The sequence below is a fragment of the Buteo buteo genome, chromosome Z (genome assembly GCF_964188355.1).
Source record: "Buteo buteo chromosome Z, bButBut1.hap1.1, whole genome shotgun sequence".
In the NCBI taxonomy this organism is placed as follows: domain Eukaryota; kingdom Metazoa; phylum Chordata; class Aves; order Accipitriformes; family Accipitridae; genus Buteo; species Buteo buteo.
In genome coordinates this window covers 19,740,507-19,811,532 of record NC_134204.1, presented here as the reverse complement: position 1 = coordinate 19,811,532, position 71,026 = coordinate 19,740,507, and the positions used below count along the sequence as shown (strand labels likewise).

The 71,026-nt window shown below is 41.2% G+C and overlaps 3 protein-coding genes and 1 pseudogene across 4 annotated transcripts; 2 read left to right on the top strand and 2 right to left on the bottom strand.

Moving 5' to 3' along the window:
* Positions 1-15,775: 15,775 nt before the first annotated feature.
* Positions 15,776-50,811, top strand: CDC20B (cell division cycle 20B). The gene is made up of 12 exons (XM_075019981.1): positions 15,776-15,838; positions 16,078-16,140; positions 28,499-28,715; positions 30,313-30,434; positions 34,530-34,629; positions 37,328-37,438; positions 39,074-39,270; positions 40,083-40,177; positions 43,391-43,619; positions 44,718-44,843; positions 45,569-45,686; positions 49,275-50,811. The coding sequence occupies exons 1-12, from the start codon at positions 15,776-15,778 to the stop codon at positions 49,433-49,435; spliced, it is 1,602 nt and encodes a 533-aa protein (XP_074876082.1). The 3' UTR covers positions 49,436-50,811.
* On the bottom strand, positions 22,068-26,059 carry GPX8 (glutathione peroxidase 8 (putative)). 2 transcript variants are annotated; one of them, XM_075021857.1, is made up of 3 exons: positions 25,618-25,987; positions 24,744-25,005; positions 22,068-22,811 (listed from the first exon to the last, which is right to left on the bottom strand). In XM_075021857.1, the coding sequence occupies exons 1-3, from the start codon at positions 25,822-25,824 to the stop codon at positions 22,648-22,650; spliced, it is 633 nt and encodes a 210-aa protein (XP_074877958.1). In that variant the 5' UTR covers positions 25,825-25,987; the 3' UTR covers positions 22,068-22,647. The 2 variants fall into 2 exon arrangements, with proteins under 2 accessions (XP_074877958.1, XP_074877959.1); XM_075021858.1 differs by lacking the exon at positions 24,744-25,005 and having other exon boundaries at positions 25,618-26,059.
* Positions 50,812-54,949: 4,138 nt separating the features above from the next.
* Positions 54,950-59,604, bottom strand: LOC142026944 (granzyme A-like). The gene is made up of 5 exons (XM_075020450.1): positions 59,531-59,604; positions 58,653-58,800; positions 56,833-56,971; positions 55,871-56,143; positions 54,950-55,108 (listed from the first exon to the last, which is right to left on the bottom strand). Exons 1-5 carry the CDS (start codon positions 59,589-59,591, stop codon positions 54,950-54,952), a joined length of 780 nt encoding a protein of 259 aa, XP_074876551.1. The 5' UTR covers positions 59,592-59,604.
* Positions 59,605-62,912: 3,308 nt separating this feature from the next.
* Positions 62,913-69,024, top strand: LOC142026708 (granzyme A-like; annotated as a pseudogene).
* The last annotated feature ends 2,002 nt before the right edge of the window (positions 69,025-71,026 follow it).

The following is a 71,026-nucleotide window of genomic DNA, read 5'->3' as shown; positions in this document are numbered from 1 at the left end:
AAGTGTCTTCAAGGTTATTCACACATTGTGATGACTTTTGGTAAAGTCTCTGGATTTCTTGTGTGGGTCATGCAGTTACAATTAGAACTCACTTGTTAAAAGAGGGTAGCTGGAAATTTTGAGGCTTATTCTCTTTTTCACCCAGTAAATTGTTGTTGCAATGGCCTGTGAGGGTATGTCCCAGACATTCTCCATGTAAGTGTCTCTGCCACAAGCTGACAGACACCAAGCATGCAGAAGATGGTTACGTTTTGTGCTCTGATCTCTTCTCTGGCACAGGTCTCAGGATTTCAGGCAGTCACTCCTGTAGTGAATCTCATACATCTATTTGCAGAAAACTCACCTCAGCTGATGCTTTACAGTTTCAAACAGCTTTAGCCTATCTATGTACCGGGCATCTCCGTGAATCCCTCTGGGTGGACTGCTCTGGCTTTCAGAAGGGGACACCGGTGGCACATCAACTCAGCAGAGAGCCTCCACACCCTAGAGGAATTGCTGGGAATCTCAGTTCTGGTTGACCAAATTTGCAGGCTTCTAATGCAAATAAATACCAACAATTCTAACACTCTCTTCTATATCCTTGAACAGTAGAAATGTCCTCTCTTTTAAGCCTTTCTGTGGTGATGTGTGGTTCAGCTGTTTCGGCACCTTAAAATACAGCACTTTGCAATATGAATGATCAAGTTACTGCTTGGGGATTTGTGGTGACAGCCGACTTGCCCCAGACATCGTATGAACTCCCGTTTATGATACTGCTGAGGCAGTATAGCCAGAGACCTGCTAGAGACACTTTTCTCCTCTGACTTAATGGGATTGCCATTCTTTTAAGCTGGGCTGCAATAGCACACAGAGGCCTCAGTGCCCTGCATGTGCACATGGTAAAAGATAGCATGGAGACTCCTTGATTCCAAAAAGATAGGTGTCATACAAAAGGGAGCATCTTATATCCTGGTTACAGTCAGGAAGCTGAGGCACAGAGGTGTAACGTGATTTGGTGTAGGCCACTGCACGTGTCTGTGACAAAATAAGAGACAAGATGCTGATCTGTGTGACCTGCTCGGGTTGTTCTTCATAACCATGTATTGCCTCCTCTCTGTGCCCTGAAATCCTGCCTGTTGGAGGACTGTAACTAGCTGGTACTGGAGCTAGGCGTAAGAAGAGGGACGTGTGGAAGAGAAGTAGGAAAGGAAACGTGTTGCAGGCCAAACTGTAGGTTTTGTAGCAAATGTCTTTTTGTTGAAAAGGCTTTAGAAGTTGGTCAGGATCTGCACGTTAAAAATGTAATTCAAATCAATGAACTCTTCCAGAAAAAGGCATTTACATTCATCATTATGTTTAGCTATCTAGTCAAAAATAAAGGTATTTATAAGGAACTCCTTGCAGGTTTGGTTTGTGGTTTTTTTTTGGTTTTTTTTTGTTTTTTTTTTAATTTCTGTTGTGTTATACTCCATATTGGTTAGCAGTCACCTTTGGGTTCCTAGCATTGTGAATAATAAACCCCATTTTTAAAAGAATAATTTTCTGAATGAAAGATATCAGACAGGTGACTTTACACTGTCACTAAAAAAATTCATAACATATTTTGTTTGCCAATCATCATGGAAATTTTGTAAGAAAGATTTTCCCTTTATTTCTAGGGAATAGAATAGCACAGTCCCTTTGTGCTAGTGGTTAGTCTCAGCCTACTCTGCCTGCTTCCTGGTCATCTCGTCATGTTCTGTTCTTACACCAGAACAGACCCAGAACACATGAGTCAGACACTGGAACCCCATATTCAGCTCCTGCCCCCTCCCTCCAAATCTTACAAACCCAGCGTGGTGGTAGAGTCAACTGTTGTGAAAAACAAACAAACAAACAAACAAACAAACAAAAACCAACAAAGGAGGGAAATTTAAAAACAGGTGAAATATCTGCAGACTGCAAAGCTTTCTAGTGTTTTCAGTATGGATTATATGGTGTTAAAACTGAGGCAGTGTACAATTATAATATTAGTTTTCACCCCTGAAGTTCAGTGCTGCCTTTTGAAATGATTAAAGAAAACAGTATGTCCAATTCTTCATACAATGCAGAAAAATCCCTTCTAAATTTGAATAAAACTCAAGAGAAGGTGGAATCAAGATCTGTAGCTAAGTATTTGTTTTACACTAAATATTTGCCATAAGTAGAATTCCCTGTCAGCAATGGATTCAATGTCTTCAAAATTAAATCTTTTTACTTCTCGTTTTGGGGTTTTGGGTTAAGACCAAAATCAACACCTACAACTATGAACTATGAACCTGCAGAAAGTATTTATAAATACTATGCTGTTACTTTTGTATTTAGGAAGAAAAAATCTGAGCATATGAATAAGTCATCAGAAAAAAAGCTGGCTGAAAACATTTGTTTATTTTTGTAAATGCCCAGAACTAGAAGGATTATCATAATTTATATTTACTTGTTTAGCAGGTGCTCTGACATACCGTAGCCTCTCTTTGTCTGATTACTTTCCACTGGATGTTATCCAAACAATTCTACTTTGAATCATAGCTCCTTTGGGATTTTTTTTTTTTTTCCTTTGCAGATGCTCAGTTGTCTTATTATTCTGGCAACAAATACAACATGAATTAGTGAATTTGCTCCCTGGGATTCACCTTCTTTTAGCTTAGGTGGAGCGGACATGGGAAACTGAAGTCAGTTTCCACTACTGTCATGATACTTTGAGTGGTTGCAGTAGACAACTGAGCTGTACTTTCTTGTGGTCAAAGATCTGTTATGGTATATAAATAGTCATTAAGGTCATGTAAGATGATTTTTTTTACTGTAAGAAAATATATTTAACATGTTAATACTAAACCTCAGTACAAAAGCATTCTTCACAATTTATTGAACAGTTTACAGCTGTTTAAATAAAGCGATAAAAAATTATGTTATAGCCCTAAACTCTTTCCATGTTAATGAAAGATTTAGCCAGATTAACCTGTTTATTGTACCAAAGACACACCTCAGTATATTGTTACTCTATTTTCAGTCAACAGTTACAACACAGACCCTGAGAGCTTATGAATGCATTTGAACAAGTGTGCGATCAAAGTTAGGAAGTTTAAATTGCAGCTTCTGATATGTGTAGTCATCTAGTAGGTAAAGTTCATCTCACTTGTGTGTGGTTTTCTTCCTGGATGAAATATAATCACTTCAAAAATGCAAACAGGCTGGACTCAAATGTAGAATCACTCTGTCCCATTTTGATTTGTACCACCAAAATTTTGTAAAATTAAAAACATGAAAACCTCAAAAGCAAGGACTTTGTCACTGACAGGGAACAAAAATGTTAGAAAAATCGTTGAACCACAGCCTCATCCATGTACAGGTGCTCCCTTCTGTACCTTAGACTGGGCTGCAGCCCTGGGATCAGCTGGATTACAAGCTGCCCTTGAAGGTCCATGTGCATGCTGGCAAAAACTTGAAACAACCACCCCTCACCATACATCTGGTGTCTGGCCCTATATTTGTAACTTTAGTCTCATTTACTGCAATTTTGAAAATTATTCAGCTTGACCAGAAAACAACTGCCAAATCTCCCAGAACAGTATCTCTCTCTGCACGGGACTTCCACTGAACAGGCACCTCACTTACTGTCTTTTTCCTCATTTAGAAAGCCTGATTAGAAATAATCTTAACTACCCAATATATTGTTTCTTTGTCTGCAATTGTAGTTTCCCATAAGAAGTGGCTTTCCAGAGGAAGAAGGAAATTGTCAACTTGCTGAAGGAGGATCTGTGAGGACAAAACCATTAATGGAGGCAAATTGGGTCGTAGATTTAGGCAGTGAAAGAAAAAGCACAAGTATTGCCCGAGTGACTTTCCGACCAAAGTGAGGAACCCATCTCTTTATTTGGACTTGCTCCTAGCTGTACTCTGACAAGGATAATGGCCATCAACTTGTTTCTTTTCAACAAGAAGGGAAGGGATAGGAAGGTAAATGTCATTTTCAAAAAATGCTTGGTTACATATTTATGCTCCCCCTTCTTCCTCCCTTCTTAAAGTCTGCTTCTTTAGCTGCCTTGTACTATGTTGGTAATTCAAAAGTAATGAAAGCAAAGTCCTGTTGTGTTGCATGCTCTTTAAACCCAGAGTCTCTGCCCAAAGACACTTTTTGAAAGTGTGCATCCTTTTGGCTTATCTTGTATGGCTCTTTTGGTGGCAGAAAACTCACATAATTTCACAGTGAAATATTTAAAGAAGGAAAAGAAGTGAAGCTAACTATCAAATATGATTTTTCTTCTTAGTGCACTCTTTCTCTTAGTAGCAGTTTCAAAGCATTTTTCTCATTTTTTTCTAGCACTTGGTGAACCCCTGTGAACAAGTTTAGAACCTCTAACACAGCTAAGACATTCAGCGCAAGGAGCACTGATTCCAACCAACCTCTCACAGAAGAGTTAAACAACTGGGGCAGAAGAAGTGGAGATGTGAATATTTGGAAAGGCTTTCCCCATTATTGTGCAAACAAGCAAGTTCTGACCTCCTGCACAAATTCTTTAACACACTTTAGCACACATTCAGCATCTGAGGTTAAGCTTGAAGATTATGAAATAATTAATGTCTCGATTGTTTTTTTCCTCATTAGTTAGTAAGATATTATGTTGAAAATCCCCATGGTCCAGTTGAATCTCTTTGGAAGTTCTCTAGTATTCTTCCTAGATTGTTCACATTTGCCCAGGCACTTCAAAACAATAAATGAGTCTGTCACCCCCTTCTGTGGGCTTTGAATCAGGCTACACAGGACAGGAAGACATGAACTTCTCAAGTACACCAGGCTATTTTCCTTGCTTACATTGATGAAACAACTTTCCATGAGTTGTTGGAGATAACTGCAGTGGGCATTTGATTCTTGTCATTTTTATCTTATTTTTTCTGTTTGTTTGTTTGTTTCCTGGGAGTGACTGTATCAAAATCACTTAGGGGAATAAAATGAAACTTGATGGGAAAGATTCTCTGTTGACTTTGGCTCCAGTCTATTGAAGCATACAGAGGAAGTAGTGGGTCCTTGTTCACTCATACTCAGTACCTTATCTTCATGAAGGTCTAATTTACACCAGTAGAAAATCAGGAATAGCCAAAGCTGGACTCTGCTTTGCCTCCTCTGCTGTCTCCTCTGTTTCACTCTGCTGGATACCTATCGGGGGAAGACAGGCAGCTGTGCAGGAGATGGCATCGCAAAACCTCTTCACTGACAGTATTCAGCTGTAGAAGGGCTACAGCAACATTGTCACTTTAGTCTAGATGAAGAATGTGTGTCTGAAGCAAGTCTCGTGCTTGATCCCATATTCCCCACCTTGGTTTCCTATTGCACAGCAGTCTTGGAGGTTGTCAGCTGGATTCCTTTCAGATGAAATGAAACAAAAGATGCCCTCCAGGAGCTCATTTAATTTACCTCAACTGCTAATGGGCTTTTAGTCCAGACACCTCCCCTCAAGCATATACAGAGTGGACCCTGGATCTTGGCATCAGCTGTTTCACTTCCTAGGTCCACTCATGCCACTCCTCACTCCTCACTACTGCAGACATAGGTAAGGCCCCTCTATGCAACCTGAAGCATGTCTTGTAGAAGACAGGGGAATCTTGTATATTGTGTATAACGTCTACTGGTCACAGTAGTACAGTTGTAGCAGCAAACCAAGATCATAGCTATTGCACTGGTGACATAACTCCCAGGAAAGTGTCAAACAATATCAGAACAGCCAACACGATGTTTTTAGGAATGAAAGTAACCAAATACATGAGTGACAGAACTCACTGTAGTGCCTGAAGCTGCAAGGAACTGGAAAACGGAGATGCATCTCAGCCAGTTTGAACATTTGCGTAGATTTTCCTTCTCTTCTGCATACTCCCCCTGCCCTCCAAGCAAGCAAACACATTGGTCTGAATTTAGTAAAATAAAGAAAGGCCAGCAAACAGGTATCAGACCTGAATTTTTGCTGCAAACTAGGGGATCCATCTAGAGAGGAACTGGAAATTGGGTTGTCGTCGTTTTAGCCCAGCCGGTAACAAAGAACCACGCAGCCACTCGCTCACTCCTCCCGCCCCCCTCCGGTGGGATGGGGAGGAGACGGAGGAGAGAAAAGAAAAAAAAAACCTGGAACCTCGAGGGTTGAGATAAAGGCAGTTTACTGGGACAACACACACACACAAAATGTTACAACAACAACAACAACGGTACTAATGAAAGAGTATACAAAAAAAGTGATGCACAGTGCAACTGCTCACCACCCGCAAGCCGACGCTCCAGCCACTTCCCCCACCGAAAGCCAAGCGCACCCCGCAGCCTGCTCCCCAGTTATATATGGAGCATGATGGCACATGGTATGGAATAGCTCCTGGGCTAGTTCAGGTCAGCTGCCCCGGCTATGCCCGCCCCCCCCCTCCAGGTTCCTGTAAAAAATTAACTCTATCCCAGCTGAACCCAGGACAGTGGTTTAGTCCTGAATTTTGTCTGCTTGTTGGCCTAAGTCCTCACCTATCTGCTATTACAGAAGGAGCCTTAGTTGTTGTCCTGGTTTCAGCTGGGATAGAGTTAATTTTCTTTCTGGTAGCTGCTACTGTGCTATGTTTTGGATTCCATATGAGAAGAATGTTGATAACACATTGATGTTTTCAGTTGCTAAGTAGTGTTTATACTAAGTTAAGGAGGCTGGAGGGGCATAAGAAGTTGGAAGGGGGGACACAGCCAGGACAGCTAACCCAAACTGGCCAAAGGAATATTCCACACCATGTGATGTCATGCCTAGTGTATAAACTGGAGGGAGTTGGCCATGGAAGGATCACTGCTTGGGAACTAACTGGGCATCAGTTGGTGAGGGGTGAGCAATTGCGTTGTGCATCACTTGTTTTGTACATCCCAATCCTTTTATTGTTATTATTGTAATTTTATTCTCATTATTAGGTTCTTCATTTCTGTTCTATGAAACTGTTCTTATCTCAACACACAGGTTTTACTTTTTTCCCCACTTCTCCCTCTCATCCCACGGGGAGGGGTGGGGGGAGTGAGTGAGCAGCTGCATGGTGCTTAATTGCTGGCTGGGGTTAAACTGCGACAGTCATAAACATGTGAAACTCTATCGGCATCTGTGGAATTGCCTGTATTTTCCTTTTGCAGATCAACAAGTAAGGTTTTTTGTTTCACAGGATGCTTCTTTTTCCAAGCCTTAAGCAATGTATGGAAGGGGTTAGTGAATCAAATGAATGTTAGGGGTGTCAGATGCTTTTGGAAGTTGCCCCATAATCTAATAAAATAATTTTGTTTAAACAAAACACTTCTAAGTATGCTTTATCACAAAGCAAATATACCTGTGTAACCAAGGGAGCATTTTACTAGCATTCAGTACACTGCAAATTAGTAAGTAGGTCATAATTTCAAGATAATGAATGTTTGTCAATTATGTTTACATTTCAGTAGATACACAAAGGCTAGATTTAGAAGTGATTTTGATAGCAATTTCTTCAGTGAGAATCAAGAGTGAAACAAACTAGGATGTGGAGGAAAGTACTGAGGGATTTGCACTGGCTTTTAATGCCCATATTCAAGATTTTTCAATAAGAAAATATTAAAATTGTGGAACAAAAAAAAAGTAACAAAGAGAGATGACAAACAAGCAAGAAATATAGCAGTAGCATTTACGGTCAAGGTAAAAACAGTGAAGGCGTAAGTTAGAGGCAAATGAGAAGGCAATCAGTAGCACTCAAGGTTGTACTTCCATTATAATAGAGGCAGTAAATGCTCACAACCGCTTTCACAAATCCACTGGGAAAGAGATCTGGTCACAGCAATCCACGCTGCAAAACACAACCACACACCTGAGAGCCAGTGTCTGAGTGTCAGCGTTAGAGTGGGAGGTAACAACCTAGCAGAGGCTGAGGCATTGCAATGCCTCAGTTTGGAGTGCAGGACTGCTGGACCTACCCACCACTTTGTGGGGAAGTGTTTTGACCAGGAGGCCCCTCTATAAAGGGTACAGCACCAACTTTAGCTTTGCTAAAACAGGACATAGGAAATCTTTCTCAGCTTTTGCAAGAAAGAGCTGTAAGAGACTGCGGGGAAGGGTCTTGATTCTTCATTCTGTGTATTTAGAGGCAGCTGTTTCAAGGTGGGTGCTGTGGTGCTGGGACAGCCCCCCTGTGCTCCATGCACCCTTCAGGCAGCTTAGCGTGCAGATTTTCTGGGCTTTGCACCTACTCTGAGACGCCCTTCTTCCTCCCTGCTGCGGCTCTGTGTAGGCAATCTAAACGTGTAATGGTGTGTGTACTCAGCGAGGGGCAGAAAGTCAAGCGCTGACTCCCCCTCTGCTCCTGGGCAGGGTGGTCTGTAGCTGCTCAGACCTGTTGGTGTACGGCTCTTCAGTACCGGCAGGTCCTCTCAGGTGGTGAATGGGTGCTGCTCCAGCTGTGGGTAGAACCGCAGGTGACTGCCAGTGTACGGAGGCACCCCTTCTCTTCAGGCTTTAGATTCTTTTCTCGGAGTTGAAGGGCATTACCAGAACACTGCATTTCACTCAAACAGTTGTCTCTATTAATGTTTTTTTTGCCATAGGCATGTATCCAGATCTGGCATCCAGTGCCAATGTGTTTGCTTGCATCCCCCTCTGAGTTTTAGGTGTCTAAACCTTTTACCGAAGCCTGTCCCAGCTCTCATGGACAATAGCTGAGCTGCTGTTGGGGCACGCATGGGAGGACTATGTGACCTGAGGTCTATAAACACTAACCTTAAGTATGCACATTGGCCTAGTGATTTAGCAGGACCGCTTTACTTAGGCATAATCACGCAATATGTGTAATGGCTCTGCCTGTGTGGTTTGTGTGGTACGGTGTGGATCTCATAGGATTTGAGGATATGTTAGCTTTTAAAATATTTGAATAGGCAGGTTTAAGAGAAAGGAGGTGGTTTTTTTTGTTTTTTGGTTTTTTTTTTTTTTTTTAAAGTGACATTTCTAGAGTTCATGATTCTACTGTTTTGCACTTCAGTACTTCATTGCTATATGAAATAGCAATCATGAGGAATGCAATAGAAGGAATTATACCACTTACAGAAAAATGCCCCCCTTGCTCAAAATCAGCAGATCAGTTCTCTGCTTCAAGTGCTGGAGTGTCTAACTTTAAATGGATCGTGAGAATAGTTCATAGGACTATTTATTCATATAGATTGATGCTGAATGCCTGAAAAGTTTACATGACTGCAAAGAGTTTTCTCTTGAAGGCAGTCTATATTATGCTCTAATGGGCCTTCATTTTCCATCGACAAAGAAGTAGCTTTGTAATTCCCTAACGCAGGTGGATCTCAGGTGGAAATAAACAGATGAACGAGGTTTCCTAACACATTTCAATTTGACTTCTTACAGTTGTTTGCATCTTTGGGACATTTTGCAGCATTTTTTTGTGGTGAGAGGTAAAGAGTGCTACAAAGTCACTGTTTGACCTGTGATGGACCACTGCTCAGCTTTCTAAAAGCCCTGATTAAGTTCTTTCTTCTCTTAGGAAACTCCTACCTGTTACTTCCTTTGCAGTTGGTTGGTTTTCTGAGGATGACTGCATAGGTGATAAAAGGTATGTACCCAGCAGGTCCATAGAGTATTCTTCAAAAATCTCATTAGAGCTATCAAATATCCATTCCCATTATCACAGTAAAGGGCATCACATAATCCAGGATGTTCTGGGGTGTGCAATGCAGAGAAAGTGCATTTCAACAAAATGAAGAGGAAAGGAAGAGGTGAGGCTAGAAATAACAGGTGAATCTCTTACACTGGGTTCTTTGTGTGGAAGGTGTTACTAATAAAACAGCAACAGATATATTTATGGATAAATGTTTTCTACCATTTTATTCTTGTTTGGTCTGATAGTCCCCAGCATAGCTCCATTTGTATGTATGTTCATACTGTGCTCCTCTCTTTTCTTTTGTTACCAAGTTTGTATCTCCTGGTGAAATTCAGAGTCCCCTTTGCCTCAGTGGCCTTTGAGTCAGTTCAGGAGTCTCGCAGTTCCAAGGTCTTTGCAGGACTGGAGAGTCACATGGCCTCTGAAAGGAGCTGTAATGGACTTGTATCTGCTGTGAGGGGAGAGAAATTTGCATATTGTGTGTGGACAGAGATGATTTGACCTACACCTATACCCTGGATATCACGAAAGGGTTTTAGAAGCTTAAAAAGGTGGAAGAGTTGAAATACATGGACATCTACTACGGAATTAGGTACAAACTACCTATCTTCAACACATTAAGTTTTCAAAGTGCTTAACTGTAAGAACACTATCTTAGGATATGAATTAACCTATGTCATCTAGAAACTGTATAACTAAACCACTGGTTTGCTGAAGTCCGTATCTTAATAATGAGTGATATTATCTGACTGTAAACACTGACCTGTTTTCAAAGAGTGTAGTACCCAACAGAAAAATAACACCCCAAAATACATTTTATTTGAAAACCTAGGTTATAGGTTCAACTATATTGAAAATATGGTCTGACCCAGTTCCCTGAAAGTAAGGGGTTTTTTAAGTGAAACCAGAGACTTGTTTCCATGGGAGATGTTATGGAGATGCAACAGTATTTCAGGAACTCACAGCTGATGGAGCTGAACCTGTAGGCAATTACTTGATTGAAACAAGTTTGCAAAGAGAGATGACAGTTGCTTTTTAAGGTGTATATTTAATTGCCCTTATCCAGGAAAGGATGTTAAAAACCTTGCCCTGTCTCCAAGACCACCTGAGAGGAATCATCTGCAACAGGTGCCTGAAGCCTTGGATATAGTTACAATTCATAATTATTCAAAGCCATAATTACTTTTTGAATAACTTAATTTTACAATAACTTACAGCAGTTTGGTACTGGTAATGTAGTAATAAGTGCAGTGCTAACAATAGAAGTTGCTAGGGAAGCTTTGGAAAGAACCACACCCGAGTGGCATTTTGGCAGTTTGTTAATCCAGACTCTCAAGATTCCAGGATGAAATATTATTTAGGCACACAGTTAGCAGCTGGCAATGAATCCATGGTTTGCCCTGTACCACTGTAAGAACTGTTCCTCTAACCCACCCAGAACCATCTGATTACTGATACGACTGAGCAGGCAACAATACTGGGGTCTTTCTGAGATACTGGCTGAAAAGCTAGAGGGAACAGTGAAGAAATACAGAAAGAAAAATTAAGGTATTTCCACACCTCAAGACCTCTGCTCTGTGAGCATCTAACAAAGCTGGGACATCACTTTCTCTCTGGCAGGAAGTTAGAGGCCTCGGTTCCCAGAAATCTCTCATCACTTTGCAACTGCAAAATGGAAACACATTTGCACCAAAATGTGTTCAACAAATTTTCCCCACCTATTTTGAACAGCAACTCAAAACTGTAGTAAATCTTATTCAGATCCCTCACACTTCCAAAAGGGCACTATTTTTCTTAATATAATTTGTACGCTCTTTTCAGTTTATCCAACTGGTTGTCACAGACAGTCACTACATCCTCTCTGGAAAAGTATCCAGTCCAGTATGTCCTTGATGTCCAAGCCCTTGTGCTCCTTAGCTAAGAAGGTTTCTCTAAATAGGCCTTTGGTTTGAGCAAAAGTTTCCTAGAAACTTATCTCAAGAGCAGTTTTGTTTACTCTCTCTTTCACTGATGTGGAAACCACCTGTGATCTATTGCTTTTAAGACAATTTTCTGTGATCAGCTCCTGTGATCCTTCTACTTGCCAGAACTTGGTGTAAGCTAGCATCACCTCTTGCCAGCAACCACTTGACAAGCAGCACCCTCATTATCGTGTTCTGAGACACCTGGGCCCTACAAGTATTAGTGGTCCTTGTTCAGCAGTCTGGATGTGATGAATCCAACTTTTCCTGAAATGTGTTATTTCAGTCAGTGCTTAATTCTCTGATAAAGTTGTAAGGCTTGCTGTTGATGTCCAAACCTCACCTTCAGACTATAAACTCGTATTTTATCTCGATAAATTCTGAAGTCTGATGATGACGACAAATTAGTGTCAAAAGAGCTTAAGGATAATGGATGACAAAAAAGTAAGTTACCATGGAATAGCGAAACCTGCATACCAGCGTTCAAGGACCTACCAAACAACAAGGTATCAGCACCATCTGCTGCTAGCGGGGACAAACTACATGGTTTCTACATAGTTGTTAGGGAATATTTTTAGTGAGCTACAAAAATTCACCCACGTTTCTAGTACATGAGTGAAATAATTGAGCAATTGACTGCATAGGTTCCGTAATGAGGAGACTAAAATAAGTCCACAGTGAGAAAGAAATGAAGACACCTAACCAAGATGACCTTTTAATTTAACTTTGAAGACATGATAGTGAGATGCTGGAAGCATTTCAGAAGCGATACACTTAGCTGCGGACAGCTTTTCTAAAACAAACCTCCTTTGTTTAAAATTCAGTTACAATTTCTAAGTGACAACAGAGCTTTTACCTACCACATCATTTCCAAGTACCAGGTGCTTCAAGTGAAGAAGAGAGTTTTAAGGATATCCTTGATATTGTAATACCTGCCTAACAATCCAACGCACCCTTCTTAATAAACACAAAGCAATTCAGTCTTCCCAGAGGCACTTCTGCTTATTTCTGGGTTTTATTTACCACTGACTTCATTTAGGGATCTACTTGTTTTAAGGCTACTAGCAAACACATAGTATCTTGGCATGTTTTCCACTTGCTAATCAGTGTACGAAAGGAGTTTTACAGAAAAACCACCAGATCTTTTCTTGTAACTTGTTTGTGGTACATGCATGCATGAGTTGAAGGTCCCTGGGCAGGAATCACTGTTTGTAACACCAATTGCAATGGGTCACATTATTTACTCTTTAATGCCTTGCTCTGCATTAATTAATCCTAATTCTAATTCACTCAAACAAAACCTTGTTGACTTTGAAAGACTTTTGACTTTTATTCACCTTGAGCACTGTGTTCAGTTTGAGGCCCCTCACTACGGGAAAGACACTGAGGTGCTGGAGCATGTCCAGAGAAGGGCAACCAAGTTGATGAGGGGCCTGGAGCACAAGTCTTGTGAGGAGCGGCTGAGGGAACTGGGGTTGTTTAGTCTGGAGAGAAGGAGGCTGAAGGGAGGCCTTATCACTCCCTACAGTTCCCCGAAAGGACGTTGTAGTGACGTGGGTACTGGTCTCTTCTATCAAGTAACTAGTGATAGGGTGAGAGGAAATGGCCTCAAGTTGCGGCAGGGGAGGTTTAGATTGGATATTAGGAAAAATTTCTTCACTGGAAGAGTTGTCAGGCATTGGAACAGGCTGCCCAGGGAAGTGGTGGTGTCACCATCCCTGGAGGTGTTCAAAAACCACGTAGATGTGGCACTTCAGGACCTGGTTTAGTGGGCATGGTGGTGTTGGGTTGACGGTTGGACTCAATAATCTTAAAGGTCTTTTCCAACCTAAACGATTCTATGATTCTATTCCACTTTACAACCACATAGCTCTCAGACTGTCACCTCTTTCCTCCCACTATCAAACAAACTGCATGGTTACAGGTTTGTTCTTCTGAAAGAAACTTTTCAGTGCAAGCAAAAGCTTCGTTAAGAGGCCCAAACACTGGTCTGATAGGTAACAGTTCAATACACTTCATATGAGTGTTGCTGATTCATTGAGTATTAAAATAAGCTGGCTTTGCAGTGCATGCCAGCATCTGCTGTTAGGCAGGGTAACACTAGCTGGCCATGCTTGCTGAACGTTAGTCTTGTAGGAAGAGCTTATGTTCAGTTAAACGAACAACTGAAGCATTGCAAATAATCCTTTGTTAGGGTATTCTAGCAATGCCTTGTGTGTTGTTTGTTTTACAGAAAACATTAAATTGATGTTGGGTGACTCAGCCACTTCGTATCCTGGGTGTGATTAGCTGTGCCCTTACCATTACAAAGTGAGATAATAAAAAGACACTTTTGAAATAGTTTTGATTTGGGAAAACAGCTCTATCATCTGGTATTGAAGTATTGCCTATAACTCAGGCATCAATAAAAATATTCTCCTCCATTGTCATGCTTACATGATGTCCTTTTGCAGATGTGACTTGTGCAGCTACAGAAACAGAATTGAGTGGGAAATGGGAGTTTACATGAGAAGATTTTTGCAGGAGGATTTTTTTTTTTGGTTCAAATAATACTTTTCCAACAGAAAATTTAGAAAAATCTCTCCTGTATTCCTAGGGAAAAAAAGTGAAACTGTAAGAAAGTAAAGAAAACTTTGAGGACATTTTAAAATGTGGCACTCTGTTTCTTACCCTTAGAAAATAACACTTTCAATGTTGATTCTCTGATCCAAATGCTAGAAAGACGAAAACCGGGCTCTTTCACATGCTGTGTGTCTCTCAGCTTCTGTCACTTGAAAACCCAAGCGGCATCATACCAAATTTTGAAACTGTAACAAGAGCTGAAAAAGGATGGTTCTGAACTTCTTTTGAAAACAACACGGAAGGTCTATGTAGCAGTAACTCTTCTTTTCCCTTCCTATCTCTTTGGGTTCAACTAAACCCTATCTTCCAACAAAAATGTTTGACTTTTTTCCTACCAAATCTGCGCTCAAGTTTTCTCAGGTGAAGTGAGTACCTAAGGGCATGCGCCATCCCCCTGCCATCTGCCCTCCGTCAGACACGTGCGTAAGCAACTCATCTGCTGGGGTGAAACGGTTCTTCACGCTTTCCCCCCACAGCCCCTGCCTTCGCCTGTCATGTTAAAGCAGACGATTGCCGGTTATTCCTGCGAGTCCTGGTTTACGGTGGCAATCCGGTTTCGCTCACTTGTGGTTTTGGGGACCTTAGCCGGAGGACAGGCGCCCACAGGCTGCGGTGGGTGCCGCAGCCGCGTTAGGTCTCTGCTCCAGCTCTCCGCTTCGGACAGCCAGGCCCGACGCCTCAGCGCGGTGGCGTTGCTCCCCCAGACCTTGGCCGCTGCCGCGCGGTTGTGCCCGGCTCCTCACAGCGGCAACGAACCCACGCGAGGGATTTTGCGAGCGGAGAGTGCCGAACTTGCCCCCGCCCCGCTCCCTAGGCAGGGGCCGAGGCGGCGGCGCCCCGAGACCCCTTCCTCCACCCTAAATTCGCTTGCTGCTTGCAAGGCTTAGCTGGGAGCCACGGACACCCCTCCCTGTGCCCCCCCTCACGGGGGCAGCCCCACGGGACAGGGCCCGGCGGAGGTGACCCGCCGGCCCCGGCGGGGGCAAGAGAGCGGCCGCCCGGGGTGACGGCCTCGCGGCCTGCCCGTCCCCGGGGGCGAGCCAGGGCCGTTTGGCACCGGCCGCTGCCGCTCCCCGCTCCCCCCCCCGCCGGGGCTGCGGGACCCGCCGCGCCGCGCTCCTTTGCCGCCGCCGCCGCCGCTCCTTGGCGCCGCCGCGCAGCCCGGGCGCGCTGCGTCCCGCCGGCGGGCCGGGCCGGGCCGGGCCGGGCCAGGGCCGAGCCTCGTCGCCCCCCGCGGACTCCCGCCTCGCCGGCCGCGCCTGCGGGCTGCTTAAAAGGCGCCGGCGGCCGCCGGGGAGCGGTGCGGGGTGTGCGGCGGCGGCGGGCGGGGGGGGGGGGGGGTGTGTGTGCTGGCACCGCCTCCCGGGCAGCGGGAACCGGCGTCCCGAGGGCTGGCTGGGCTATAAGTTGCCTTCCCCGTAGGCTGCCGTGCGGTGCAGGCTGCCTTCCACGCACCTGCCCGGCCCGTCCGTTTGCTCCCGTGTGGGCCGCCTCGCCCGCAGGGACCCGCCTCGAGATCGGGCCACCTCGCCTCGAGGCGGCGGCGGCGGGTTCGGTCAGCCCCGGCGGAGATGGAGTGGGAAGCAGAAGAACCCACCCGGAGGACGGGCAGGAGGGCGGAGGATTCGCTCCGGGTAACGGTGCCCTGCGGGGATGGATGTGGGGGCTGTCGGTGCTTTGGGCAGGGTCGGGGCCGAGGAGCCGGCCTGGCAGCCGCCTTCCCCGCCCGGCCGGCCGGCCGGCGGCTCTGCCTTGTCCCGGGGGCCGTGGGTCCCAGCGAAGCCTTGCGAGCAGCAGGCGAATCCGGGTGAGGGAACTGCGAGCCGCGGGTTTGTTAAGTGAGTAAGTGTTGTGCCTCTGTGTTTCTTTCAAGGAGAAAGTGTCGAGAGGAGACCTGAAGTGGAGCAGAGAGCAAAGCCTACAGACAGCGGCTAAGGTAAGGGCCGGCACAGACATTCACGCTCCTCTGCGTGCACTGCACGGAAGAGTTCCCCTCTTTACAGTTCTGGGGGAGGGAGAGGAGGAAACTGTCGAAAATAAGTGATTTTGAAAAAAACCAACATTTTTTTCCCCTCTTTCCCATTAATCTTTATCACACTTTCTTAACTGTAGCATCTGAAATGTCAGAAAAACACAAGTTACGGTAAAGTGGCATCTCTGGGCTTCTCTCCTTTGGCACTAGAGGGACTGCTTGCTATTTAAAAGCAAAATCTACTTGACCTGACGGAAGGGGTTGTATGGATTTACAGAGCTGTGTTTTTGTTGGTACTGCAAGTTGACTTGTCCACATTTAGAAGGTGGTAGAGATAAAAGGGACAACAAAGAACTTGCATATACAATAGCAACATAGGCGGAAAACCTATTAATCTCCAACAATATGCTTGACAGTAAGCAAGAGGCAAAATACAGGCAGCTTGTGCCTTAAGAAGTTGACATAGATCACAAAACCTGGTGAGACTGCAGTACGCAGACTGGTGGAGTGGGAGGTGAAGGTGTAAAAGGAATCGACCATACTGAAAATACTGAAGCAGGAGTTGATCAGTGTACCCTTAGATACAATGACAGTACAGAAATGTAGCCACCAGCATGCTGAGAATGTTGCTTCAACATAAATATTTTATGTTAAGTGACCCCATGGGAAAAGCCGTGTTGTTAAAGTGAGCAATGACTGGGCATTAGGAGAAGAAACTTTGCGGGGGGGTGGCAGTGAGGGGGAACTAATGGCCAAAACTCAACAGAATGTAACAGTCTGGCAGTGCATGTTAGCTGGCTGTTGTCTGTGATGTGTCAACAGCTGCTAGCTGCACTCCGTATTGTTTCATTTGAAAGCATCGTGGAAGACTCAGTTGGCCTCCTCTTGCTGTGGAACAAGCAGACGTCAATTAGCTAATGCTTTTCTGTGGCTGCTAACAGCAGCACCCAGGCAAGTAAATGTTTTAATGTTTGTTTTGTGTTGGGATTTCATTTAAGTGATTTATGAGCAGTTTTTAAGAAGCAAAGGGAAGGCTTCAAACTTGGTGATCATTGACTTTTATACAAGGTGTCTAACTCGGTGGCTGCTTTCCAGCATGACTCAAAGGGCTTTCCATCAAAATGGATGTTGTAGGTAAAATTTTACCTCCATCCAGCCTAAATCCGTAAGCTTGAATCTTGGGATCTGTATGCATCCTCCACTACATGGCTGTAAATGGAGGTACAGTGTGGCTCATTACCTAACATTAAGTTGCACTATGGAGTAACCAATGATAATTCTAACTTCAAAATAACCTAAAATTGACTATACTGAGTTAGACTCTGGGCTTATCTAGACTAAGGGCCAGGTTCCAATAGTGACCATAAACAGATGCCCAAGCGAGAAAAGGATTGAAGTAAGTGTGTATGGTACTAATTGGAGTGTGGTAGTAATGTGGAGATAACGTACTATACTGGTGCTCGTACAACTAAGGCATGAAGCTAGTCTAGTTCCTTTTGGACAGTCTGGGATCTGATTCTAGTCATACTCCACATAGGTTCTATACTATTACTTTAATTCAGGTCTTGCTGAATCAGAAATGAATCTGTGCCATTTATTTCATCACAGTATTTACCGACTGAACTTGTGTAGATACATATTTGAAACATGATCTTCAAACCAGCTGAATTTAGGTGGAAAATAAGAGGTGTTTCCAGGCGTGTAATTTCATGAAACATCTTGCTCTGCATGGACTCTGTGTCTGGTAGGCAGTGTACTGCTAGGTGACTGCTGTATCTGAATGTAGCAGTCACTACTACACTGTCACCTGCTGCAGGGCCAGCTCATCGCTGTTTAAAGGCGGTTCCTTTGAAAAGTGCTAGGGTTCTGATCTCCAGGAATGCAGGTGGTGCATCTGTGTGTGATGGGATGGCAGTGTATGTTAGCTGGTTGAAATTCTGACATCAGCTAACATGCAGTTGCTATCCTGTTTCACGTACCTTGATCATCAAAAGGGAGAGCTACTACTTTTGTATAAGCAATCTTTTGGGTCCACCCGATTATTGCTTTTTTTGACTGTCAGGCTCATTTTTGGTATTACAGGGGTATCTTATATTTCCGTTACCCACTGTTATCCAAAGAATTGTGAGATTTTTTGGTTGATTTAGACTCTGGTTTTCAGCTGCTTTTAGATACCAAGGTAACAGGAAGTCTATAAATACCTGAAACAAGTAAATAATTCAAACATATCAAACAATTTTAAGCTCTGGAATTTTTCTTAAAGCAAAAGAAGCACAGTTAAAAACTTTGTGAATTTTAAAAGTTTTATTTTAGATTTTTTTATAATGATATTTGGCAAATGCAAGTTGGTGGGTTTTTTTTGGGGGGGGTGGTGTTTGGTTTTTTTTCACTGAGTAATTACATGCTGGAAAGGCTTAAAATCACTTTCATTAACTGCCCAAATGCTGTATCTGAAAAGTAATTACCTTTCCATTCTATAAAAAAAAGAGAAGTCAACTTTAGAGTTTTTCTTCTCCCCTTGCTTTTCACAATAACTTAATTTGTGAACAGCAATACATTAAAACAACTGCACATAGTCTCACCAACCAGGAGACACAATTTGAATAGGACATAGTATTACACTTCAGAAGAATAAAGGCTGGAAACACACTGATTGTTTTGATTCATGTTACATTGCAAGCTTCTATCAAACACTGCCACAGGCAACCGAGTGTTACCTCTGTCCTGATCCTGGCACTTCAGGCACTTACAAATGCAAAAGAAACTCTTTGTTATTACGTACTTTATCAGGGTGCCGCTATATGTGCCTTGCAAAGTGAAGGTCTCCTAGGAAGAGAAACAGCATCAATGTTTGTGATGGTCTGCAGAATCAGGGTGATCCTAGTACTGTGTGTGCTGATTAGGCAGTGCATTGTTAGTTAGCTGTTCTTCATACAGCAGCAACTGACTACACTGCCACATTAGCACATCACTGTTGAGACAAGAATATAAACACTGTTGTTATAAGTCTCTCACCGGATCCTCAGCTGGTATGGGGCCCAATGCCTGCCTAGTTCCCCTGACTGAAAGGAGCTGTGCTATGTTATGCAAACTGAGTGAATGTAAGGTACAAAAATAAGCGTAACTGTATTTGACACACTTACACAGCTAATCCAACTGGTTTCTAAAGAATTCACTAAATCATGTAAGTATTAAGAGTTTCAGGTTTGGGCCTATGTGAATGTATTTCTCTTACACCACTAAATGTTTACTTGGAGCATTAATGTGGGGCTCAGCAAACAAGTATTTTCTGATAATAATTGGGTTAACAGAGACATGTCCACCTGGTGACTGAAATGGGTTTAGAATATTTGCGCTCCCAGGCAATTTTTTGGAAAGAGGAGCTGACAATTAAATGGTATCTGTTGGAGATAATGAGGATATGTCAGACCTAAGGAGTGAGGGAAGTATGAGATAGGATTAAATGAATTGTTCAGATGAAGGATGCAATACGTTGTGCTCAAATGGAGTCGAAGAAACTTTCAACACTTGTGGACTGAAGTGTGTTAACCTTCTTAAGAGGGCAGTTTTATCTTAAATTGGTGACATTATTTAAGAATCCAATAAATAGGTTTTAATCTGTTTATAGCATCTGTAGTTTAGTATTTTTTCATATGCTATATCATACATAAACTGTAAGGGGATATTTATACAAACATGCATTCATATTACTTGTTGGCTTTTGACTATAGATAAATGTGTGCTTGTGTAACAGTGTTCTGACTTTCATTTTATTTATTCGCCTTTCCAAGCCTGTGTAGATTTGGCAGTTAAAGATGCTTTATTCTCACCCTGGATAACTGGTAGCTTGGCTTCATGAAAGAAGTGATCAGTTTACCAATGATCCGCCCTAAATATTACATTGAAAGAGCTGTTATGTCTCATGAAGAACAAGTAATACAAACATACTGAGTTTTTGGAGGAATGTTAATTAACAGTAAACTTTGAAAAACTTAAACTCTGTGTAGATTCAGGACTGAATGGTACTTATATTCAAATTTCTGCAGAAGATGGTTGTGGTGGATTCTGACCAAATGATGAAATAAGAAATTAATGACTGTTTCCTCAGGCAAAACCTTCTTTTTCTATGAATCTGTAGTAATTCAGGAAGCAGTGAGTTAAATAATTCTGTCCACTCATTTGCTAATATCCCATGCTATTTCTGAATACCAGGAAAGATACTTGATCTTAATGCTGGCACTGAGTTATTTAAGATTACAGTGTATCCTGTGAAAAACAAAAAATGAGCTTTAGTGAGTGAATCACAAGCAAGGTGTTCACACTCCCTTCCCTCCTGATAACTTCCACACTAGAAAGTCATACTGCACTGTTTATCTTTCTTAGGGTATTTAAAGAACGTGGGATGAAATTTCCCATACGCTGAGTAACTCTCAGGCGATACCAGGACTAAATCAGATTTTTTTCAGGTGTTCCCCTGACAGCACCTAACATGTCTTTATACCTAACCTTTTTTATTCAGTGATACAAAAAGCAGGGAGCTATAGCAGTGTGCATGAAAGGACATGCATGTTTTAGTCATGTACATTTCAAGTAAAGATATGATCCACCATTTATGTGAAAAACATTGTGTCCTGCCACTTAGTTCCGTGGAATCTACACTGCTCCCAGTGAGGGGAGAGGATTCATACCTCAATTCCCTCCCTAATCCATCAAAACAGCAGGGACATGTGACAGAAATCACCTCACATGCTCCGCTATATGTCCCCAAGGCTGGAATTGTGCATGCATGAGGAGACTGGAGTAAAACACAGGACCTCAGCATAAGAACAGGAACTGTCTTGACGATTGGATGTGGAATCTTGTGGGCTAATGGCACATAGCTCAGAAGCTGGTCTAAACCACCAACAGTAGGCACATTTATACTAACTAGACCCTTACATAGGCCTTAACTGATCTCTGAAAGTCAAAGTGGCTAAAGTTGTCATGCACAAGGTTTGACTTCCCTTCCAAAATGATGGTTGTCATTGAGTGTGACTTTAATCCTCCACATCAGTATAATTACTCAATCTCTTAAAATGTTTTTATGTCCTTATCCTTCAGTCGTTTTCTGTGAGATTCTCAATGAATTCCACAGTTGAATGAAAAAAAATATTTTTTTTTAATTGCTGTTGAATTTCTTACCTTTTTAATACAGTTAGTGGCTATCTTCACTGGAAAATGTTTTGAAGCACTTCAGCTATTTTCAGTCACTGTTAGTCTTATAAGAGAACAGCACTAATGCTACCATTACCAATTCCTTTTTCATATAGAAAACTCTTCTGAGACACTGGTTTCTCTTGTTTCTATTCTCTCTGCCTTCCTTTAAGACTTGGACAGCTGGAATGAAGTTCCTTATTCCAATTTACTATCTCCCTTCATCAAACAGATAAATCAAAACACTTGGCAGCTTGAAATAGAACAGTGGAACAGAACTGGAAATGGGTTTGCTGTTACATGCAGGACTGGGGAGATTGCAAGGTGAGAAGAGTGGGGCTTGAGGGGTGAACCTTCATCCCCTTTTTCTATCTCTGCTGGAAGACTGTTGTTTTATTCCAGAGATGCAAGGTAGATAGCTGGGGAGCACTGTCTTGGACTGTCTCAGAAAGATGTCTGTTCGAGTGCCAGGCTGTTGATTTTTGTTGCCCCTTGAATCCTACTGTAAGCAACTATGTATATTAACACAGGCCCTGCCTTCATCCGGGTCAGAAGACGGGGCATCCAGCAGATGAGCTCACAGCCGAGGCACTGCACTGCAGTGCAAATGTATGGAGAAGGCTAAAGAGGTTAAAGGTGCTGCTGTAAAGGTGAAATGTAAAATTTATCAAAATACAAAGCAGGCAAGGAAATGTTTCCAATTTTTTCTTTTAATAATTTTATTTTCTATGTACAGTTTTTTACAACTAAGTTGACAGCTTCACAATTCAGTAATCTTGACAAGATATTGCAAAGCTCTTATCTTCAGTTACATTTGTCTCTAAAAACCCTGCTATGATGCCTCTGGGCCCCATGACTCAGTTAGGGCAATTACGTGTTAATGGAATATCAAAATTTATTTGTTACTGGTAGATGGGAAACAAAACTCTTCTGTGCAAATACTGAGTAATTTATCAACAAATCCTCTTCTTTTGACCTATCTCTCTTCTGGTGACAATTGTAATTAACTATTGTCAGCAATTTAAAGAAACATTCAGAAACTTAGGCAAATGAAGGTCCATCCCTGCAAGTTACTGCCTTGCCATTCTCAGTAACCTCAGTGGTTCTCAAGGCTGTTGCAGGAGCCAATCCAACATTAGTAGACATAGTATAGCTGAAAATACTAACACCAAAGAGAAGTAAAATCACTGATGTTTTAGCTTCTAGCAGCATTTCCCAGGAATGTAGTAAGGCTGTGTACCTATGCTATTGCATGGATTCACAGCATGAATGGCTTTTTCAGAGGTCTTCTCTTTTTTTCATGATAATCTGCCTGATTAATGATGCTACTTCTGGCTTGATACTTTCTATGGGCTCTTCAGGTCTCCAGAATTTTACAACTTTACCCTCAGGGCTGACAAGGTACTTCCAGAAATTCCATCGAGGCTCTTTCTTTGAAGAATCTGTAAGAATGTTATCAGATCATTTTAGTCACTTAGACTTGTAATTGTTTCATTACCCTGCAGTGATTCTTCAACTATTTATGTTGAAGCAGTCCCACCTTGTTCTTTGCTAGTAGTCTGGGCATGGATTTACTGCTTGGTGTTAATGATCTGAAAAGTGGGAAGTGAATGATGCTCTCCCCTTCTTGTGAAACTGTTTAAGAGTTCCTACTTTTACTACGCTCTGCTTCCTATGGAGGAGGATATGAGGGCTGCATACTCATTTGGTGAATCCCCAGTCTTATGTCAGTTTAGGGGAAGTGAAATGGGAGCAGGAAGTCATACCGGTGATGGCTTAATTCAGCTCCTTTCATCCCATGAGGCAAAACCTTACAGGTACCTTTGCTATCATGAATATCTAGCAAGATAATTTCTGAGATCAAGGGAGTATCAGGAACCTATGTGGCTCCTAGAGGAGGCAGAGGTAGTTTCTTGACTCAGGCTTTGTCCTTGGAGAGTCTCAAGGTTTAGAGGAAAATATCTTTCTGACAGAAGAACTAGAAGAAAACTCCTTATTTTCTAGTTAAAACGATGTGATAGAGAAGGGTCGTGTTTTAATTATCCTTTCTTTCATATATCAGTGTTTAGTATGCATCAAAGACCTGGCCAACGCTCAGGAAAATTCAGAGAGGCTTTTCAAATTGGTTTTGGGTCTCTGAGGTTGTTGTGGTTTAACCCCAGCCAGCAACCAAGCACCACGCAGCCGCTCACTCACTCCCCCCCAATCCAGCAGGATGGGGGATAAAATCGGGAAAAGAAGTAAAACTCATGGGTTGTGATAAGAACGGTTTAATAGAACGGAAAAGAAGAAACTAATAATGATAATGATAACACTAATAAAATGACAACAGTAGTAATAAAAGGATTGGAATGTACAAATGATGCGCAGTGCAATTGCTCACCACCCGCCGACCAACACCCAGCTAGTCCCTGAGTGGTGATTCCCTGCCCCCACTTCCCAGTTCCTAAACTAGATGGGATGTCCCATGGCATGGAATACGCCGTTGGCCAGTTTGGTTCAGGTGCCCTGGCTGTGTCCTGTGCCAACTTCTTGTGCCCCTCCAGCTTTCTTGCTGGCTGGGCATGAGAAGCTGAAAAATCCTTGACTTTAGTCTAAACACTACTTAGCAACAACTGAGAACATCAGTGTTATCAACATTCTTCTCATACTGAACTCAAAACATAGCACTGTACCAGCTACTAGGAAGACAGTTAACTCTACCCCAGCTGAAACCAGGACAGAAGTCTTTGGGTCAACTGAAGAGAATTTCATTTTTCTTCTGAGAGTATGAGGCAGTAAGTCAGTAAATGCTTACTTTAACAGGAGTATTTGTACAAGTGGGTTTTGCAAGCTGGGCCCTGAAGGTCATAAGGCAAATTAAAGCAAATCAGTGATTATATATAACTACAGTATATATAATCCAGACAATACAGTTTACATAAAGGTAGACATTTGACTCTGCTAAAAAAGGAATCTTCTCATCTGCTTGTGTTAATGTAAAATAATCCAGTAATTTTACGACTTCCCATAGTTACATTTTTGTCCATAAGAAAAGTTGCTTTTCAACAAAAGTCACATAATTTGAAATGGGATTTGGCAGGTCGGAGTCTTTGCACTCAAGTTTATACATCCACAAAATGGAAGTTTCTAGCTGGGTTGGCCACAGTAGGCTATTTTTATCATCAGTGAGAAGAAACTGATGCTTTCAGGGTGCAGGTCCTCTGGCCATATTTTTGATATCCACACCGAAACAAGATGAAGTGTGTGCTGAGTGCCTGTTTCTCTCCATAGACTATGAAGAATACGATGTTTCCTGACAAAGAGACTCAGACTGGAATTTAGGGAGAATACCATGGTTAAAGGCAGCTTGATATATAAAAGAAAACAGTTACCTATTAGAAATTTAAAGGCAGGCTCTGCTTCTGATCCTAGGATCTTGATTTTGTGGAAAACAGGGAAGGTTACTCCATAGTTTCCTTTGGCAAAAGATTCTATTTCCTGGCTTGAACTAGGCTCTGATTCTCCGAACTGATTGCAGGGAAAAGCCAGCACAGTGAAGTGGGAGGGGCCAAATTCTCTGTGTAGTTCCTGCAGTGCGATGTAGTTTTTGTCTGTGTGTTGGCAGTAACTGGCCACGTTTACAACCAAAGTTGCCTTCAGAGAAATAAAGTTATAATATTAAGAAAAAAACCCTAGAGATGGCATAGAGATTACAATTAGGTCTTAAAATGGCATCAGCTACTACCACAATCATTCCTTCCAGAACGCCAAATTTAATCCGTCTGTTCGTAATTTCATTTAACAGCTAAGGATGATAGCAGCTTAAGATATTTACTTTCAGACAACCTGTTTTAAAAATCCAATAAATGGATAAGCTTCAACTTACAGTTTTGTTTAAATATAAGCATGTAAAAAAGCAGGTATTTACAACAGGCACTAAAACCATATTTACTAGATCAACTTCCAGAATTCAACACAACATGCTACCACTCTTAACTAATATTAAAATGCACCAATTGTGTTGTTAGGCTATATTGATTTATAATAAAGAATATGAAAAAACATTTTTTGTGATTCATTAGCTCTAATACTTAATTCCTGGAGCAGGCCTAGATAAATTTCTCTCCAGCTTACTGTTTGAAGAACAGGAATTTAGCACAAATCTCTGCTGAAAATTCCCATAACCAAACTTTCTGTTCACCTACAAATGGACACCTGTTTTTCAGTAAAGATTGAAAACAAAGACATAATGAAGTTGTAACTTACTTTCCCTCTGTACTTCTCCAAGGAAACGATCCTTCCTCGTGAATCCTTGACCTCGAAAGAATAAAAATCTTTGATTTTAGGTTTAAAAAATCTGAGTTGCAGCAGGCAGAGAATGGCGGTACACAAAACCATTGACAGAAAGACAACAAAGACCCTGGCTTTGGGCACTGAATATTTCAGAGGATAAGTAGTTGTGAGAGGCTCCATTTTCGAAATCTTTGGAGAGGAGCCTGGGCAGGCCTGGAATGTGAAGGAGGAGCTGAAATATGAAACTCGCAGCTCCGGCTGGAAAGAACAAGCTGCTCATTTTGTCTTTGTTGCAGAAGTGGCTGTTACATATCAGAGTGCCTCTGCTGGGCTTCAGAGCTTTTGGGTAAAGCACAGAAATCTCTCTGGGGGGAAAAAAAAAAAAAAGAAATCTATAAAAAGTGTGTTCCCATCACCTAAGGATCTTGATTGCTTTGTTGAACTGACCTGTGTGGGATACTCCCGTATTTGTCTGCACGCTGTCTTGAGAGCTGCTGGGGCCTCTTGTGGGGTTGTAGTGCATCTCGAGCACATCCCCCGCGTCCCTCAGCTGTCCCTGACAGAGTTGTTCAGCAGCAGGCATCTATGCTATCAGACAGACCTGAGAAGCAGTTTGGGGTCTGGCTGCTGAGGTGGAAGGCAGGCAGTATGGCTGAAACCACCCTGTTTATTTAAAGCCTCAGTCCAGCCTCTCATCAGCTGCTGGGGGATCACAGGCAGCTTTCTCTATAAAACTCTTTTACAGCGCGTGGGGCAGAGGAAAAACTCCTTGTTGATAGGCTGGCATAAAAGAAGATAATAAAATGGATTTTTTTTTTGGGGGGGGGGGGCTGGTGATGGAAAATGAGTTGGTTTTTTTATTGCTGCTGGCTAACTGGCAACTAGCTATGCTGAGATGAGAAGATGGAAGGTCTGAACGAGAGAAGAATAAGTTAGCTGAGAATCTCAGGTATAAGCCAGGGAGCTCCAGTGGTGTTTTGCTGAGGCAATTGTGAAAGACACTCTGAACTTGAGAGCCACACAAGTCTGGTGTCTTTTCTGTCTTCATTTTATTGTTTTGTATTTAAAAAATGTTTGCCTGTTGCTCCTGATTTCTGAAGGTACATCAACATGTAGTGATTACAACTCAGTTACAGAAAAAACAAAATTTTCTCTGTCTTTTTTCATATCTTCCCTTGCTCAGTTCTTCCCTCTTTCTTTCTGTCTGTTTGCTATTTCCTCCCTTCCTCTCAGCTTTCAGGATTTTGTTTTGTCCTCCTCACATTTCTCTTCTTGGTTTTTTCTAAGCTATTACTTGTCTTTCAGCCTATGTTGCTTGCCAGTCTCTGCTAACTTTCTTTTCCTCCCAGTCCAAACCACTGTTGAAGAGGGATTTCTATGTCAGTTATTCTTACCACTCTGATTTTTTGCTGCACTTAGAGGCTACATTTTAAAGGATGAAAATAGAATGAGACTTTTGGAAGGTGAAACCTGGAATCTGGTGGTGTGTTGCCTTTTCAGTGACTTTGATATCACCTCAACTATCCTTGATTTGTAGAGTATCACAGAATGTTCAACCATTTCTATAATCTCTAAATAGCTAAAGTCCATGTTAATTTTGTTCAACAAGACTGTATAGAGAGTTTCACACAGTTCTACATAACAGATGCTTGGGAAATACTGTGACATTTCAGTATTTGTATGGGTGTTTCCTGTGATCTGAGGATATGGGAGCCTTGTTCTCTGCCTGGCAGTGAGGCCTGTGAGCGTGGTGTTTCAGTGGTGGGGACAGAAAAGGCACAGACATCCATGCTGAAATGAACAAAGCTGTACTCAACAAGCAAGCACAGTTGACAATGCTGACTTTAAAAGCAAGTTTGAATGTGTTTGATTTCAGAAAATCCATGCAAGGTCCTGGTGTCTAAGTTACGTTTCAATAGCTTGCAATTTGCAGCTAATATTATTTTAGAAAAAAAAATCACAAGACTTAATGTATTATAAATATTTACTGGAGTACCTAGTAATTATCCAGAAGCCTATTATACTTGCTGTGCTTCCTTACTGTTGCTACTTTCACCTAAAACATTCATTTAAAACTGTTTGAAAAACAAAATCTTGTGTTCAATATTATCCAGGCTCTTACATTTCAAATTTTGATACATTCTTATGTTTTATGTTTTTCTGACACAAACTGCTCTATCAATGAATTTGAAAGTAAGAAATGTAAATCTGTCATTTAATCTTTATTAATATTTTATATATATTACATTTAATACATATTATGTATTTTATTTAGTATTTGATATATCTTAAAAAGTGTTAAGATAACATTAAAAATAATCCCATGAGCAAGCCACAGTGGTGGTAAGCAGATTCAGAAATCAGAAGAGAGATAAGGCCTCCTTCAGGTGAAGATCAGAAAACGAGCCTGATTCCAGACAGCCAACATGTGGGTTTTGCCCAAATGCCCATCTCTCGGGAAACACCAGACCCACGAGCCTGTGCTAAATGTCTGAAGATGCCTTGGGTCTTTCAGCGCTGTAGCCTAGTGCATGAGCGACACAAATCTAGTGTTGTTATTTTTTGTTTTTTTTTTTTTTTTTTCCTCTGCCGCAGGCTTTCTGAGTGATAGTTGATTCAGGGGTAGTTATCTGACCAGAAACGTTTGTTTCTTTCTGTTCCCCCCCTCCCCCTTCTCCACCCAGCCGACTGACTGCTGGAGCCCTCCTCGGCCCAACAGCCATTTCCATGGCCTGTTGCCCTGAGGTGGGCTGAGCCCACGCGGCGCGGGAGAGGAAAACTTGAAACAGCGTGAAGGGACGGGCTGATAGTAAGCCGTGACATTTTGGTGTTTCGTCCCCTTTCACTTGTGCAGGTCCCAGACCCGGAAAGGACCACGTACTCCCGGTTTAAGAGCTCCATTAAGAGGAAGCTGGCGGCCAAGGCTCCGGTGGCGAGCAGCCCTATTGTCACAAGATGGCAGCAGCTGCACGCGGGCGGTGGCGCAGCGCAGCCGCGCAGGGCCCGCTGCCTGACCGATCTCTGCGCCCCCGGCGGGCCCCGGCCCCTCCGCGCACCGGGCAAGACTCCAGGTCAGACGGGATGCAAAGGAGCACTTTCGCATTGAGGATGGCCTCGTGCGGCGACTTCCCCCCAGGAGCGGGGAATTAGTGTAAGGTGTGGGTTGGCGTCCCGTCCCGTCCCCGCCAGGTCCCCCCGTCAGGGGCAGCGTGCAGCAGCAGCAGCAGTCTGTGCAGACCTTCACAGGCAGAGCCAGCTCGGGGCCAGCGTCCTCGCAGCAGGGGTACACTGCTGTGGTGAGGGGAGGGCTGCGCCCAAGGTGCCTGTTGCCAGTGCGCAGGCAGCCTGGGACAGCGGGTCGTACGGACAGCTGACATCAAGCAGGGGTCAAAGGAAAGACAGGAGAGAGTCATATCCCTAGCCAAGCAATGCCTCTTACAGACCAATCTTTTCTCCTCTATGGTGGCGGCTGTATTGGGCTGCGTTTAAGTTACACTGGGCTCTAACAGTGCACAGGGTCTGCTGCTGCACCTTCATACCTGGAATTGTTAACAAAAACTGACAGGAGAGCAGGAGAATTCATACAGGCCCCTCGCCTTTCCTTCCTTCTGCTTCTCCTTTGCCTTACACACAGCTACCGCAGACCCGGCCATGACTGCAGAGCTTGGACCAGTCTGCATGCCTGGATGTGGTGTAGTGTGTGCTTACTGGAGAGGCTTGCCCTGCGTTACTGTCTCTCCTCCAAGGAGTAAGGCTTCAGGTATTGACACAGGGGCAGCGGCCAAGGGACGCTCACACTCAACTCACCTTAGGCAGAGACTTATCTGAGGGCCGTTCAGAGCACAGATCCAACTTGCAGTACTCTGACTTGGTCTGAAGAAGAACTGACTCTAGGGGAGGCTGTTTGTCAACAACAGAGGGAACTGACGAAAGGTTGAATGAGCCTTTGAACTCACCAGCTTGTACTTCCAGCAGTGCTAGGGGACAGGGGGGAAGGGTTTACCTGCTGCATGTACAAGAAAAGCTTCCTGTAACATCTAGGGAACTAAACACGGCTCACTTCTTGATTAATGGTTGAAATCTTTAGAGGGCAAATAAAAGATGCCGTTTAGTGTTCAGGATGTGTTCCTATGATGCCATGGGTGTTGGTCAGAAAGTGCAGTTCTATCTTCTGCTAAGCAGAATACCAAAGCTGTTCAATAATACATGCCCAGCCCTAGGAAACTCAGGTTCTAAGACGTCTTCCCTACTTCAGTTTCTAGAACAGACAGTCCTGCATGCTGTCTCTACTAGCAGTGGTGAAAGCCTGTATGTTGGTTCTGGGAAATTAGATACTGATTGCCTATTGGGTAGGATCCTGTGTAACCAGTCAATAAATCTAAGGCTGGATATCAGATGCAGTAGTAAACAGGTACTCTTTATAAAGGGAATGATCAATCTGACCTTTTTTAGACATCTCTTTTAGGATAAGATGAATAGTGCTGTAGAAATCTCTTTCTCTTCACTGACAAAAGGAAAGCAGGGTGACTGGTTCAAATGTCAGTATTTGCATTGTCCCACCTAGTGTGTCAGATCTGCTTTTAGAGTACTGCTGCTACGAAAGTACTTGACAAATATCCCTGTGTATGGTTTTTAAAGGAGTTGTTTCCATTACAATTGTTTTTCCAGTGATACCTCAGGTGCCTAAGAAACTCTCCATCATGAAAACTGTTGTGACTCTACCTAGCAGTCATGCTGCAGCAGGCTTGGAAGGGAGGAATAATAGGAGAGCTGGAATGGAAAAGAAACAGGTGAGTAATGGAACATTCAAGTGCATACGAAGGGTATTTGCTTTCCTGATGTGGTTTTTTTTGGCCTGTAATCCGTTACGTGGATACTACCTTATTGACATGGAGAACAGTAACATGAGGAGGTCCATTTAGGAAATGTCTGCTACAGAAATGTCAGGAGCAATTGCTTTGTCATTTATGTGATTCAGGTTCTCTCCCCTTCCTCCAGGCTATCGTCCTGCAAACTAAAATCGAAACCAAGCTAATGAAGCCCTCAAGATGTGTTTGTTACCTCTGAGGGAAAACGTGCATTATAAAAAATACGCATGAAAAGCATGAATGACTCAGTTTTCCACTTGCTTTAATAATGACTATGTGTGAAGAAGATAATTTCTTCAGTTGTGCAGGATGTAGGTGTTCATTTTGTCACGTAGACAGAATGAGGTGCTATGAAAAATTTGACAAAAAGTAGCTTTCTGAGAATAAAATTTTTTGTTATGATAATAGAAGGTCAGATTCTTGGCCAAGGATGAAAGAACACATGGAATCTGCCTAACATGAAACAAAGACTTCAGATCGCTTCCCATTTAGGTGTTATTTTCTATTGGCATATACTTTATCCATTCATTTTTCTTAGTGGATGCTGACACCTTTTTTTTTTTTTTTTTCTCATTTTAAGCATTATCTGTTGCTTTTTGGCCATCTTAAATAAACCTATGCTCCAGCCACCCACCTGTTTCTGTTCACTAACTTCTTGAAAATTGACTTCTCATGTGAAGCATGGTGATACTTGTCTCTATTAGTAAAAGTTATTACTATAACATTATACTCAGAAACATGTCTCTATTTTAGTGCCATCTAATTGTGACTGTTCATGTATTAAGTTGTAAACTTTCAGTCAGTGACCACGCTTTTTCTTGTGCTCTCCTTTCCTTGATTGCACTAGTTGCAAGGTTAGTACTGAAGATGTTGATAGCTGTTTTCATGTGGTTACTTTTTTAACCATAACTGTTGAGTAAGGATGCTTCAGAGATGCATGCTCAATGTCCTTGCTTATAGTGGTTTATAATCCTGGATTAATATTATTGAGAAGTTTCTGTGAGGGTATCAAACTCAGCTTCTAAGAAAAGAGGGTAGTGTCAGGACAGGTGGGCTAACAGGGTTGTTGGCTGATATAATTGTACTCTTGAAGGTCACAGGATGTTTGAAAATGACCATGCTTTTATATCATTCTGGGAAACCTGGTCCTTGGGACAATCACTTTCCTTTCTAAATCAGCAAAATAATTTGGAAAATCCTCCTTTTGACAACAGTGCTTTCTTCCTTCCTGCCCTCCTCCATGGTCTGATTGGAGAGTCTGGAATTTTAGAATGGTTAAAATACACAACTCAATGGGTTTAGTAATCTTAGTTGAATCTACCCCACAGAGAAATTTAATAAAACTTTTTGGTGAGATGGTAAGAACTTTCTATGGAGTAATGTATGTAAAACATTCTTTCTTAAAATGTAACGTCTTTTAAAAGATGAGTACATGTCATTGTCTTCACTCTTAGTTATAGAGTCATAGAATGGTTTGGGTTGGAAGGGACCTTTAAAGGTCATGTAGTCCACCCCCCCTGCAATAAGCAGGGACATATTGAAGTAGATCAGGTTGCTCAGAGCCCCATCTTTGCAGGGATGGGGCATCTACAACCCCTCTGGGCAACCTGTACCAGTGTTTCACCACCCTCATTGTAAAAAATTTCTTCTTTACATCTAGTGTGAATCTACCCTCTCTTAGTTTAAAACCATTACCCCTTGTCCTATTGCTACAGGCCCTACTAAAAAGTGTGTCCCCATCTTTCTTATAAGCCCCCTTTAAGTACCGAAAGGCCACAATAAAGTCTCCTGGAGCCTTCTCTTCTATGGGCTGAACAACCCCAACTCTCTCAGCCTTTCCTCATAGGGGAGGTGCTCCAGCCCCCTGATCTTCTTCGTGGCCCTCCTCTGGACCCACGTAAGCAGGTCCATGTCTTTCTTATGTTGGGGGCCCCAGAACTGAACGCAGTACTCCAGGTGGTGTCTCATGAGAGCGGAGTAGTAGGGCAGAATCACCTCCCTCAACCTGCTGGCCATGCTTCTTTTGATGCAGCTCAGGACATGGTTGGCTTTCTGGGCTGCAATTGCACGTTGCCAGCTTTTCATCCACCAGTACCCCCAGGTCCTTCTCCACAAGGCTGCTTTCAATCCCTTCATCCCCTAGCCGGTATTAATACTGGAGGTAGCCCAGACCCAGGTGCAGGACGTTGCACTTGACCTTGTTGAACCTCATGAGGTTCACAGGGACCCAAGTCTCAAGCTTGTCCAGGTCCCTCTGAATGGCATCCTGTCCCTCAGCCATGTCAGCAGCACCACTCAGCTTGGTGTCATCTGCAAATCTGCTGAGTGTGCGCGCAATCCCACTGTGTCATTGATAAAGATATTAAACAGTACCAGTCCCAATATGGACCTTGTGTCAGTCTTTCATCTGTACAGTGAAGTGACTTACCTAGAATTACACTGTAATTTACAAGCAGGAGTTGAGTTAGAACTAAGATATTTAGAGTTCTATCAAGGATCACAATAATTTCCTAAAAGTGTGATGTGAGAGTCTTTGAGATAATATGGTGGGATGTCCAAAACCCAAGTCCTTCCTAAAAACATTTGGAAGTCAGTCCTGGCTAAAACCATACGAAAATCTATTAATCTTCTTATATATAGTAATTAATTACTATTTAATTTGTGCTGCCTCATAGCATAGAGGGATGAGATGCATTGAAAATAAAATCTTCTCGCATTCCAGGGAGCATGTGTGGTCTCTTTGTGGGCCAGCAGATTGCTTCCTTTTATACACAATCGGTTTTCCACAGCAATGTCTGCGCTTAGTTTAGAGGGACACAGATCCAAGCAATCTGATTAGCTTTCTGCCAAGTTGTCTATATAAATCATACATAAAGTGCCTCTGAAAGCTGGAGGCCTGCTGTAGAACAGCTGGGATATATAAAGCAGGAAGACTTTTTTCCAGCTATGTTTTTGTAAGACATTTCTTATCATGATCGCAACAGGGTTTTGAAGAAGAGTAACACTGTGTGTGCTTGGAAGGATAGTTTTCACAGGCATTGGAGGAAGAACATACTAATCTTGAGTGGCTGGTAAAAACATCAGCTGCATTTCCACCTGACTGTAAATAAGAATTACAGACCAAACAGACAACTGTCATCAAAGCATTCGACTCACTGAACATTGTGAAGAAATGCATATTACTAGGGATCAGTGAAGAGATTCATATCCTGTGTGAGCTGATCTGAGCCTTTGCCTGCATCTTGGCTAAAGGCCTAAGCTAATTTTTTTTTTGAAGAATGAAAATGTTCCAATAACAATTCAGATCTCTCTTTTCATACCTTTCTCTGCTGCATCATCGGTTTGACACCCAAGGAAATGATAATGTAATTAAAAAAATCTTACTCCTCTGAGACACCTTGTATGTATTTTCAGTTTCATATTGTAATACTGGTTTAAGGAATGGGATCATGGACTCCAGGCTCTGGGACCCTGGTTTTGAGAGAGGACTCTGACATCCAGTAGGTCTCATGCTGGAATCAATGGCCCTGCAGTGTATGCACCACAAAACTGATCTTCTCTCACAGAGCAAGCCTGAGGCATCAGACTTATTGTCTGCATGCAGAAAACATGGCATTGTGTGCCAGTAATACGAGCCCAAATGCCAATTCAGAAGAGGACAAGAGGGCACTAATATTTTGCAGGTGACCTGTGGTAGTACCTACAGATGTACAAGCCTGGTACCTCTTCCACTGGTAAGATGGCCTTGTTGAAACAGCTTTGTTAGAGTTTGTGTGATCATTAACAGTGAATTGGTGTTTTATGGAAGGAAAGATGGTGGCTCAAGTTAGAGCACATGATTTGGACACTGGTATTCTATATTTGTTACTCATCTCCCATCCAAAAGACAAGCTGTTTTGAAGCTTTTGTGTAACAAGTGTTGAGCCTTTTGATGGGAGTTGTGTTATCCATGATGCTTAAATACGTTTTTCAACAGATTCTTCATTCAGTCTTGTTTTCTCTTCAATGTATTGACAGAAATGTCCTTCTCAGCTTCCAGTGGTCCAGGAGGTTGGATATAGCATTGCTGAAAGTGGTGACATGAAGGTCTGTGAAAATAACAATTGCATCTGGAAGGGTATGTTTCAACATAGCAAATGCTCTCATGCACACTAAACAGTAAGATACAGCAGGCTGCATCTATACTGGAAAAGGAAGTGCATCTACCTGTTCCAGCAAGTGTTACAGAGTAATACAAAGTGGCTCAGATTTGTGGTGCTGAAGGCTATTTTTAGCCCTTCACCACCTGTGAAGAGATAGTATTCCACCTCTTCCAGTGTGGTTAACCACTAGTATTTTACCTGCTTCTCCTTTGGGCCCCATCTGATGCATTAGTGGCCCTAAAACATTAATTTCCTTTCAGCTTTTCAGTTTCAGAACCCTAAAAATAATGTAGGGTTGTGCTGCACAATGGGCACAGGTTATGTATCACATGGACTGTTGGGTACATGAGGGTGCAAGACATGCAGAGATGCTGGGGTCTTGTTGCTCCCAATTGTAGGGAAAGGTAGCTGGAGCAGACTGTCCCTAGCACTGCCTCTGGTTTCATCTGTGGGGGAGTTGGTTAATTTGCTCCAAAAGATATCCTAGGAATGAATGAGCATAAGGTAGTGTGAATGATCAGGAAGTTGGAAAACAGGTGGGATGTGAGGAGCTAACCTTTGAAGTAATACAGATATTCCTGGAGTTATTTGAGTATGAGACAGTTCATTAAATATCAGATCAATATTTTGTTGTGTTCTGTCTTGGACAGATGATTTGTTTTGGTGATCTGTCTGTTTCTGTGTATGATGGGTTCTTGCCAGTCAGGGCCTGATTCATGCTCATGTAAAAACAGTGAGAAACAGCTTCTTTATGAATCTGGAGTTCAGCTGCTGTAGAAGAAGTTGAGTTCGTTGCTCTTCTCCATGCAAGTAAGTCTCATTTCAGAGCAGTCAATAGCAACAGTATAGGGATTAGTCACAGTGTTTTTTTTCTCGATGGCATATGAATACAGGTATCAGGAATGCTAGGTTTTATTCTACCCACCTACTTGTTGATCAAGTGGTTTGGTGTGACAGTACTGACTACTTACCACTTCCTGGGTCTCATTTTGAGAAGTGACACAGGCATGTGAGAGCTGAAATCCTATCAAAAATCAGTGATATCTGATAGTACCCAGGCAAAATAAAACAAAATGGTATAATGAAGCTTAATTTCCACTAATTAAAAAGCCTGTTATGCACATTCATGTGTCTATGAAGTAGGTGAATAGAGCTGAAAGTGTGATCAGTATGAATTTGGGGTAGATGAATTACTCACGAGAGAAGAGAAACCTGAAATAAGTTACAGAGGTGATTTAATCCTTTATATCTCATTGCTCAATACCAACTACCAATGTTAAAGAAGAAAAACATTTTCAGAGTGTTTCAGAAGTGTTGCAATTCATCCAACTGTTACAGTTAAGTACCTTAATTTTCCTGCATTATCTTACTTGGGTGGGTTCAGAAAGGTTTGGTAAAGTTTTCAAAAAAGGATGAAAAATCTAGATATTAGAAATACCCATTTTTCTGCACAGAGAAATCTCATTTCAGTGACATTAGACCTTTTTAGGTTTAGAATGCAATTACATACCTCATTGGGCTGGTCTGAGAAGGTGCTCCTGCAAGCCTGCTTGATTGTTTAACTCCACAAAATTTTAGATACAGAACAAAATCACTGTGGCTTGTGTCTTGCTCATATTCAGTCTTTATTTGGTGAGAGAGGGGGTACCACAGCTGAGAAGAGAAACGTTTGTTGTTTGGCAGAAATGTATATTGGATTAGGGGAGAAGATTGAGGACAGAGTAGGGACGGATCATGTGAAGTAAGTTCTCCACAATTTGTCATTGGATTTCCATGTAGGATATTTATGTGTGTATTTAAATTACACAGTACAAAAACTTTGTCAGTGTTGAATTTTTTTGAACAGAGAAGTTTAGTTGCAGAGATGAGTAATATCTTCTGCACCTGAAACTTTCTATATTTATTCTAAATACTTCTCCCTGGAGAATAATTAAAAAACACAGAGAAAAGCGCAGAAATGTGAATCTTCAGCTTTCTGCTCTGCACATTACAGCAAAATAATTTCTGACACATAAAAATCTAGCACTAAATGATTCATAGTGCTAATGATCTGGCTTTTTTTCTGTGATGTTTAGGAGTTGTTGCAGCATAATGTAGACAATGACCACAAAGGATGACTATTCTGCTTGCTCGTATTTGCTTTTTTTTCTTAGGTATGTGTTGTCACAAGCCTAGTGTGCTGTGATCAAAGTGTGTGAGCTTTAAAAACCTTTTCCTGTGGTTAGGTATTGATAGGGGAGACCTTTTGGTGGCAAATTAACAACAGAAAGCAAAAAAGTTAATTGCTATATGAGGTCATTTTGAAGTGGGAGAGCACATATGAAACATTCTGCTACTAACAACTTTTGACAGAAAACTAAAGTGAAAAAGACACACACACACACCCCCCCATGTTCTGTGTTGAGCTGTGGTACAATTTAGACAAAATATAGTGGGCCCTATTCTCTGTTCTAGCTGACTAAATCCATGGGGGTTTGAAAGAGGTGGTAAAAGGTGGCTTTCACCTAGTTCAGTGTGTCTATTGTTTTGACCCTACCCAGCATAAAGTAGACCCTTCTGGCCTCCTCTGGACAATGGAGAGGCAAATATAGTGAGAATGTGAAAGGCTTAGGCCTGAGAAAAACTGTTGGAGTTTGCATTACTGATTTGTGTGTGATGAACCTTCAAATGCAGGATGCCGAGAGGAGACCCAGAATGAGTTTAGAGCTGTAACCACAATGAAGCCTTCCATACCATGGGAGCCAGAAGTGAGGCTTCATATTACTGGCTTGCGCAATGATTACTGTAAGTTAATTTCTCCTGTGTGGTGGTTTCTGCAGAGACTGGGAATTCTTATATGTGTTTCAAGAAAGATGGCGAAGGTGCGTCACCTTCACATAAAATGGAAGCTCTGCAGGACATATGCATGATGTCATTTTTCTTATAAGGATGCATCCTTGAAGACTGCCTGTCCCAGGATGGAGACATGCCTGATCAAACCCTAGAATCAATACTACCTAACTCTCATGCAGTTTCCTTCAGCTATAGATCTCAATACAACTTTCAAATCAAACCAGTAGTATACTTACCTCCACTTAATTAAGTTAAATGTTTCAGCTGTCAGCCTTGGATATCTAGCAGCCAGTCAGCACAGCAGCAACTTTACTGAGCAGATTTTGAAATCTCTTCTTTTGGGATGTCTAATCAGTGACACTGTTTATGGTTTGGATGATAGATACCTTCTGAACTAAATTCTCACATCTTTGGTGGTGCACAGGGAAAAATTAGGCATCCACCAGTTACAGGTGGATCTCTGGTCTACAGCAGCAAATACGTGTTTTAACACTTCATAAGATCTAATGAATATCTCTGTATGTGCAAGTGTTCATAATTGTCCCTTTGGAGATTTTTGCAACATATCCTTGCAAGTGTTTATGTATATCTATGAACGGGACAAAAGTTTGTTTGTATGATTTACACTGATTGTGCACAAGGTATGCCCCAAGACTAATAGCATTAACAGAAGTCTTTGGAAGTGATTTCTGGCTGCAACAACCAGGACTGTAGTCAAACAGCTGGCTGTTGGATTCCACTGTTCTTCAGAGTGATTTTTAGTTACCAAAATATGATGTCAGACCTTGGCCTGTGGTGACAATCTTCTGTGCTTCAGGGGTCATGCAAAATGATTTTTAAGCTGCCCTAAATGGACAGCTGGGGATTACCCTTGACATGGGAGAATGTCGAGGGTTGGTATTAAATGTTGTATACTAACTTCTGGCCTACCTGATGTAGCCTGCTGTTCTGAGGCTAATCGCTATAGTGACTTGCTTTGCCAGGATCTGCAAGTGCAATGCGCCCAGCATCAGGGGCAGTGGAAACAGCATTTCCATCATATGCTTGCTGAGCAAGCTCTGAATGTGAGGAGCAGAATTTCACTAATTCCTTTCTGCATTTTTCCCCCTATCATGTGCAGGGTAAATGTTATCATTAACCTGAGGATGTAGGACAGACTGTAGCATATAGACTCTCTCCTTTGTCTTTCCCAAAACCAAGAATTACCTTGGAACAATAGTGGTTTTGGAACTGTAGCTGTTGGTGGAGGAGCTTAATTTCTTGTGGCAGAAATTAGAGTGAGTGATGTGGTGATCCAAAATGCAGGATGATAGGTTAAAAAATTCTAGTAGGGAAGCTGTAAGTCAGATCCTGCTGTGCAAACATACCAATTTGTAGAGATTAGACTCATGAAGACCTTGGCTTGTTAGAGATACTCTCCTTCATGTAGGAGGAATATTTGCTAGCAATGGTTTCATAGAAGCATTTTCTTGAAGTTTTTCCATAGCTATTAAAAAAAAAAGCCCCTCTCCCCCAAACCATATTCCCCTTCACCCCATCCTATTACCTACAACTTTTTTGCAGTAATTTTTAGTAGCTTTCTTCTAGATCTAAACATACTGGACTGGAGCCTTGAAAATCTCATTGCTATTGCTGTAGGACCTGCTGCACACATCTGGAATGGAGGAACTCTTCAAGGCATTGGAAACATTGATTTGAATTCCAGTTCCAAATACATTTCATCTCTGGCTTGGATAAAAGAAGGAACTTGCCTTGCAATTGGCACCAGTGATGGAGAAGTGCAAGTACTAGATAATTTACTTTTTTAGTCTTTCTCCATTTACAGCTGAAGTGGCCTCAAGACAATTAGATACTGATTTTTTTAAGGAAACAAATTAAAAAGATTGGCTAAACTACAGAAGAGCTCTGCTGGAGAAAATATATAGCACTTGTCTGTATCATGCTGCACCTTACTGAATGGCTTAGTGACATCCAGTGCTATCTGTATGTAATGGAGCCTCTGAAGCCACTAAAAAGCTGATGACTGAACTCTTTAATTAAATTATTTTACTCAGCACATGCTATTTTTTCTTGTATCTCTCTTGCTAAGATCACTCTAGTGATCAATGTCTTGAGAACTCAATCCAAAACTCTCCTTATCAATTCACACACGAGAATTTGACTTCAGTCTGATTATACACATACCTCTCAGCTTACTGTTATAGGACAGTCCTGTTATCAAAAGATTTTTGTGGGACTTTGGCTGAGATCCTAGATAATATGGGAACCTACCAGCTGCAGTCCTGAGTCAGCAGTGTGAAGGTACCAAAGGCCAGTGCTTTCAAGTATGGACTTCCAAATACTGACATGTAAATAAATAGCTTTAAGCTTGGAGACGTGCATTCCCTTCAATCCTGTCTGACTTCAGCGTCACTGATCTAAATGCCAAAATTGGAAATACTCCTTCTTGTTTTACTTGTGAAATCGGTGAGCTTGAGCTTGTCCATATGGCAGATCAGAACTGGGCAGTGGCTTACTTGCAAATGAATGAAGAGAACAAAAATATGTTTTCTTTTTGTTGTTAAATTTGTATTTCTTATTTGTTTCGCATTGGCAGCTATGGGACATTGAAACCAAAAAGAGGTTGAGAAATATGTTTGGTCACCTGTCTGTAGTTGGAGCTCTGAGCTGGAGTCATTATATTCTGAGCAGGTGAGTGGTATAGTGTATTCCCAGAAAGAGTCCTGCTGCTTTTACTTAGACAAATGTCCCATTCATTTTAGCTGTTTTCCATGGCTTTGCTCAAAGGTGATTTATCCTGTCCCTCCACTTACTGGCCATCTCAGAAATTGTGTGTAGATTTACTGTATGGCAGGAAAGCAGACGAAGGGGATTTATCCTGCCTCTTTAGTCTCTGTTTCTTACTCTCCTTCCAGAAAACTGTCACCACTTGCAGAATTTCACTAGCATGTGGAGGCTGTGGCTCTGGTTTTGTGCAAAGCCTGAGCTTTAAATGGTGCTGTCTCCAGTAGGTCTGGACTCCAAAAATCATAGCCTGCCCGGTGCTGGGGAGAGGGTGTGTGGTTTAGACTAGCCCTCCATTGATATCAAGACTGCATCTGTCTTTTCAGATGCACAGCAAAACACAGCTGTTTAGAGTTGCACACCTGTCTAGCTGTGTATCTACAAGGGAGGGCCAGGTCATTGCTATCCACAACCCAAGGAGGATAGAAATGGTTGACCTTGCTTTACCAAGGGTGAATTTTATACTAACTGGTGAATATTTTATATTTAGGAATCATTTCAGTGTGGGGACTCACATGAGAAAGATCAAGTGTACTCTTTTATGGTTTTTTTCCTCACACTTTTTGTTTCAGATCTTTCACACTTGAAGGGTCTGAGGGGAGACTTGTTTATGATTGCTGCTTGTAGAATTTAAAATCATATGATAGTCTTCTGTTTTACTTAAATGCAGAAATAATAGCAAGGGTGGACTGACTTTATTGTTAAACTCAAAATGAAACTAGTATCTCTGGATATGAAGATTAGAGGTAGTTTTATTTTGATTTCACAAGATGCTCTGGCTTTTGATTGTATCAAGTCTGCTAGGTGAAGTGAGGTACAAGGATACCAGCTAAACAACCAGTTAATAAAATGCTGTTGCTGGAGCAGGTACGCTAGGTGGGTTAAGTTGCAAGGATGCAGCTGGAACATCTGCCAATGCCAAATGGCATAACCTTATTAGAGTAAGCATTAGTTTCAATTTGTATTTCAGCTTGGCCAAAGGAGTGAAAACAACATAAACTTAAATTACAGATCTGTCTGAGTAGAAATTGATGATAAAATAAAGCATGAACCTGTGAACTACAGTTATGGTTGACAGATGGGGTTGAGATAACATTTATTTCTCTTGCTAGGTTTGAAACTAACCAGTTCATTCTAACATTAGGGCAGAGTTAAAATATCTGTATAAGTAGAAAGAAAGACATGGAGTTAATATACATTGTTATTAAAATAAGAGCAGCATTCTTACAGTAAACTTCATTGTGGACAACTGATACCTTGGGATTACATACTAATTCTTGTGGTTAAAAATAGTCCAACAACACATCATCATGAAACTGTAAATAAATTTCAGTACCATAAATTAACCCATCACAAAATTTTGTTGGCTTCTCTTTGTCTTTAGCAAATCAGATGCTGTCTTCTGTGTCAAAAGCAAATAATTCTGATTTCTTTTTATACCAAGTGGAAAAATGTCCTTTCAGCCAGGCTTCTCAGGAGCCCAGTTCCTTCCCACTCATACCACTAGAATTACTGAAAAACCTTAATATGACCAATGCTGGCAATTCAATTCTGTTTCTCCTGGCACGGTGGGTTGACCTTGGCTGAATGCCGGGTGCCCACCAAGCTGCTGTACCACTCCCCTTCTCAGCAGGACGGGGGGTGAGGGAGAAAATAAGATGGAAAAAAACCTTGTGAGTTAAAGTAAAGGCAGTTTAATAAAATGAAAGCAAAGGCTGCATGTGGAAGCAAAAGAAAACAAAAGATTTATTCTCTACTTCCCATCAGCAGGCGGTGTCCAGCCACTTCCCAGGAAGCAGGGCTTCAGTATGTGTAGCGGTTGTTCCGGAGGACAAATGTCATAATAATGACCCCCCCCCGGCCCCTGCCTCTTTCTCTTATCTTTTATTGACGAGCATGGTGTCATATGGTGTGAAATATCCCTTTGGTCAGTTTGGGTCAGCTGTACTGGCTATGTCCCCTGCTAAGATCTTACCCACCCCCAGCCTACTTGGTGAGGAGGGAATATTGGAGACACAGCCTTGATGCTGTGCGAGCACTGCTCAGCAGTAGCCGAAACATTGGTGTGTTATCAGCACCTTTCTAGCTACCAGTATGAAGCACAGCACTATGAGGGCTGCTGGGGGGAAAATTAGCTCCATCTCAGCCAGACCCAATGCACTTCGTTAGATTTTCTGCTTATTATTTAGTAGGAAGATTAATGCCTTAGATTGATCTATTGCAGTAATGTCAGATACCTGTTTCTCAGATACCCAGAAAGATGTTATTGAACTTCCTGATTTTTTCAGTGTCATCTTAATAGTTGGAAGTGTGAATTGCAAGCAGGAAGCTGTTTTGTCATAGTTTTAATGTAGGTATTGTCCTTAGCAAGGCAGGAAAAGAAAATGCACTGCAAGGTATTTATTCAATATTTTCTGTTCAACTGTACTACTGATGTGTGAAACCTATATCTGGGAGCTAAGCTATAACAGTAGCTGTGATTCCAGGCAGGGCATGTCTTCCTTTGTCTGGTAGACTGATGATACTGGCTGTAGAACTATGCATCCATTTCCTAACAGGCAGTTAGTGCAACAGTCTCAGGCTGTGCAGATTTTCTTTAAGCCTGGAAGTGGGAGGGCGAAAGGGGACAAGGGAAGGGACAGAACCAAAGAACATACTGTTGCTTTTTAGTAAGCCCTTTCCCAGAGCAGTGCAGTTTTACACTGCCACTTTGTTGGGCATGGAGTCATACCTGGCCTTGGCAAAAATAATCTTGCAAAATGATTTTTCATGAAGAACAGGAAATAGTTTATGTTAAATGGCTTGACAGTTGAACAGGGTGCAGACTTGTGGCATACAGTGCAGTATATCTTCAGAGAAATGAAAAACGTGAGAGAGACCAGGTATTCTGCCTGGCTTGAACTGAGCAGCTGGTTGGCTCCTTTCTGTTGACAGCCACCTCTACAGTCAGGGTGTGCTTTTGATAGTTGGTTTGTGTTTCCTTTTACTGAAATACTGTTGTTCTGCAGACATGTTTCACTCTGATGTGGTTTGCTTCTGAAACCACAGAAGAAACATCAGTGTGGTGATGTAGCTTGTCTTCTTTAACATTAAACCCATGCTGTCTTTTCTTATCTACAGTGGTTCACGACTAGGATCTATTCATCACCATGATGTTCGGGTTGCTCAGCACCATGTTGGGACTCTTTGCCAAAACAAACAAAGCATTTGCAGCCTGAAATGGTCACTAAGCAACCAGTTGCTGGCAAGTGGGTCCAGTGAGGGTATATTGAATATCTGGCCTAGGGACCCAGGTGCGAAATTGCAGTCACAGCCACTGAAAACCATACCTCATTCCTCAGCAGTTAAGGTATATGGAGAAGGAATGTCTGCTTTTCTGTATTTGCTCTCATAAAATCACATTGTTGATGTGGACAGTTAGGGAATTTTTCAAATTATCTCACTGATATCTATTAGTTTCTTCTCCCTGTCTGTGATGCAGTTAATTTTAAGACCAGTTTTCCTCATTCCAAGTCACAGGTAAGTTTGCTAGGGCTTTGATAAGGAAATTTTACTATATTAGTAGGCCTTTATAAATATAATGCCAAATAGAAATAAAAGTTACAGCCTTCTCCTCTATCTCTCTGCCTTGCACAGAAAAGTTTGGTGGCACAATACTTACAAGTTAACAAACAAGATCTTTCAATTTTGGGAGTTTTGGAAAATTCTCTCTGCTGCAATTCATTTAAATATGAGGTTTCTTTTGCCTTCCTGCTCATATTTTCGTGTCACTGCTGGTAGCAAATAATCTGAAGTAGGAAACTGGAAATGAGACAATTTAAGATTCTTCATCTTTATGAAGTCCCAGGCGGTGTGGGAAAGAGGACAGGTATTAGCAATAAGAGGCAGGGGAGTCCAGCATTTACAAGGTGTTTATCCTCCCAAAAGAGTCTGAAGCTGGCCTGAAGCACTGGGGTTAAAGGGTCAGAGAAGTTTATTGAAACAGGTGGAAATGAGTTCTTAGTAGCTTTTCTCCAGGTAGAGTCTGGGCCTTAGGCATATACTGAAAATATCTCAGAAGAAACCAGGTCTCTTGTAAGCCCTGTTAAGTCACGTTGCTTAGGCTTCTGTGATGGCTTGGCTTAGGCAGTAAAACTCTACCCTGCTGGGTTCTTCTGCTACTAAGGTGTGAGCCTGTGGCCTGTGAAGGGTAAGCAGAGAAGCTGGAGTTTTACGAGCGTATGTGGGACAGTGTAGGCTACTGTGAAGCAATGGGAAGGGACGCAGCATTTGGAGTTTTGAGATCCTACATTGCTGTGTATATACATTCTGGATGCTTGTTGCAGTTCATTTTTCCAACTAGACTTTTAAGCAAAAACTACTCTTGTTTTTCCAGCTAACCTCCTAGTCTGTTCTGGGATCTGTTTTCATTTTTTTTCTTTTTCTTTTTTTCTTTTCTTTTTTTTAGGCTATGAACTGGTGTCCTTGGCAGTCCAAAGTCCTTGCTACAGGGGGTGGAATGAAAGATGGGATTTTGCGTGTCTGGGACATAAATCGTGAGAAAATCATCCAAAGTGCAGCTACAGATTCTCAGGTGAAATGATGAAATGTCTGCATACTTAGGCTATGCTCTTCTTGTACAGCTGTCCTCATTTGGCAAACTCCCACTGACTTTGAGGGTGGTTCTGTGGTCAAAGGAACAGCAGGATTTTCTCTGGATGTGCAATTGTGCTACATTCAGCACTGCAGTGTGTGATTGGACTCAAAAGCAGTTTGTTGTTTCTCATTCACCACTTCTGTCTCCACACAGAAGTGATTGAAGAGGAGGTGGTCTCGCAGCCAGACACATCTCATCATCTTTTCCTTATTGGCAATAATAGTTTTGGCCAAAACTCTTGATGTGGAGAGAATGTTGAGGCGGAGGGAAAATTCCCAGAGTGCTGGGGTGAGAAGAGGTGTAAGAGTCAGAGGGCAGACATCCATCTCTGGAGTTTGAATATTAGGAGAGAGAGGAACAGATTCGCAGCTGGAGTAAAGCAGCATAACTGTTGATTTTCCTGGAGCTATTACAACTCAGCTGAGGATGTGTTTGAAGGGATTTGGTTTTATACTGATAGGCTGTTATCACATTTAGATAGGACAATAAGGCAACTGTACTTTGAAGTGTAAGGAATGAAATGATCCTTCTAAATAAGTAAATACTCTGCTGGGACTATTTCTCAGTAGCTTGTTTAAACATTGTAGATAACATTTCAAATCTATTGAATGGTGTATGTTGACCCTTTTTGAAAACTAAAGCAGAATTTTAAATTGCAATAGATTTGTTCCTTGCTCTGGTTACCCAAAACCAGTGAACTGATGACTGGACAAGGCCTTCCTGGAAATCAGATGAAAATATGGAAGTATCCCATGCTTACCAATTCATCAGAACTCTATGGCAAGTATTTCAATTAATAGTTTTAACTATTTCAGTTTACTATGGGTCTAATCAGTGTGTTTTTGCAAGTGCATACCTTATGCATTTACCTTAAAAAAAAAGAGTTAAAAGAGCAGTCACCTACAAACCCTCCCTCTGCCTACACATATGCATGTGCACAATCCTGATTCATGGGATTGTAAAGGTTGACTTCCTAAGATAATAGTGTAAGTTGCTTCTGTAAAATTCCTTGGTTTTAATGATGGGATTCTCTCCTACCATTTTTAAGGCCATCCCAGGTGCAGAATGTGGATTTCCACTTCTCCCTAAGGCTTACTAGGCCTGGATTGAGTGTGCTAATGTCAGGTTGCTTCCAATATATTCTAGGCTGGTGGCCTTCTAGGTAACACAAACTAGACGTGGCTCTTTTATTATGCAGCTCATCATGCAAGGATAGTCAACCAGCTTCAAATGAAGTTTGAAATAAATCTCCATGTGTTATTTAGAGTTGTCTGGGTTTTAATGAATGATTTTGGCTGTGAAGCAATGCGGTGCAGCATGTTTCCCTTGTACCATGCTGACAGCTGGAGGAAAGTGGAGATTCCTTGCAGCTCTGTGTTGGTCCATGGTGCTGTAGGGCTACACTACACATAAAAGTTGTTCCTGGCTATTAAACCCTCTTGTTTCTGGTGCTTGCTGTCACTCATATCCATTAAGTTTTACTTGTTCCAGTGTTAACTGAAGTGATCCAATAGAAGCATCTGAAGTTAAAGAAAAATAACAAATTATTTACGCACTGGCTGCATTTTCCAAAGTAAGGTTGTTTTTTTGTACTCACTGACAAGATATGGCCAAAGAAGCTTTGGATTGTTAACCTGACAGCTGATATTTACAAATATTTTTGTAGTCTATTGTTACATTTGAAGCCATTTATTAAATTCCTGATTTATTAAATCCCAGCTATACTGGGATGCTGGCCTTGGAACCAGGGACTGGGGTGGAAACAGGGACTTGGCTTCAACCCTAGCCTTTAAGAGGAAAGCACAGGAGAGTCAAAACAAAGATGGGTGGAAAAGAGAGGGCAGCAGAGACATACGTGTATCTGGTTACACATTATCCTTGTGTAATGCTGCTTATCTGTGTTGCTTTTCCTTCCTTATCCCTCCTCATTTATGTACAGCTCTTAAGGTAATGTCCTGTGATGTTCTGAGAAATGATCTGGAAAGTGACATGATGATTAGTCTTAACTACTGTAGCTTGAGGTTTCTTCAATCTTTGTAAGTCTTGAATATACTATTTGAAATAAAACCTAGATTTAATCTTACCTTTGAGAATAGCGTATGGTGTAAAACATTTACCATGTAAGTCAAGTGCATTGGTAATTTGGTGAAGCTGGACGGTTACTTATCGTCCTGTTTCCTATTCGGTTTACTTATCTGCAAGAGAAACTAATTTTCATGAATAAAAAAACCAGGTAATTGTTACACAGATATATTCCTGCTTATGAAGACTCTTAATACCTTACTATAAGCAACTGAATGTTGGAAGAAATTCTAAATGTATCAAACTATGTTCAGAAAAAATACTGTGATGGATGTTTGTGAGGTGGTTCTAAGTCAGCCTCAGACACCCTTAACCACATGAGTTTTACACCCAAAGAAACGAACAGATAAATTGTAACTGAATCTCATTGTTTAATCATCCTGCAAAATGCTGCAGACCTCAGCTAACAATGAAGCATTGTCAGCTACTGTTGGGTACTTCAGTAACTGAGGTTGCCTATTACTGAGCATATTCAGAACAGAACAACAACCGAAAGATAGTAACCTTTTTATAGCACTGAGTCAATTTTTTAGATATTTCTGATAGAACTATTAGAGTAATTTACTAGAAAAGAAGATACATTTTGGATGTAAATGCACTCCTCTTAGAAGAGTTGTTGTGGATCAAAGAAAACATACAAGCAAACAAAATATGTAATTGCTTTGAAAAATATCTGAATGAGGTCTTGAAACAATGAAATAAAACCAGAAACTCCACTCAGAAAACATGGAAATGAATAATTCCAAGTTTTCTGATTTCACCCTATCCCCCTTCACTTCTTTTTGACTGAAACTATTAATCAAATTTCAGTCAGTGTTGTGGATAGTTTTGGATGCCTCCGAAGACTACATTTCTAGCTCTTCCTTCGGAGTCATTACAGACGCTGAACAGAGACCATAGAGAATTCACTGAGTTGTAAACTCATGGTCTTAAATATTGACAAAGATTGTGTATGCTTCAATAACTTGAGAAGGAGCAAAACCTGAAGATTAATCTCTGCTGAAATAATTTAATGGTGGTGTAAAAATTCTAGTCACAAAGTTTAGGAGGGACGTATGCTACTCAGCTCCATGACAGCAGATACTTGCTTTTAGTCACAGTAGCTCCACAGAGCCATTGTAGCAGCTTCACAAAGTTAGGGCAGACTGTCCATCTGCAACAGTCCTATGGACCTTCATCAGAACTGTTGTGATAAGTACCACAGTTTCAAGGCTTTACAGTTCTCACATGTTTATCCTCATAAATTTATTTTGAGCTAGAGAAGTGCTATCCCCTTGCGTTCATGGAGAACTCACATACAGATGATTGGGGGACATAGGTCACCTACATTCTTTCAAGTTGGTCACCCAAGACTTCCTTCATACCTTCATACTTCCTTTTCGGATGTGGTTCATCTGGTCTGTTTTAGATGAGATACACTATGTCTTAGAAGTTTCTTTTTTCTCCTTGGGTGACTAGCTCAGCTACCTGATTGTCAGTAACTCACCCAACCAGAGAAGCTAATGACCAGTAACTTGGAGTAAAAAGGCTTCTAATTTCTCATGCCCCTGTGTGCCTCATGGGTTTGCTTAGCATTGACATTGTGTTAGATGATACAGGAGGTCTATGGCGGAACAGCGAGGTAAATACAGGTCTCAGTCTCAGTTTAGTAACAGACACTTTCTGCCTTTAGTTCAAATTAAGTTGCTTCTACTGAGGGACATTCTTGTATAACTAGATTAATGAGTTTTGTATGTTCTTTGTGCTGCTAGACTAGGGTAGCTTCTGGCCTTCAGTGTCTAGCTCAAAGTTTACTACTACTGCAGACAAACTCAATATACAATTCCAATAAATTATTTAGTGAGATCACTGTTAAAAGACCTCCTTAACAGTAAAACTGAGCAGCTGGAGACACTATCTCATTATTGTTGGATCAGCTGCAAACTGTCCCAGCAGCTGGATGGGAAAGCTCAGCAGTGAGACGCAGATGAGACTGATGTTGTAAATGTGTGGAGAATCAAGAGTTCAGGTCCAATGTTCTCCTTTGACAGAAATGCCTTCTCAATGTGGTGCAGTTCTGTCAGTTAAAACTTGGTCTCTAACAAGAAAATAGGGCCTTCAGCTCTTTCTCAATGGGAAAATATTCTATAAATAATGCTACCTTCCCACAGTCTATGCAGCATGTTTTGCTGCTACAGTAAAAGTGGAACAAGCCATAGTGTGGGTGGGGGTGGTGAAAGTGGCTGGCATAATCATTTTAAAATTGTGATGTATCTTTCCTTTTTTTGCACATATTTTATTTTACAGGTCACGAAGGGAGAGTTCTGCATGTAGCCCTGAGCCCAGATCAGAGCAGGCTCTTCTCTGTTGCGGCTGATGGGATAGCTTGTCTGTGGAAATGCCACGAGTCTGGGGAGAGCAAGCACAGCAGCAAGGCTTTTTCTGATGGTTATTTGAGCTCATTCTAGTGACTTCTTTTCCTTGAAAGCAAGTGATTAAATGTATTTAGCCCATTCAATAATTCAAAATATGTGTGTTCCTTCCAATGGAAACATGGCAAAAGATAGTACACTTTTTTCAGGAGAAAGCAATTTTCCCCATCAGTCCATCGTGTGAAATGTTAGTAGCTTATCTTTCTTACCCTAGAGGAAAAATATTCTAACTCTGAAGAATAACATCATATTTATTTTCATTAAACTAGCAAGCATGGATGGAATCCACCCTATGTCAAGTGCCAGCATAAAGTCTTAGGTCCTGCTTTTAGCTATGATTCTTTTAAGTAATTTTACATCATCTTAGCTTCCCCATAGGGAAGCATATGCCAATTCGTGTAAATTACCTTGAATCATTCAAAGGCTAGGATCAGCAGAGACCAGTCCAGGGGTCTGTATTGTTCTATATGTCACATAGATCATGGTACAGAATCTGTCTAAATATTTCTAGAGATCTAGATAAAATATGTAACTGTAACTAAATATAAATGATTACGTGGGAATTCTTTATTGTTTGTGTAGTGGTAATGGCAACTAACTTAATTAGAAAACTGTCTTTATTAGATTTTGAATTGTTTCCTTTCCTTAAAACCTACCTACTATGTATGTAAATAATTGAAATTATAAATAATTGTGTAATAATTCTATTCTTATGCATAATTATGTAATCAACAGGTTAATAAGCCAGATGCACATAACCAAAGAAGCATGCTGTTTGGATCAAACACAACAGTTAGTTCATTCCTTCCTTAAGGGTACCAGTTTAATTCTGGGTGTCAACAAACTTGGCAGCTGTCACCCTCTTATGAGTTTTATTTAGTGCTCACAAGGACCAGACCTCTTGGACTTTAACAGACATTTGCCTGTGTAAGACTTGTATACCATCAACAGCTAAGTAAGGATGTCAGGACTGGTCTTCAGATGTTATTCAGGTGCAACTCAGTAGTGCTATTCAAAACATGTTCTATCCACAGACATCTTCAGAGCTTTGCTTTCATTATTAGGAATGACGAGAGGCAAGTGCTAAGGATTCACTCTTGCATTTGTATATTAAAAGCCCTGTGAGCTCAGAAACTCATGTTGTTTGGATATCCTTTTTTTTCCTGCTGGGAATTTATTTAGAGTATTTCCTGTAGCTGGGGAAGAATGGGAGATTAGGGGAGTAGAGCAGTGTCAGACCATGGAAAATTATGCTGTGATCAAATGCATAAAAAGAGATAGGCAATGTTAACAGGGGCACAAGTATCTCTGGAAATGAATGTGAAACTGTCATGACTTTAGTTCTCATCATTTTTAAAACCTCATCTTCTGCTGTTCATAAATCATGTGGTTGCTAAATTTAGGTGTGGAAGGTTGAGACCGCTCATCTTTTTTACCTAGTGAGATGTTAATTTACAATAAATCTGCTACTAAACTGCTGGTTTCTGACATCGTCTCATGTGGTCTTTAAAACGGGTTAGAAAATGGGAACGTTGATTATCAATTGAGAAATGACTAAGATGTCTAAGAATGGGAAATAACTTATACTGTGCTTGTCTTCTAATATGAGCATGTTTGTTGCAGCAGATTTTATCAAGCATTTAGAATCTGATTTAAATGTTCAATATGTTTAAATAATTTAAAAGTGTTTTTTTTCAAATGTTAAAAACATTTTTTCTCTTTTGAATGGGAAAAAAGGAATAGAATTAGTCTCTTTACTCATACATTTTTTGGATTCTCCCAGAAATTCTCTTTCCTTTGACAGTACCTAAATGATACTGGTTTGCCAAATATAGAAAGAGGAGTGTAACACAGGATGGGGGCCTGTGGTGGGGAAGGAGCTGGTCAATATTGAAGCCATGCATGTTTTGTTGGATGTTCAACTGTCAAAACAAGAAAATACATTTCTTTCAGGCTGAGGAGTGCTCATTTCTTTGTTAATTATGCTTGTTCATTATTGATTGGTCAAGCTGTATTGCCCCAGACGTATTTTAACATAAGTATCTAAAAGTGGGAGAAGTCACTGATTTCAGTAGAACTAACCAACAGCCCATAAATATGAGGGAATCTTGCATGTGTGACCTGTAGCTCTATTCTGTGGATATGTCTGAGAAAGCATTTAATCATGCATTTAAATTCCAGACTGTGACTAATCTGGAGTGAAATTAAACGTATACTGGAGTGCCTTTTCTGGATGTGCTTATTTTCTAGACAGGCTTCTTTATTGCCAGTTTCTTTTACATGGCAAATACCTATATTTCTGTAATAGGAATTTGAGGACTTGAGTAGGCAGCATGATTCTGCTTCACTAATCTTTTGCAGGTAATGTTGCTGAATACTTGCAGGCATAGAGCGTGCAATTGCTGAAAGTAGACCATTGTTCTTGCATAGCTGCCTCATTCTGCCAGTGCAGAGGTCTTAACATATGAAGTCTTGGGCAAAATGTGAAATCCTCACTTCCTCCCTGCAGAATGTGGCATATTTTTAGCTCATTGCCTGTTATATGCATGGTATATTGTTCAGGCCCAGACTGAGACAGAAATCAGAACCCATTTCTAAAAGGTCAGCTTGTTCTGGACCTGAGGTCTGTATGCACTAAGGGCTGAGTCTCTAGAGGTGTCACAGAGGATTAAGTAAAATTCAATTCAAATTAAGTAAAATTGCCTAAATTCAGGCCTTCGACCCCACAGTCCTGTCCAAGGTGGGGCAGTGTACAACATATGGAATCCCAAACTTCAGGACAAAAATCATTTTTACAAGAGGAAAAACTTTATTGCCCATACAGGGCATGTGTCTTCCCAGGTATACCAGTATGACTGTAATGCAATGAAATGGATTAAAGAAACTCATACTGGGGAATCCTTTTGTTTCTGCACATAAATGCACTAGTGTCTAGCAGACAGTCTCCTGTTCTTCAGCCACGATATGATCTGACTTGATACTACCTTCCTGAATGTTGGGTTAGTTTGTGTAATTCAGTTTATACCTCTTCATTTCCCCCAGTTATCTCATACTGCCACAGCGAGAAGAAATTGTTACATTCTAGAAGTCACAGTGATATTGAATGATCATAACATTTTTCTTAGCTAGTACATAAACTTGTATGGGTTCCATCCCATAGTGGTGGAGCTATATTGGGAATGGGTTCATGCCTCTCGATCAGAGAAAGCACCCGCCTAGATGAAACCTCAGTTCTATCTTCTTGCTCTTGCTTCTGCTTTTTTCCACAGGTTTCCACTACAGATGGTGGTAACAGAGGCTTGAATGTTTTGTTTCCCATGTAAGTCCAGTTCCACTGGCTCATTTTGCACAATTCACCAATTAACATTTGTAAAAAAAGAAGTTTTTAAAGTATTTTGGGGTAGATCCTAAATTTCAAGCTAGAGAATGAAGGCTGTACATTTTTCCTTGCACATTTCTTCATGCATTATAAACATCTCCTTGGTCAGAAACTCTCCTGGTCTCTAAGGTTCTGCAACACTTAGGTCAGAACTACTGTCTGAAAAATGGAGAAATAGTGAATGATAGGCTTTGTGTGGGATTTTTGACTGACAAGGATGCTGCCTGTGACTTCCAGGGAAGAGGAGGAAGCAGACCAAAGAGGAAGCAGTAAGATGAAAAAAATGCTATAGCAGCATGAAAGAAAGACAGTTTAAAAAATACACAAAGAGGAAAGAAATGAAGACAGACTGATGTATGGTAAGAGTGAAATAGCCGTAGGTGATCAATTGTCTTGAAGATCAGCTACAGATTTTTCACTAGATTGATAAGGATGTTTTTGTTTCCTGAAGGTTTTTAGAATCAGTTCTTTCCTAACCAAGGTTTTGGTAGTTTACAAGAATAGAAAAAGTTGGGACTTGCGTTACCTATTTCCTGTGTGTTCAAGACGGAATCAAAGTCACCACTTTGGGTGTCGGTACCAGTCAGTGGGGCAAATTCTCCTCTCAGTTTCACTGATGCAGTCTTACTTGGCTGGGAATCCTTCTCTCTGCTCCTGCTGTGCTTCTGCGTTTGTGTGTGCCTCTGTGTGTTTGTGTGCTTGTTTGTGTGTTCAGCCCAAGAGTCAGAACAAACATTTCAGGAATAAGAATAAGGGATGTGAAAATTTCTGACTGTGTAACATTTGTAGTGGACAGAAAACATAAAAGAAGATGTTCCTCATCAAAACTTTCAGTAAAGATCTCTGTAGTTTAGGCCCTCTCCCTCCTCACCCTTCATTATTCCTCTGACAAAACTACTGTTTTTTTCTCAACAAGATCAGGTGAAGGCAGCTGTGTAAAGAAGTTTTAGTCTGTGTTTTCTCATGTTGTGTTTATAAGTGGTGTTTAATTGCTCATGATGAACCAAGCAATCATTTTTTAATTAAAATCAATACAAGATTTCTCCACCCTTTGAATGTCCCCTACTTTCTCTTAGCTAATGCAGACTTCCAAGTAAAAATACCCCAGAGCAACACAGCCCTTTTTGAGGTGTTCATGGCATTGAAAATGCCCAAGACTATTAATACAGAGATGGGCAGAAGCATTTTTCATGATAGGTGTGTTTGCTGTTTGACAAGTGGTTGTTGAAGCACTTAAAAACTTCACTGCCTATCTGAAACAGCAGTAGTGGCATCATAAAATCAAGATTGTTTTATGTTATGAACAGTGCTTTATCATACTGGTACTCTAGCTAAGACACTTTCTGTCATTTCTCTGGATGATGGGTTTTCAGCTGATTTTTTAACATAATGCTGCTCATCTTGGCGCATTCTGCAAACATATTGCACATCCAAAACATTATGTACACAGACTATCTGTACTGCAACAGATGGAGCTTTCCACATAAATTGACAGCTGCAAGCAGTAGATTTTTATTGCTATTTCTTTATTAAATGCAAAGTACATAAAGGGATGAAATCTAGAGGTTTCAAATACAAGACAGTTAGGAAATTCACACTTACTATGTCCCATAATCAAGTGCAGTTGCTGAAACTTAATTTTCTGAAGCTTAGCAGTTCCCTACACATGTAAAATCAGGAGCTTTGCTGCAGAGAAATTACGAAGTTTTTCAGGCGTCTGGAATTGTACCTAGCATCTGACTAACTTTCAGGTTTATTTGCAGAAGTCCAGATTCAGAAGAGTGCAGTATATGCTCAGCATGCAGTGAAGAAACAAACAGCTGGATTAGATTCTTGGTCAGAAATACTCATCCATGTAGCACTCGGTCTGAATGTGCAATGCAAGAGTGTTGGAAGCCTGAGTCACAAACACCTGTTGAATGACTCCATGGCTGACAGTATAAGCTACAAATGCTGTTGTATCAGAGCACTGTGTCCTGGCCCTGTTAAGATCACATCTGTCCTGAAAACAGACATACATATTTTCACCTATAAGGACATCAAACTGCTAAAATTCAGTGTGAGAATACCTCTTTTACCAGAAAATGAAGCTATTTTTAAAAGCGTTTTTCAAAACTAGGTATTGTTGCACAAGTACATAGTAGGAAATTGCTCGGTCAAAACCCAATCTATTAGGCTCCCCCTATGGTTTTCCTTATCCACTGAAGGTATTGCTTTGTGAGTCGAGTGTAGACACCAGGGGCATCAGCAGTACCACACTTGTTTGCCTTCCCGAAAGCAGTGATGCCTCTCATCACATTATTGCATCTTAAAGGTCCGCCAGAATCCCCCTGGAAAAAGGAAAAAAAAATTGTCATTCAAATTTACAAAAGCTAAAAAGTGCTTCTTTTAAATAAAATTTGTATCAGTTGCATGGAGGAAATAAAAATGTAGACAGTGCTGTTGTGAATTTTTTTTTCCACCTTGGAAGTTAAGATTTTCATTAGCAAAAAAGAAAAAAAGACTTCAATCTGGTCTTTCAAGTGTGAGTAACAGGGAATGAATCTAGCTTAGTGCTAAGGAATAGTTAGTCTTTTTTAACATGAAAACAAAAAGCTGGAAAGTTTCCTCTTGAAAAGCAGAAAGTCTCTAGAAATTGGTACCTTTTTTGTAACTTCATTAATTCAAACGTGGTAGTTCTTATGCAGTTGTGCATTTGGCTTGGGGTCCAGTCAATATGCTTTTTATCAGCAAAACCTGTTTTATAGCCTTCTGACATCAAAGAAGTTGTTCCACTGAGGTTAGCCGCTCGAGAATGGGCTCATAAGCTATTTTGTGGAGATTTTTCTATTTAAATCATTTTATTGAAGAAAAGAATAGCTATCTGCCATGCCTGAATAAAACCACAATATCCAAAGTCTATGAAGATGAATTTATCCATCAGAAGTTTTGATTTTAAGGCTCAGAAGAACAAGCCTTGGTAAATTCACTCATTTTTAATAAAAGTCTTCATTGAACTGAAGAGAGGCAGAAATTATAAACGTGTAAAAGTTAGTACTTTGTATTTTATTTTTATTATAATCTATGTGGATACAGACAGTAAATATACTTACAGAACATGAGTCCTTTCCTCCATTCTTAGCTCCTGCGCATATCATGTTGTCTGTTATAACAGGGTTGTTTTTATAATGATGGTTGTCATTGCAGATTTGCCTGCTGATAACAGTGATATTGACCTCCCTCAGGGTATCAGAAAGCTTTTTCGGATAATTTCGAGTTTGTCCCCATCCTGCTACTGTGCAAGTTGTTCCTGGTTTGGGATCATCATCTGAGGTAGGCAGGGGAATGAGCTGCACAGCTTTATTAAGTGTTGCTCTTTTCTTAAGCTGTAGAAGATATGGAAAATAGTTATGGGGCAGACTCTAACAGAGGTTCCTGCATGTTAACCATTGAATCTTTTCCATTATGGTAATGGGGGATTACTGCAACCCCTTTTTGAGATTCCTCATTTCTTTGTGACAGGATTTATGTAATCAATGTAAGAAGGTGGAAAATGAATATTCCTTGTCTCATGAAAACCCATTCAGCTTCTGCTGAAATATTAGCTCTAAAAAATACTCCATTTTATTTCTCTGGCTCTCAGACCATTGGGAAGACAAAATAACAGTAATCACTGAAGCTGTCAAAACTGAGAATCAGGGAAGTCAGACATTTTTAATTAGAACTGTTTTTCAGCCAAAACATTAGGCTTTTTAACCAAATTGTTTCTATGTGTGAAATACACTTTTTTCTGTGGACAATCTTTATTCTTTCACTGAAAAGCCACAAATTGAAATATTTTGGTCAAGCTCCAGAATTTTTCTACTTCTAGCAATTGTATGCATTGCAGGAATTGCTGATTGCCATAGTTCCCAGTGCATCCCTGATTCCCCAGTCTGCTGGATTAGCAGACCAGACTGTATCACCCCAGGAAAAAAGTCACCAGAAACTCCCTTGGCTCCTCTCCCCCATAAGAAGGAAGAAACTGGTACAATGTAGGAGATGCATATTCCATAAGTGATGTGTAAGTCTATACCTGCAGTAGCATAATGTCATTTTCCTTACGATTGGAACAGTAGTGTGGGTAGCGAATTTGTTTTGCAATCCGAATAACCTGTTTTTCTCTTTCGTTTTCTTTCCGTGAATGAGCTCCAAGAATAACTTCACCTCCTTCCCTGAGAACAGAGAGGACATGGTTAGTGGGATTCACTTGCTGTAACTCCATAATTCTTTGCTGTTACATGTGGTGCTATGCTGTCCAGCTGCTACAGAGTCTCTTTTCTCATGCCTGAAAAGCAACAGTAATTTAGAAAAATATAAAAGATTATCTTGTTTTCACAAGTTGTTAAAAAAAATTGACTCAGTGAATCAAAATTCATGCTATCCTATTTTCAGCTTCCCAGGAGCATAGACAGGGTTCAAGTACCCTATTGTTTCCCTTTGGGAACTAAATGAGGGGTGGATGCATCAGCTTTGCTGTTGGTAAGTGGTCTCACTAACTATGCCCTCTGCAATTTGTGCTGAAAATTTAGGAGAACAGCTCACAGCACTGTTAGTTCAGGGATCATCATGACCGGACTGAATTGTACCATTGCTTTGCCCTAACAGCATTTCAAACACCATTTTCTGAGTCCATGTGAGACATAGCTCATTCCCTTTCTTCAACTTGTTCTGCAACTCCATATGCTTACTAGATACCGAAGTGGTGACAGAGTTGTGCTTGCTGGGCCTCTCTGGTATAGAAGCCAGGAGTCTAGCACTCCTTGGTCAAGCAGTCCAAGTAGACCTTTACATCAGACCACAGGTATAGCTGTTTGTGGGAGAACAATGTACGTTACGGCTGAATGGGAGAATATTCTTTGGGCAGATGTGTAGGTTGGCCTCATTTGCATCTTACTGTGGCAGACACAATGCTGAGGAAGTGGTTGCTCCTTTCTTTCAGCTATTAAGAACTGTCTGACTGTTGACTGAGCATCATTAGGTTAATTATTTATTGTATTATCTCTTAAATGCGATCTCATTTGGAAACAGACTTCACCTTATGTTAATACTACAGCTTTTGGGCCCCATGCTGTCTTTGTAGTAGGTCCCATATATGTCCTTGTTTGGACGGGGACAGGAGATATGGATACATTCCTCTGATGTCTGCAGAGTCCAGTGATTCACTGGTCCTAGGCAGGCCACTGACAGAGCCTGTGTGAGGTCTGGCTCAGCAGCAGCTCCAGTCCTCCCCACAAAGGCAAGGAGTGGGATGTGTCATTTAAACCTTACATCTTGCCTCACTAAGGGACTCTGTGGGGCCAAATAACCATTTGCATCTTGAGTCAGACAGGAAGAAAAAAGGTTGGCTGACAAGCCAATGTATCCAGTAGAGCAGAGATCTCTCAGTGTCTCCTGTCATACGTCTGGAGGATTTTTGCTCCTGTATAACTGCATGCTGTCTCTTTCTGTGGCAAACTGCATGTCTTTTACAGAATAAAATGACGAGAATTTATTTCTGTTTTCTGAGCAGCTATTTAGACTGGCCAGTCCTCTGGCCTAGTGTGCTGGCTGACTGAGAAAACAGGGATAAATCTTTCCCCCAAATTCACTACTTCAGTGTTGCTATTCTGTGCTTGCATGCAGCTAGAAGCTTGTAAAATATCTCTTCAGAAACAGTGAAGATAATTATACCTTGTTATATTATTTTTTACTCGCTGAAGCACATTTGTCAATATAAATTATAAAAGACAGTACTCAGAACATAATCATGGTCATGCTAAATGCACAAAACCACTAGGGATATTAACTTTCCTTCTTGAACAGAAACACCAGATACTCACTAAGAACAATCTCTGAATCACAGTAAGAACTTACACATTACAGTGGGCAGCTGTTAACACCCAGTTTTTCTTGATCAAAGCTCCTCCACAAATAAATTTTCCATTTGCGTTGTTGATAAGGACCATAAATGGTCTCGAGTGTGGTGCTACTTCATTTCCTCCAATGATATCCACACACAAACCTAAAAATAAAAATAAGCCACAATACACACAGTTGGGCTAACAGATACTGTAAGACACTCAAAGTCTCTTAGAAAAAACAGTTAATGTAATTACAAAGTATACAGACACACATGTATGTACATATGTCACAATGCTGGTCTTCAGGGTAGACTTAAAATTGCTCAGCAGTAGTACTTCTGTATGTTTCTGTGGGACCAAAATTACATCAGTGGGGTGAGCTTTGGAAAGAAAAACACCAAAGCATTACTGCTCTTGCACAGATTTCTTATCTTGAAGTTTGCTGCTATGGTTAATTTCTTAGCTTTCATCGTGAGTAACAACCTCAGATTTGCCACATGATAAATGTTGTACAATATGTGAGTTACGCAGGCACCTGGAAACTGACCTATATAGTGTAAGTCACATTAGATGAACCTGTTTTTCAGAAAAACAGAAAATCAAGACATTAATGTATGTGTATGCCTTTGGAGAGAAAGGTCAGATAATACTTATGTTAACTCCTCAGAACTCCTCCAAATAGCCTGTCCTGTGTGCAGCTTTAATTAATACTACCCATTCAGAAATTATTTCGTTTGTACAAAAGAACAAACACATGCAGACAGTGGAAAAGAGCTAATAATAAGAACTCAAATAATAATTGTGACTACTTCCTTTACATTAATACGTGTTGGCTTAACTGGGACTCTGTACATCAGCATTTACCTTCAAAAGATTGAACTGGGCACTCACCTCCATGAATTACCAGGAGAATAACAGCAGCAAAGGTGGACAAAGTGAGGAGAGGTCCCATGATTTCTGTCTGGTGTTCCCCCCTTATTTACTGTTTAGCATATATATCTAAGTGAAAAGGATGTGGGTTTTGGTTTTCCTCTTAAGGATATTTGACATTTGCAACTGTGGCAAAGGCAAAAAAACCTCACCAATGTTGTAGCTTACAGCAGAAGTGTTAGTAAAAAATTGCACCATCCATTGTGGTGTGAAGACAGGATCTGTCCCCCTTCATGTTCTCTCTGTAGCATTTGCAGAGAGCTAATAGATGAGTACTGGGGTGAAACCTTGCAAGTAACTACATGTCCAGTTACACAGTGGGACTCAGCTCACAGAAATTTAGGCTTGCTTCAGTTCAAGATGTATAGTTCATTCTAGACACCACAGGTGACCTCCAAGTCAGAGATGAATCCCAGCCTATTCTCTAGTAGAGAGTTATCTGTGCTGTTCAGGAGCCCCTCAGGGCCAAGGAATCTGACGTTCGCTTCTTTCAGCATCTCATCCTACCTCATTAGCTTTGTGCTGGATGAGCATCCATATAGTACTGACGGTGGTTTAGTGGCCTAGAGCTAAGGGTATCATGCCATTTAAAGTGTCTTAGGGTGTCTTAGGTCTGCCTCAAGGTACAGAAGGCCATGGGTCTTCTGTAGATGCTATGTCAGATTTGCCAGCCCTGTGCCCATGTCTGGGAAACCCAGGGTATCTCAAATGTCACTAAATGCGTCATTTCAGGCAGCTGAATTGAGTCCTGAAAACTGAATAATCTTATTAGAGCCTTGTAAAGGCGTAGTTCCTCGCTTCCAAATATAAATCCAAATAATAGAAATAACTTCCATCAGTATTAAATAATTTGGAATATCAAATATTCTATTAACTAACTAGGTACATTCAGTGAAGTGTCACTACTGCACAGTCTGGAAGGTTTCTTGAAGACTTGATCCCCATTACAGTCAACCTGCAGAAAGCTGCTGCTTTCTGGCTGCATCACATCTTTGAGCTCAGTTGGCCCAGCCTGATGTGAGTTTTACCCGTAGAAGACCTTGGACATGCAGCTGGGTCAAATTTGGTATTGGCCTCCCTTCTGGGACAAAGGGTAATTGTTGGTGATTTCTCTGAAGGAGGCAGGTGCGGAGCTATTTTCAGAGATCACAGAGCTCTTTGTCACTGATACAGCTTGTTCAGTACTGTCGAGTGCTTCTGCCCCTTATCTTATACTCAGTTGTTTTGATAATTTTGCTTCCCCAGTGACTATGCTCCTTTTTCATTCATGCTGCTTTCTGTGGTGCGAAAGGTGAACGTCAGGTGTGATTTTAGGAGACCAGTTCAGGAGACCAATTTAAACCACAGCTCTAAACCTTCCAGAGCCGCTGGGTGCTGATGTTCAGGCAGTGTCTTAGCTCAGCCGCAGGGCTGGTGCCTGGGGCTGGGGAAGGGAGGGCAGGAGAGTGGTGCAGAGTGGGCAGCCGCCGGGAGCACAGCGAGGCAGAGCTGGGGTGCCTTCTCTGTCTCCTCCCTGGGCTGCCCCATCCCCAGCCCCACTCCAGTGTGTTTGTCTGGACACATCCCTCAGTGGCTGGGGGACGCACTCCCAGGGACTTGCTGGGGAAGGGACAGGATGTGTGGTCGGGATACCTATTTTACTTTCTTCTCTGGTACCAATGTCTCATGGTATTTACCTGTTGTCTTTTCTGCCTCAGCTATTTGCTCAGCTTCCCTATTTTCATGTATTTACTGTGTGATATCACAGAAAAATGTAGTAGCACAGAAATACAAGTAGATGAAGTTAACTCAGAGAGTCCTCAAAGCCTTGTAGTGAATCAGCGTGACTTGTATGAAGTTGAATGTACTTGGCGGAAAGAATCCAGCATTATATATTATGCTGTGGAAATGCAAGTCTTCTGTCTGGTCACAACATGGGTCTGTTGCCCATTTTGTCTCTTATATTGCTTTCTAAGCTAACCAGTGACTGGGAGGGCAAAGCCATAGAGGACTGGAACCTAACTTTGCCTTTAGGACCCTCTTTGCAGAGATAACCTCCAGTAGGTGAATAATCCCAGGATTAGCTGGAGGATGGAGTAATTTTGGGGTAACTAGAGCTGGCTCTCCTATGAGCTGATGAAGAAAGTCACATGTTTTCTTTTCAGAAGAGTCTTCTGAAATATGAAATGTGTTACATTGTGTCGCGTCAAGTACATGTTTTCAAACTGGGTTATAACTAGTAAGATTCTGTGCCATAGAAACAAGCATCTCAATGCTATAATCTCATTCAACAATCTGGAGAGCTGCTGTTCTCTAACTCTTGAATAAAAACAACAGCTAGCTGTATTGGGCAAGTTACATTTCTGATTCTTTCTAAAGGTACTTAAGATGATATCAGCCTTTTTAAGTTCTTCACACTAGGGCATGCTGTTTTTTTGTAGTGGTTTACTGGCAAGGTGTGCAGAACATGGGTCCAGACACAGAGATTTGCAATACAGAAATGTCTCTTCCACCACTGTGTCTTTTTATCTTTTTCTTGTGACTACTGATTAGGTATTTTGTTTGCCTTTGACACTTGTATGCTCTAGGGTTTTCTGTATCCAAATTCTGCACCCTCAAAAATTATTGCTAAGAAAATACAAATTGCTCTGCCCTCCATGTGTGTAGCTTGTCTTTTGTGTGAGACATTCCTAAGCTTATCAGACAACAGACGCCTGCCAATTCTCAGTGGCTCTCAGAAAATTAATATATGAATCTTTTTTAGTCTTTCAACTGAAAATGTTACCTGGGCAGTGGATTTGCTGGCTGCTGATTTATCTTGGTCCACAGTTTGGGAATGACTTTTGTAGTCTATATGCCCTGAGTTTTCCCTTTCACTGGTGTTCTGTGAAGACTTTTCAGGTGGCCCTTGTATTTATTCTCCCATTTGTTCACCAGCTTGAATATGGCCAGTTTCATTCTTCTCACATATTTCCATCTTTTTTTCTTTACAGTAAAAAGAGCGTTTAGTTCTCTGAGGCACTTAGGTTTTATTATACATCCATCCCATGTAATGCTCAGGAATTTTCTCGTGCACTTGTTTTCTGATATAATACCTGTGGTGAATGCCTGCTGAAGTTCCTGGAAGACTTGGACCAATTAATGTTGATGCATGTTGGGGATTCAAGAAACAGACAGGTTTTAAATAAACCTGAAGAAAGAACCGAAAGAAACCTAAATAATACAATATTAATGATGTACAGGGAAACTTCAAGAGAGAGACCTATTCATAAAACCTTTCAACCACCATCTTCTGTAGGGGACATTTAAATAGAAAAGACTATATCGTAATTTACAATGCTCTTGTCAGTAAATAGCAGCAGCTATGAGAAGCCACCTGTTAGCTCTACTGCTCTAATTGCTGTTATCCTACCCCTGAGATGTAAGTACTCATCTAAGGATAAAAATATCCAAATTCCTGATTCCTCTGGACAACATGTAACATAATTACACTTCTGTTGCATTTCAGATGGCTGCAGGGACATTATCGGAGGACACATTGTGTGTCCTCATTCCTGGCCTTATATGGCTGCTATCCAGAGAAAGAATTTAACTGAGTGTGGAGGAGGAGCTCTTGTGGAAAAGCAATGGGGTCTGAGGGCAGTGCATTGTGAAGAATTATCTTACACTGGGGCAATTTTAACTCTTCATTGAGGTGGGGGATGGTATGCAAGCCTGTAAATAAAGAAAGATGGATATTGATTTTTAAGAAATGTTAAAAGCTGCCGTTGTCTCACTAAACTGATCTAAGAACTTGTCATTCTGTTTTAAGTTGTTTTGTAAACTACTGATCTACATAGTGTACTCCTAACCTTCATGACTTAGATCCTACCAATTATGCATCTGAAAGAGCAATGCCTTAGAGGAGGGATTATATTCCAAAGTGCTTTAAGCAAATCTTACCTGTGTGCTTGGGACTAAGCCTCCAAACACACTGAGAGATGAAGTTGAGTTAGAGGGAAAGACTATTCCTCCCATTTTAAGTGACATGGGCCCACAAAAACTGAACATCAGTCATGACTATGACAAGGAGCCTTGGCCTTTTGACAAGTCAAATGTGAGCACAAGCACCCCTTCCCCAGATGGGAAACCCTAAGGCTGGCACAGCTGTTGAACAGCTGGCTCAGGATAAGGAGGACATCTACTGTTCATGTTAGGAAGTAAAATGCCCTGGTTTTGCTAAAATGTTCTCTAAATTGTTATTTTATGCCCCCCCTCCCCAGTATTTTGAGTAACTAAAAGCAAACCAATTACAATAAACCTGTGCAAACCTGACCTCCTAAAACACAGTGTGGGCAGCTCGGCCAGCCTTCTTGCACGAGCTAGTCTGAAATAGAGGACACAGCTCCTTTCTAAGGGACTTTGACTTTCACACTTCTTCAGCTGAATCAGGTTTTGTTGCAATTTTTTGTAAGGGTAGACATATTCACACCTAACGTGCTGTTTTGGATATTTACAAAACAAAAGCCAAGTCTTTCTCTTTGGAATTAAGACATTTTTTAATGGGAGCTGGAGTCTTTCACTCTTCAGTCAATGGCAGTAGTTTTTTTTGGTTTGTTGTTTTTTCTGCAAGCTTCTCTGTATGCACAGTGGCCAATTGCCTGGGCTTTCTGCAAGTCTAGCAGTTGCACCTCTGTAGGGAACGATACATGAATGAGTCCCAGGGATGGAGTTTAGTGAGTCTTATATCATTCTCACTGTGTAAGCATGCTTTGTAGATAAAAAGATAAATTTTTAGGATCCAGCACTGCCTTTGCAGCTATTTTCACGAGCAAACACTCACATACAAATAAATGAATTGTAACTTTAAGTGAGACATGCAGCTGGAATGAAGAAAATACCTTTTTTTTTTGTTTGGATTGATAAAATCTATGTTCTGGCTTGAATAAGTTGTCCTGTTGGTAGTGAGATTGTGTTCTGAAGATGAAGCACAGGAAATCAGTGGTATATCTTCTGGCAATCTCACCTTACTGGGCTGCGTTAAGTTTAGTAGGGCAAAATGAAGAAAGACAATCTCTAATAAATAAATTTCTGATGACGCTCAGAGAGCTCGGAGGAGGGGGAGATTTATGAGTTGCTTAACTCTTACTGTTTATTTGCAGAAACTGGACACATAACTCTCTTTGGGTTTTGTCAGTCGCCCTTTTTAATATTCACTATAGGGGTGTCTTGAGTTAGGCAACACCCATCCTTCTTTCCTAGTGAGCTGAATCCTGTATTTAGTGAAGTTAAGGACAAAACTCTTTAATATTAAAGATGTCCACTTTAGCAGAGCACTTACCTGTATGCATAATGCTCAGAATGACTATTGAGTATCAATGTGTGTTCTGATATCCCGCTGATGTCAGCAAGACAACCTACATGCTATTAGTCAGGCATGTTTCAGTCCTTTGCAGGATTAGGTCTTAAGTCCAAGGGAGACCATTAAAAGATTAATGGAAGGCATCAGTGCCAACAGTCCTTGAGCAAGGGACTCTCCTTAAAAAGCCAGTAGGCTTTTTCATTAAATTAATTCCAAACTCCGGAAATCCCTGAAGCTCACCTATCACACCATTATTTCACCAAACTAGATTTACAGTAAAGAAATGTTACTTTGTAGAGGAAAATACAAGCTCATGTCAAAACATCAAAATGAACAATATCCTTCCCTATGTTTTAATCATGTTATTGTAATACAAAATTGTGAGCATTGTGTTAAACGACTTTTGATTATCTTGAGAGATGTTGCTCAGTTTCAGCAGTGACCTTCTCTCCCTGTACTTTCTTTAAATTACAGATTAAACAAATCAGAAGTTAGAGTTGTTCTTGGAGCCCATCAAGCATCCCATAGCTGAAGAAGAACCATGGATATTTAAGGTTATGAACTACTTCCAAGCCTTCCAGGTCTTCCAAGGAAAATGATATACTGTTCCTCAAGGTATTGTGTTAATTGCTGTTGTATTATTATAAAAGGAATTTTGCTGATGATCGTTTTGGCTGTTCTTTGATACTGAAGAGTACGTTGTTTAGATAGCTTAACAATATCACAGAACACCCTGCTTTTGGTTGTACTAATCTAGATAAGGTTACAGGATCGCTGGCACTGTGAGCAAGGATGACATTTCTGGCCCATTCTGTGCTCTAAAACTGTCTTTAACCCACTCACTACAGCAACCCCTCCAAAACCCCAAAACATATTCTTTAGTAATTTTTCAAAGGCAGTGCTGAAGTGATATATGCAATGGACTCTGAGTCACACCTGTATCCCAAAGGGATACTTTGTGCTGGACTAAGCAAAAATAGGGATGAAACTTACTGTTAATTATTTGGCCTAACCACATAAAGTAAAAGTATGGATAATACAGGACATAGGTGAATTCAGCTCTAGGAGCACAGAGTGGTCACATACTGAAGAGGGCTCAGGACACTGCAGAATGAAACATGGAAAGATGTCCTTGCCAACATCATCATCCTGGATGCCAAAGTGGGGCAGGGCTCAAAGAATTTCCTGTGTACCAGCTCCTGTTCAGCCTCGCTCATGCCTCATGTGTCCCTGCACTGAGAGCTCTGTTAATCCAGTGCTGAGATTGACATGAAGGCAGCCATGGGTGTTTTGAAAAGGGAGAGGGCAGTCTTTACGTGGGAAACCTGTAAATGGTGAAATGGTTCTGGAGGACTGCCTTCCTGGTACCAGTAGTTTCAGTGCTTATCCAAAGTCCCTGAGAAATATAAGACTTGTACATCATCTTGCCTATACCTTTAGAAACATCATGACTTCAGTACGATGCCTAAGAAATCTTGGATGGATCTTTATTCAGGCTATGCTTTAATGTTACAGCTGTGATAATGAAGAAATAGTTTTATGTAAAGGATCAATATATATATTTAAAATAATTGACAAGGTACAGTATATTATGAATATTACCACACGTGTGAAATAATTGGTGGAATTATATGGAAAAGGAAGTGATGACTTGAACCTGATTTCTAATATTTAGGTGGTATCACCAGTTTGATATGACAATGAGACAGGGAGGAAACTAGCAATGTCCCTTTCTGGAACTAGCTGGAGCATTTACAGACATCTGTGCCCTCAGCAACTTATTGCTGCCAAGCGTGAGAAGCTTCTTCTCCTAGATGATAGTGAGCCTTCTCCATCTGTTTCATTGCAAAGGCAGACAGGTTCATTTCACTGGCTTCTTCTGTGGCCACTAGCAGCTTATCAGGAGAACCAGGTTATTTGTGAACACAATACCAAAATGGATTGCTAGGAAGTAGTATTTCTAGAGCTGAAAGTTACAAATCTGTTCCAGAATGACATGGATACCATAAAACCCTTTGTCTGAATTTGACACAGGAGGAAGAATAGTGTTAGTACCAGGGCTCACCTCCTATCTCTACAGTTCTGCTGTAATAGAGTTCTAAGTGACTTGGGATGAACTGTCCATCTTTGGAAATTCCCATGAGCACTGGTGATAATAAACCATAAGGATTTTTTGGATAAACTTGTGATTTGTTGGAGTGCCTTTTTAAAAAGGTATAAAAGCAGAATCATTTAACTGACAACCATTCAGCAACATATATAACCACCTGTGGAATCACTCATGGTGTGGTGACTCTGTGTAAACCAGAAAATGTCTGTTCAGTAGCTCTGAGCCCTTACCAAGCACATTGAGGATATCTGTTAGGGTTTGGCTATGTTTTCATTTACAGGCTTAAATTGGCCTCTGCTGAAGGATGAATCTGTTAGGTAACAGCCAACAAAACACAGACAGTTTGGATCATTTAAGCCCTTTTGAATCTTTCAGAGCAAAAACTTGGCAGTCTGAAGAGTTCAAGACCTCATTTTAACCCAATTAAGTTGCTGCTGCCATGTCTAATTGGTTATAGCTTTTCTTTTCATCTTTATTACTGGCTACATTGCACTGAGCTTTGAGACTTTTCTGTGTGTCAGTCAAACACCAGAGTCTGATTTCAACACAGAAGTTCAGTGGCAAGTTAGGTTCTTGAATAGGACATAGATCCAACAGCCTAAGTCCTGTGCAGGTTTTTAATTTCCTACTGTAATCAATGGGAAGCTGGGCTTGAACACACTACTGCTGCCATAGATAGGAAATTGCTATACAGACACCAGGGAAACTCTTGGATTTGCAAAGGGGCAATTAAGCTCAGGATCTGTTCCTAAATATTGAAAAGTGATTTATAAGAAAAGTATCGGTAAAATGAGACTAAATGCCAATTGAAACTAGATTATACTTTCCTTCCTTTCTGCATGAGAAAGCATTTTTTTCTTTTTTTTTTTCCAGCTGAATAAATACGTGCAACTTTTGCCTCTGCCTGACTCTTGTGAAGATATCAAACCTGGCACAACATGCAAGGTGGCCAGCTGGGGAGTCACATCTTCAGGAAAGCCATCAAAATATCTTTGGAAAGCAACTCTTAAAATTGTTGGTAGAAAAAGCTGTGAGAGCAAATATGGAAATTACACAAAAATAACCAGCAACATGTTTTGTGCTATAGCGAAAAGAAATTATTGAAGAGAGATGCTTGCCAGTTAAGAAGCAAAGTTACAATGAGGAAGTGATATGCTTTTAACAATGGTTCCCTTTTCACTGGGAAAAAAGCAGTGCTAGACACTTAATGAGGCTGATCAGGTTCACAATGATTTTAACCACATTTATAAGAGACTTTATTGCTGTGAAAAAGAAGTGTTAAAACTTTGAGTACTTTAGCTCAATGTATACAACAAGATTGAGAAGATGGGAATTTGAGTCTGGGATTATCTCAGTTAACCTCAGGTGCATTTCTTTAGCTAAGGTGATCTCCTTAGGCACCACCTGTAGTTATTGGAGAGAAAGAAGAACTTTCAGGGTCTGAATCATCTGATGCTTTCCAGATATCAATGTCTGAATAGTACAGAATTAACTGTACACTCAAAAGTGCTGTTTGGATCTTGCTTTTGACGTCTTCTGCGCTGAGTCCAGAAGGGCCAATTGCTAAAGAACTGAGAATCAATTTATATCAACAACAAAAAAATACCTTTTGAAATAGAATTATAATAGGACTGTGCTGGTCTACAACATTGACTTCAAAGACTCCCTCAGGGTTGAAAAAGCAACTTCTCCTTATACCTCACCCAAGTCCCATGAAGTGACATAAACCAACTGATCCATTTCATAGGTTGGAACAGGTTAGAAGCAACATTTCCAAACATGCTTATGCACTGCAGGTGGCACTGCATGCTCCTCTGAAGAGCAAGGAACACACATTGATAGTTACTTTATTTTGTGTTCTAGGGAGATTCAGGTGGGCTGTTAATCTGTGCTGGTCGATACAGTGGGATTGTTTCTTTCGGAAAAGGATGTGGAAGAAGAGACATTCCTGGAGTTTATACATGAGTGACCGAAAAATATATTGACTGGATAAAAAAAAAAAATTCCCTTCACAGAGATCCATGAGACAGGCAAGACAGTTTTAATAAATACTGTGCTGTGCATTAGAACTAGGTGATGCTGCTTTAGGGCGCCGCCTTTAAAAAGTACTTTACAGCTTCACTAACACCACCACAGCTTTATAAGAACAGTTCAAAGTATTCCCCTTTGTACAGATAATGTTTACTCATCTTTAGTAGGAAACTCTCTCTTAGATAACACGATTTGTATTGGACTTCACCTTACTTCTTAGTGTGATGGGAAAGTACTGATCACCTTATTCATTGTGCCTGGGATGAGGCAACATTTTTGAATGTGTACTTACAGAAAAATTCAATTTCAGACTGACAGTGAATGAGATGCCTGCTGATTGAGAAAAAACAGAACAAAAGCCTTAAATGTTCAAATATTTTGCTGTGATGTTATTCAAAACTAAATACTTCAATTCTCCATTACTAAATATTTATTTAACTAAATTAATTTTCAAAGAGTTAAAGTATTAAACAGATAAATATTTTTTCCAACTAACCTTCCATTATGAGAGAGAGAAAAAAAAAATTCTCTTATTTTTCCTAGGTTATTTTCCCCAATTTTTTTTTGGTGATCAACAAAATAATATCTTTTCACAACTTGGTTCATGATCTCACACTTTCAGGGAATGGTCAGTTGAAAAAAGTATAATAACTGTTCGTCATGGGAGTAACTGTACTTCTCTAACACAGTGCCTATCTAAAATCTGTCAAAACAAACAAGGATTTTGCTATGGATTTCAACAGGCTTCTACTAACAGAAGGACCTGCTATGTTTCTGAAGAAGCCTGTGGTTATCTTGGTGTATTCCCATTATCTTCCAAATATTGTCTATGTTTTTTTTTGCCAACAGTTTGGAAGTGGCCATCAGCAGGGTTTCTCTGCTTCTTTGGTTATGGCATTAGTATGTACCAAATACTGTAAACTTTGGAATGTTGCAGAGGCTTGAATAAATAACTCCAACACATCAACATACTGGCCTTGATTATTGACCAGCAGCCGTGTCACTGCATTGAGCAGAACAAGCCCTGTCTCATAAAGGCTGTGCAGATAAAGAAGAAAATGGACACTGCAAAGCTGAGAAGAAAATGGACGCTGCAGACTGGGCTGGTAGTTGGCCATAGTGCAATAAAACCTGCCAGTGTGGTGTATGGGGGCTTGATCCAATTCTCACTGAAGGTCATGAGAATGAAGATCTTAAAAGATGCCAGTAAGAATTGGCTCAGGACTGGAATAAATAAGGACAGAAACTGGGAAAAACTGGGGAAAAAGGGGAAGCGATATAAAAGTGGAAAGAATAATACACCACTGTTAACACTTTTCAGCTGGGGGTCTCAGAGGATGTTGCAAACACAAATTGTCCCTTTTATCTTTGTCAGATAAGTAACATAAAGGATATTCTTCTTCTTCTTCCTATCCCATAGGAGACTTTTCGCACCCTGCAGCCAAATAACAACTAATTGGTGTTTATCCTCTCAAAGGCAAAGATTTCACTCGCTCTATTCCTGTGAACAGTGGCTGTCTCTCAGTCACTGATGGGAAATAATGAGTGATAAGAGTCTGGGAACCATAACCCAGCAGGTTAATTCCAGTTCAGGTATTGGGCTTGGTGTGTATGATCTCCTGTAACGACTTGACTTCATTTACAGCACCTTTTTTTCTCTGATGGGCGATGTAGCAGGTGGAAGGGCATTACTGCCAGCCCCCCAGCGCACCACCAGGCCTGACTGCCCCTGCCCAGGCCCCGGGGCTCCCCCCCACCCCGCACACAGCCCGAGACCCATGTCCACCCCCAGGGTCATCAGCCCCTGCCCCAGCAACGCCGCAGCAGGGCTGGTCTCCAGCTCCCCTCAGCCTGGCCCTGCCCCGCCATGGTTCCTGCTGAGCCAGGCCTACCCACAGGCTGACATCTTGGCCTGGCCTTGGCCTGTCCCCAGGGAGTTGCAGGACCAGTGAGCCGAGCAGTAACCTTGACTCATTTTCTGCCCACCCTGAGGCGA

What these genes read in the sequence shown, in the direction of transcription:
- CDC20B (XM_075019981.1), top strand. Translation starts at nt 15,776, where the DNA reads ATGGAGTGGGAAGCAGAAGAACCCACCCGGAGGACGGGCAGGAGGGCG. An exon ending in GTGCAGCTACAGATTCTCAG is followed by an intron (nt 44,844 to 45,568) that starts GTGAAATGATGA and finishes AAATTGCAATAG; the next exon opens with ATTTGTTCCTTGCTCTGGTT. An exon ending in CAATTCATCAGAACTCTATG is followed by an intron (nt 45,687 to 49,274) that starts GCAAGTATTTCA and finishes TTTATTTTACAG; the next exon opens with GTCACGAAGGGAGAGTTCTG.
- GPX8 (XM_075021857.1), bottom strand. Translation starts at nt 25,824, where the DNA reads ATGGAGCCTCTCACAACTACTTATCCTCTGAAATATTCAGTGCCCAAA. An exon ending in TGGAGAAGTACAGAGGGAAA is followed by an intron (nt 25,006 to 25,617) that starts GTAAGTTACAAC and finishes ATTTCTCTGAAG; the next exon opens with GCAACTTTGGTTGTAAACGT. An exon ending in TGCCTTTAAATTTCTAATAG is followed by an intron (nt 22,812 to 24,743) that starts GTAACTGTTTTC and finishes ACATTCTTACAG; the next exon opens with ATTCTTCAAAGAAAGAGCCT.
- LOC142026944 (XM_075020450.1), bottom strand. Translation starts at nt 59,591, where the DNA reads ATGGGACCTCTCCTCACTTTGTCCACCTTTGCTGCTGTTATTCTCCTG. An exon ending in TCTCCTGGTAATTCATGGAG is followed by an intron (nt 58,801 to 59,530) that starts GTGAGTGCCCAG and finishes TTTTATTTTTAG; the next exon opens with GTTTGTGTGTGGATATCATT. An exon ending in GAGGAAAGGACTCATGTTCT is followed by an intron (nt 55,109 to 55,870) that starts GTAAGTATATTT and finishes TCCTTTTTCCAG; the next exon opens with GGGGATTCTGGCGGACCTTT.